Raw genomic sequence first — 72,089 nt, 5'->3', positions numbered from 1 at the left:
TTAAAGCGTTCGATGTTGACCTTTGGATACACTCATCTTCCGATTGATTTGTTGAAACAGATTTCGCTGATGGTACGGTGGCAAGGCTCTCAGCACTTGATACTTCTGGTAATTCCTCAGTTGTTGTCGGTACATCTGGCAATTCCTCAGTTGTTGTCGTTTTCAAACTTCCTGCGCTCTGCTCAACCGATGATATACAGATTGCTCTTTTGTTTAGACGACAGGACGTGAAAATGCGTAAATTTGTATTCAATGTGGACATTGGAGTATAACCGCTTTCAGTTTATCTATGGTGCTTTCGGTGAGATTTCGTAACTCTTTTGAACACTTTTTTCCATCAAACGGCCTACAACAGTTGAGAAAGCGGCTACTCATGTTGTTCGTTATATTCCAATAAACAAAATCACTTTTAAGTTTTTACTGACTAGTTTGGTGTCATTTGTTTGACTGAACAAAAAATTACCATAAGATCTTTAACAACATTTAGTGGTAGTATTTTTTTTGCTTTTTCGTGAGCATTGTCATGGTATGTACCTATCATGCATTTTTTGTTGTTGAAGATACCCGTTTCCTCCAGATCATAAAGTTTATTCTCTAAGAGGTATATTTTTTGCAGGTAAACTATAAACGTATACGTGTATATAAATCCTTGATTTTGCAGCTTTTGTCTTAAAATTAACATTTCTGATATGTTTCTTAATATCAACAGGTTTCAAAACTATTAAAAGACTCACTTGTCATAAGACGAGTTTATACCATCCCATTGAATTCCACCACTTAATTGTATCTTGACAGATACGTATTTCGACCTCAACAGTAAGGCCGTCTTCAGTGTCTCGTACTTTACTCGACTTCAGCCGTCTTCAGTGTCTCGTACTTTACTCGACTATTAAAAGAATTTTTCGCCAGTCACGTACAATGAAAATTATGACATTATCAATACTTTTGATCACAACACTGGATCGTGTCTAAGTTTCTTATAGATACTATGAATAATTAAATCAAAATATCATGAAAACAACTTATTTAAACAACGCAAAGCCCTAAACAATAAAATCTGCATCAAACTGCAATTCTCGAAATAACATACACGGAATTTTTTTTTTTACTGAATGTGAAAATTGTGAAATGTTTGAAATGTCATAACTTTTTTGTTTATTAGTTTACCATCACCAAATTTTTATGGTAGATAGCTAATATAATGGACCGTTTCGTAAAAAGTTACGTTACGTTCGTAAAAAGATAGGGTTTTGAGATATTTGAGTTTTTGTGACAATATTTTGTTTTACTGTGCACATTTTTTTAAGAACTATCATTTAGTTGTATAACTTTGCTGAAAAAATCATAACAATCGAACATTCCGTTTTTACTGTGCAGCTTTTTAAATATTTTTGAACCATTTTCACATACACCCTTCCGTGACTCAATATGAAGATTTGATATCGAAAAATGACGATTTCGATTAATATGAAAAACTGTGCAAAGTTTCAGATATTTTCGAAATGGTCGCTCAGGATCGACTGGCATGCCTCCGTGGAATGCCTCTATTGCGGAATATTCACTTTCCACACTAAACAATTCATCGACAAAACGTCAAACTATTTGGAAATTTTATTAACTGAATCAAACTTCCTCATAACATTTTACAAAGCTAGCCGCACACTTTTACTTCGGATCCAATTTCCGAATTAAAAATACCCACCGCTTTGTGCTGCGGATAAGTTATGTCTATAGACTCACTGATAATGTCACATGTTTTGCGAATCTTCTCTACACTTCACTACACTACACGTCGATTTCGGTAACGCCCACATCGTTACCACATGTTGTAAAAACTATTTAGTTACTCTTTTATTGTTGGTTGTAGTAACAACTACAAATCCCAACCGTCGATCAATGGTGGTGGGTGGGAAAGTCCTGTCGAACCACTGTCCGTCTGGTCTGCATAGTTCACTCGTTTGACTATCCATCCGCAAGGCACCAGAGCTATGGGTAGGCTTCTACCTGCAGCTGCAACACCTGCGACGGCCCACAATGGCGGAAACCCGGACAAAACCTTTTGTTCGTTTCGTGAAACACGTCTTTTTAAATTTCACACATGGTCGGAGTGCAACCAAACCGCACCAAGCGGCTTTTTGACTGATTTGTGATATTGTGATATTTTGTTCGTACAATTAAAACGGGAATCATTCCAAATCAATTTATGTGTACATTTGTTGTATGATATCCTCAGTTATAGTGTTGAGGCATATCCGATACGATTGACGATCAATTTACATATATTAAATGAGCTCATTCCAAAATTTGAGGATTGTAGATTGTAAATTTAATTTTTGGTGGCTTGTTGAAGTTAATGCTGTAAAGCATCTCCCGAACAAATTTGTATGGAACAAGAAAATTTGACTAAAGTTTTTTCGGGAACCAAACGATCTGGTATCATGTATTGAAACCTATTTTTGGTCTACTTTCCGGTGGTTAGTGTGGTGATTTGCTGTTAGCTGCTCCAATGCTGGAAATTGACTGCTTCAATATAGAATGAGGACACTGTTAATGCTTCAGACCCTAAGGCTTGTGCCTCCAGAAGTACTCGAGTAGCATAGTATATGTTGGATAACAATTCTAACCTCAAAATGAATTTAGCGTCCCAAAATTACTCATTGGTGGAAGATTAGAGAATATATTAGGTTTTGTCCGGCATCTGTATGGGGGCGCCACTGTGCGGCCGCCTGTCGTCGAAGCCAATGAGCAGTGGCTGGCTACTATCCCGGCGATTATGGTTGGATCTGCGCTGCTTATTTAGAGTCGATTTTTGCCCATCGACTAAAGTGAGCTGAGCCCCAAGACTAGGGTGGTCTAACCGGTAGTACCGAAACCGGTAATACCGGTATTACCGGCCAATTTTGGGTACCGAAAATACCGATATTAGAGACGGAAAATACCGGTATTTTCGGTATTTCAAATTTTGCTGTCAGTATCAAAAATCTGGAATAATTTTCACCTACTTATATCAGCTCAACTGCCTGTAATCGCATATCAGTACCATATGAACCGGTGCCAGCGAAAGTGGTACATAAACCATTTTTGTCAATTTTGAGTTTTTTACACCAACGGCTTCTATTTGCAAAGATAATAATGAAAAAATAATTTTTGGCAACTAAATCTGGACATATGCACATTTTATTTTCTGGTATATATCACAATGGCCATTTCGTTGCCCGAAAAAGTGGTACATGTACAGTTCTACCCACTAAAATCAGCTTATTTAAAAGAAAATTCAGCAACATGACTGATTTTACAACAGATTTCAATCCTATTTTGAATTTTAAGATAGTTTACTGCCATTTAGAATGATTTAAAAAATGTACATGTACCACTTTTACTGTCAACGTTTTTCGGTTTCTGTTTCCTTTTGTTCCCATTAATAGTGGTACATGTGCAATTTGTTCCAATAAACTTGAGTTTTGTCATAAACTTCGCTTATTTTTGCCTTTCTCGTACAACAAAGTTGTACCTGAAAGGCTTTCATTTCGCTCCCAAAACGTACTTTTTATAGAGCGCTTGTAGACCCATATTATTATATACCATTCGATTCAGCTCGACAAACTGAGCAAATGTCTGTCTGTTCGTGTGTGTGTGTGTGTGTGCGTATGTGTGTGCACATTGAAACATTAGACAATTTTTCTAGTACTAAACCTGAATCGATTTTGCTACAACAAGTTGCATTCGATGGGGAATGTTTTCTTCTTGTTCGCTATTGAATTTCATAATGATGGCACGTCTCAAAAAAATAGTAAATATTCAAAGAGTTATGAGACATCATTATTTCGTAACAAATAAGCTATCGATTTTCTAGGTTATGTTCTCCCAAGACACAATTTATTCGAAACCGGCACACTGACAGCATCAGCGTCTCTTGAAGATGGCTGGAGAGATATTCGATCCGCCATTGGTAGCACCGCAACCGCTGCACTTGGCACGGTGCCCCCGGATCGGAGAAACGACTGGTATGACGGCGAATGTGAGCAGTTAGTAGAAGAGAAGAATGCAGCATGGGCGAGATTGCTGCAACACCGCACGAGGGCGAATGAGGCACGATATAAACAGGCGCGGAACAGACAAAACTCGATTTTCCGGAGGAAAAAGTGTCAGCAGGAAGATCAAGACCGTGAAGAGACGGAGCAACTGTACCGCACTAATAACACACGAAAGTTCTATGAGAAATTGAACCGTTCACGTAAGGGCCACGTGCCACAGCCTGATATGTGCAAGGACATAAACGGGAACCTTCTTACGAACGAGCGTGAGGTGATCCAAAGGTGGCAGCAGCACTACGAAGAGCACCTGAATGGCGATGTGGCAGACGAAGATGGCGGTATGGTGATGGACCTAGGGGAACGCGCGCAGGACATAATTCTACCGGCCCCGGATCTCCAGGAAATCCAGGAGGAGATTGGCCGGCTGAAGAACAACAAAGCCTCTGGGGTTGACCAACTACCAGGAGAGCTATTTAAACACGGTGGTGAGGCACTGGCTAGAGCGCTGCACTGGGTCATTACCAAGATTTGGGAGGAGGAAGTTTTGCCGCAGGAGTGGATGGAAGGTGTCGTGTGTCCCATCTACAAAAAGGGCGATAAGCTGGATTGTAGCAACTACCGCGCAATCACATTGCTGAACGCCGCCTACAAGGTACTCTCCCAAATTTTATGCCGTAGACTAGCACCAATTGCAAGGGAGTTCGTGGGGCAGTACCAGGCGGGTTTTATGGGCGAACGCTCCACCACGGACCAGGTGTTCGCCATTCGCCAAGTACTGCAGAAGTGCCGCGAATACAACGTGTCCACACATCATCTATTCATCGACTTCAAAGCCGCATATGATACAATCGATCGGGACCAGCTATGGCAGCTAATGCACGAAAACGGATTTCCGGATAAACTGACACGGTTGATCAAAGCGACGATGGATCGGGTGATGTGCGTAGTTCGAGTTTCAGGGGCATTCTCGAGCCCCTTCGAAACCCGCAGAGGGTTACGGCAAGGTGATGGTCTTTCGTGTCTGCTATTCAACATCGCTTTGGAAGGGGTAATACGAAGAGCAGGATTAACACGAGTGGTACAATTTTCAATAAGTCCGTCCAGCTATTTGGCTTCGCCGACGACATAGATATTATGGCACGTAACTTTGAGAAGATGGAGGAAGCCTACATCAGACTGAAGAGGGAAGCCAAGCGGATCGGACTAGTCATCAACACGTCGAAGACGAAGTACATGATAGGAAGAGGTTCAAGAGAAGACAATGTGAGCCACCCACCGCGAGTTGGCATCGGTGGTGATGAAATCGAGGTGGTAGAAGAATTTGTGTACTTGGGCTCACTGGTGACTGCCGAAAATGATACCAGCAGAGAAATTCGGAGGCGTATAGTGGCTGGAAATCGTGCATACTTTGGACTCCGCAAGACGCTTCGATCGAATAGAGTTCGCCGCCGTACCAAACTGACCATCTACAAAACGCTCATTAGACCGGTAGTCCTCTACGGACACGAGACCTGGACAATGCTCGTGGAGGACCAACGCGCACTCGGAGTTTTCGAAAGGAAAGTGCTGCGTACCATCTATGGTGGGGTGCAGATGGCGGACGGTACATGGAGGAGGCGAATGAACCACGAGTTGCATCAGCTGTTGGGAGAACCATCCATCGTTCACACCGCGAAAATCGGACGACTACGGTGGGCCGGGCACGTAGCCAGAATGTCGGACAATAACCCGGTGAAAATGGTTCTCGACAACGATCCGACGGGCACAAGAAGGCGAGGTGCGCAGCGGGCAAGGTGGATCGATCAGGTGGAAGATGACTTGCGGACCCTCCGTAGACTGCGTGGCTGGCGACGTGTTGCCATGGACCGAGCCGAATGGAGAAGACTCTTACATACCGCACAGGCCACTTCGGCCTTAGTCTGAAATAATAATTGAGTTCTCCAAGCGCAGTTTTTCGCACACTAACGTCACTGTATAGAATATATATAGTAAAAGTGGGTGGTAATCTTGTTGCGGCAAAAATATCACCAATACTTTTGGAGGAAGACAGAACACATTGACAGGAATACAGCGAAGTCACGCACACCTCCATTCATTTGGAGAAGTCAATAATAATACACTGACAGCATAGAATACACAGCTTACACGGAAGAAAAAACCCATTAATGAGTTAAAAAGTACCTATTTTAAGATTTCATGTATACACTGAAAATTCTAGTTTATTTTTTCAAAATGACCTAAGAAACATATTTTCATGAATGAATTTTAATATTGCGATCAACAGACCAATATGATAGCTTTTGATTGCGGTACACAAATTAATTCATGGAAAAAAGGTGACATATGTTCTTTTTAAAAGTTAAGCGTTATTTCTGCCATTTCTTTCCCCTATGGGCCGATGTGAGACGTGAGAAGTGCGAAGAAGAGGAGTGAAAAGTAAAGCCCCAAACGCAATACAACGGAACGGCGACGGAAATGGCAAATTTGACAGAAAATATATGGGCTAACTGTCAAATTTTCCGTTTCCGTCGCCGTTCCGTTGTATTGCGTTTGGGGCTTTCAAGAAGTAAGAAAATGAAAATGAGAAATGAAAAATCACCAGATGATCCGAAATGAAAACAAAATGTTTTTCCAAATTTAATCTAGACTATCCTTTGAAAAGAGCTGAAATTTTTTTGCTAATATTTTCAAATGGATATAATAGAAAAACGACGCATCCCACAAAAAAGTGTTGTATGGGTGACCATCGCAAAATCAGTCAAAATTTCTAGTGAAAATATCGGAAACAATCCAAATTGAGCCCTACACTGAAAAAAATCAGTTTAAAAATTTTAAAGTCGATTTGCGAAAAAATGCTCTTTTTTTATTTAAATGAAATTTTGTCTCAAGATAGGTGATTATGTTCCCTACCAACCGTCCATACATCGCAAGCTGGGCACTCTTAAGGAAAAAAAGTTTTTCTAACAAAAACTTTTTCTTGTCGGAATTATTTTCAGTGTATTTTCATCTGAAATTAAACCAATGAAAGCCATCGTTATAGAACCCCAAGCAAATCTATTTTTATGATACATTGTCTAATTTAGTCACTAAATATAGTTTGTTTTTAAATTAAGAGTAATATTAAAAAGGGTTTATATCTTCAAAAAATATTATATTCCATTATTAGCTTCTTTAGTTGCGACCAGTTACGACCAAAACATTGTACTCTGCCTGACTGTACAGGAATAATTAATATGAGTATATATGTATACATATGTTAAAGACACTGAAAAAATCAATTCCGTCAAGAAAAAGTTTTTGTTAGAAAAACTTTTTCCCTTAAAAGTGCCCGGCTTGCGATGTATGGACGGTTGGTAGGAATATAATCACCTATCTTGAGACAAAATTTCTTCCAAATCAAAAAGAGCGTTTTTTGCAAATTGACTTTTATTTTTTAATTGATTTTTTAGTGTAGGGTTCTATTTAGAGTTTTTCAAAAGTTTTATTAGAAAGTTTGAATGATTTTACGACAGTCACCCATACAACACTTTTTGTGGAAGCGTCGTTTATCGATTATATCCATTTGAAAAATCAGTAAAAAACAAGTTTGACCCTTTTCAAAAGATAGTCTGCATCAGATTTGGAAAACCTAAGTATGCACTTTTCTTTTACAGCACCTTTTAAGTATTGACCAATAAATTGACAAAAAGTCAACTGAACAATAAGAACACTTTGCAAGTTCCCAAAAAGTCCTATTTGGCTTCATGCATTTCTATTACATTTCTCGCATAACTTTTCAAAAGGACCTAAGTAACATTTTTCCTTGAATTCTCTGTTAACTTTTCAAAAGCACCTAAGTAACATTTTTTTCATGAATTAATTTGAATACTGCAATCAATAGTTTTCATGTTGTTCTGTTGATTGCAGTACTCAAATTAATTCATTAAAAAAAATGTTACTTAGGCCCTTTTGAAAAGTTATGCGAGATTTATAGTACAGCAAAAAGCCATCTAGTAGAAAATCTAGATGGATTATTCCATTGCTGACAAACGTTCATTTCGAACCAAACACCGCAAGTTGCTGGTTGATTTTTTTGTCATATACTCTGTCTCGCTCAAACCAACAGCGAATAATCTAACGACTACTTTCACGAACACTTTATTGTCAGATTTTCTGGATATGATACACTGCGCGGCGTTTGTAATGTTCCCAAATGGGTACCTGCACAAAACTTCACGCGGCGAATGACTGTCGAAAGGTACGGCCGCGACAAACGATACACCGCAATGCTATTCATCCATAAGAATCAAGTAAACAGGGGTAGAAAGCGCGGCGGTACCTTTCATGAAAGGTTCGCCGCGTGCAATTTTGAGAAAATCAGGCAATAAGGACCAGCCACTTTAACCGACCGTGTCCATTTAGCAAGTATGGTGTTGAATATAATCTGTAGATTAAAAAACCAGTTTAATAAAGTAAAAAAACTCAGCAAGTAACCGCACAATATTGAGTAAAACAAATTAAGTGTGTAGCATTTCCACATTCAATGAATAAATTTCGCACCGTGTATACTGACAGCATTAAAGTTTGTATTGCTTCTTTTCTGTGCTTTATTAATGATGCTAACCTCTCAAGCAAAGCTTTCCAAAGCTTCAAATGTGGAACACGAAAACTAACACACGCGCTATAGAGACCGAAGCCGATGACTTTATCCGCTCGCATCAACACAGTTGTAAAAATTTCATCGTTGGAAATAAAAATCGCATTCGTACATGCTTTCTCGTGCGCTCGTTACGTTTGCTGCCATTTTTTCCTGCTTTGGAAGGAAAGAAGAGGCGTGTCATTGAGGCTAACTGCTTATTGGGTTGGGTGGTTTGGGTGGAATGATGGTGTAGTTTGGGCATTTGGGTGATTTGAACATAACGTTCGTTTTCATACACCTCATTATTTCCATATTATGCGGCTTTTTTCCATTGATATTTATGAGAATTGTGTTGTTAATTTTCACAAATGTACTTGTACAATTATTACACAAAGGCATGCAAAATCAATGTATGACATACAACTAGTTTTATTGAATTTTAATATTACATTGATGAAAAAACACTACGTGGGAATCGGCCCTAAAACAATTGTAGACGCGCTGTCTGGACAGTTAATCCATATTGTAGGTATTTTATAATGTATTTTTTAAAACGTGCCGCTGCGCTAATTATTGTACTATTTACCCTCGATCGCATATTTGTAACATATGCATTTTTTCCTTTCTCGTACAACAAAGTTTGTTGCCGAAAGGCTATATGATTGCTCCAAAAAAACTTTTGATGATAGAAGGCCCGGAGACCCATAGTGTTATATACCGATCTACTCAGCTCGACAAACTGAGGTGACGTCTGTTTTTTTTGTGTATGTATGTGTATGTGTACAAATTTTGTAGACACACGTTTTAAAACTTAGAATTATCCGATTTACTCGCAACAAGTTGCATTCGACAGGGAATTGTTTGCTATTGAAAATGGGCCCGATCATTGCTTTTCGGAATTATTGAAAAATCATTGTTTTTTCCCACAGGTCCCCCTTGGAAAAAAAATCAACAAACAATTGTTTTTGAATGGTGGCGAGGCAAAAATATTAAAAATGATCGAAAAAATGTGATCTATTCACCCAAAGAGCTTTTTTGACCTTTTTAAAGTGATTTTTTCAATATATTTTATAATGCACGAGAAAGGCATCATCACTGCTAGGTGGATTAATCTGGGTTTTTACTTCTATCATTAGGCACATCAGTCATAACATGTAGGTACAGTTTAGTTGTAAAAAAATGCAAATATGAATTTATTATTCGATGTTTTTGGGAAAATGCGTCTCCTGAAAAAAATACTCAATGTAACATGTACCACTTTCGCTGGCACCGGTTCAAAACATGAAATCCAGCATAGATGGGGCAAATATTTGATTACACGCAGTGAAGACTCATCGAGCAAAAAATACAACAATTAAATGCGCGCATGAGTAACTTTGCCCAAGTGAGCATCATTGACGACGTTTACGCTACAACAAAAATCGATCAACATCGTCATCAATCATACCTGTTGCTTCATTATTGCTGCGAATTACTTTTTCTTCAATGAACATTGTTTTTTTTTTGGTCTTTATTTGAGAGGTTTTCCTAGGGCATAGGGCCTCTAAACATTGTTGATATCGTCGAGAATTTTCCCGCAATATATGAAATTGTAAAAAAGATACGAGCCGTAGTAGTGGTTTTCCGGAGATCACCGGTGAAAAACGATTTTTTGCAAAAATATGTCCGTTCTGAATTCGTGGCCAGGACAGATCTCGACTATTGGAGAGTACATTGCTTCCATCTAAGAGACAGTGGTTAGTCCCAAATCAATATCTGTGGAAACGGATGAAATTGATGCTACTCTCATACAATAGTCTTGGCTTGTACCACCTTCGAATTTGTGCGAATTGCTCAATGCTAATGCTAATGCTAAATATGTCCGTTCTGAATTCGGAAAAGAATTTTAATTAGTGTTGAGAAAATTATTTTGAGCTTTTTAGTGGAATGTCTTCACTTGTCATAAGACGAGATTATACAATCCCATTTAATTCCACCACTTAATTGTACCTTGACAGATACGTATTTCGACCTCAACAGTAAGCTTGTCTTCAGTGTCTCGTACTCCAATCCAAGAGAGACGATCCAAATACGCCGATCTTTTTGCTTTTTTGAATAATTCTGCCGTGAAGCAATTAATCAGAGACGATTTTGGCATTTTCTTTGAGGCATTGATTAAGCAAGCGTATGGGATCTTGAAGCGTCTAATCATTCCTGATACGATCGTTGAAACTGAGACAACGACCATACCTGACGATCGGTACGAAGAAGATGGATATTTTTATGGTTTATCGGTTAAAGAAAAACTTGTGAAGAGACTGTAGCGTTGCTGGTGGCAAATACGTTGACGCCAGGATCCTTGCACTCAATCCGTAAAAAATTCTCCTACTATGAATCGGAAAGGATTAAGAGCACTGATTTTCGACGGTCTTGGAACCATTCGTCCTACTTCGGTTGAGAGGGCATTCTCAGTTGTTGGCAACATTGCTAACAAAATCCAATGCGGATTGGGAGATGAGTCGCTCAGTATGTAATATCTACTTAAGTTTCGCTTTGCTCAGCTCAACAAGCAATGATTTTAACATTTGAAGTTTGTCAACAAATATTGTTTTTCATCCAAAACTTTAAATCAAAAGTTTTTCTTTTACAACCTGAAATTTTCACAAAAACCGGTATTCTACCGGTATTACCGGTATTGACTTCATCAAATACCGAATACCGGTATTTAACAAAAATGGCCAATACCGACCACCCTACCCAAGACCAAGGTACATAGATCACTAGTTACAGTGGTCTAAGCAGTCGCTGGATGACACCACGCATAAGTAAGTAGTGGGGACAGAAAAAGTGACAGCTGGGGAGTTTTCTGGCTAGCAAAACGTGACTGATGTTTCCGAATCCATGACTTGAATTACGGTGTATTTTTGCTGGTTCGCGAATTCAGGATCGCATTTTTTTTACGTTTGAGTAGGGACACGGCAGGTATTTCCGTCCATCGCACGGTGCCCCCAGAAGCGAATATTATCGCACTTTCATGAACCTCCATGGTTTTCTCACGAAAAGAAAGCTTTGAGCACCAGGAAAAGGATACAGGGAGTTTTAAAATCTTTCATCGGTGAAATTTTGAATACGTCCTATTTTAAAATTGTACGGTTTTCCCCATATACATACATGTTAGCTGCAAAATATAAATATATAGTGCTTTCCTTTTCAATAGTAATTTAATCAAGTATTGTTGAAATGCCAGTAGCAATACAAATAAATGAATGTTTTTCGACATTCGGGTAATGTGTCCAGCCCAAGTGAGTTTGTCATACAATAAAACTGGTCGAACTATGAATGTGATGGCAACAGTGCTGAATGCGTAAGTTTTTGCTCTTAATTGCACAGTTTACTCTCCAGATTAGACAATCCAATGTTTTCAAGGTAATAAACCCATATGTCAAGACATGTTATAATATTGAGTAAGTGATATGTTCCTAATAATCATGAAGATCGATCCCGAAAAGCTCTGGAAAAGCTGGAAAGGAAATCCTAATAAAAGATATGAGCAAAGACCAATTCACTATTGCATTATCACGAAAAATTCAACGAATTTTATTGGATAATAGGTATTGTAAGAAAAGTGTCACATGTAAACATAATAAATTAAAACAAGCAATTAATATTCGCTTTCCTAATGCATCAGTAATTGTCTGAGCACAGAGATGTAAAATTTAATGATTAAAATAAGAACAAATCACTGGTATAAAAAATTTACATGGACAGATAAATCAACCCAAAACATGAGTTCAAAAAACCTACTGAAGAGAACATCGCAACAAAATTAACCCAAAATTTGGGTAGTTTTTCCTGTCTTTGATTCTGATAGAACGAGAGCAAGATGCAAGCACCTCACTGGGGTAGTTCGGCCCAATAACCTAAATTTGAGTAAATTTAATATTCTCAATTTTCTGTGTATCAAAGTTTACTTTGGGTAAATTAAACTTAGCTTTCAGTATTTTTTTACATGTGATTCAAGGCAAACTACCTAGTGCTAGAAAAGTAATTTTATTTAAAATTGGGTTATTGGTCCGAAGTACGGTTTCGACTGAAGACAACCCACTTTCGGGTAGCTTTGGTTTTCCGTGTAGCAAAAGACTCAATACTTATGCAATCTTTAAACGACCAGCTTAGCAAGTATTTTCCATCCAAATTACCTGATTTTGGCTAGTTTCACTCACTCGCAGTAGGAAAGAGATAGCAAACAAAAGTACCCACAAATGGGTAAACATTGGCATTTGCACACATCTTTTATTAGTATTGGCATTCCAAACACAGAACGCAAACTAAGTTGCGGCGCTTTTCATGATCGATCTTCATAACTTTTGAGAACATATCACTTACTCAATATTATAACATGTCTTGACATATGGGCTGGACATATTACCCGAATGTCGAAGAACATTCATTTATTTGGAAGATTTCGTATTGCTACTGGCATTTCAACAATACTTGATCTAATTACTATTGAAAAGGAAAGCCCTATATATTTATATTTTGCAGCTAAAACATGTATGTATATGGGGAAAATCATACAATTTTAAAATAGGGCGTATTCAAAATTTCACCGATGAAAGATTTTAAAACACCCCGTAACCTTTTCCTGGTGCTCAAAACTTTCTTTTCGTGAGAAAACCACGGAGGTTCATGAAAGTGCGATAATATTCGCTTCTGGGGGCACCGTGCATCGTCGTAGGGGCTAAAACCAACGAAAGCAACGTACATTTGCTAGAACTCCACTATTGCAGAACGTTTCTCCTAAGCTTACGATTTGATACGTATGAGTTTTACAAAAAAGCGTCTCTTTTATTGGTTTTCGAGACCATGACGAACAGACGAAAATACCTGCCGTGTCCCTACATGGTTTGCTAGATTTTTGCATCAAAATAAACTGGCCAACTCTCTCAACAAGGTGGTAAGGCGTGTTTGACGTATTAAATCACCTCCATTTAATACACATTGCTTCAGACTATAAGGGTTAAGAAAGAACATTTCACAAAACTTTATCTTTATATTGCATCAGTGCAGTTAATTATGCATCCTGAAGTTTTATCTTACAATCAATTCATCATGGATTGTAAATCTTTGATTCTCTGATGATTTTTCATTATGATTGGATCAAATGAGTTTCATTGGACATACTTTTCGAAATTTCTGAGAAATTTTAATCGTTCTTAAAATGTCTTCAATTTCAACTTATTTTTAATTTAACATGTAAATATATATTAGAAGCACTTTCAAAACTTACAGAAAACATATAGAAACAACTATCCTCATGCTTCGTAACGGTTTTACCAGTAGGATGAGCAAGCCTTCAGTTGGCTTTGAACCTGTTTTCCTTCGCAATTTTTTTATTACAGTTTGCGCTATTATTCCGTGTAATGGCGCCAATGGGATTTACGTTGGTACCAATGTCTCAAGCAATCGACAGACGCCACGACTCTACTTCCATATTTACCCTTTACCAAGATGTACTGAAAGACTTTAAGACTTTGAGATCTCTTAAAACAACATTCAATAAATTTGAACACACACATATTGATTGTAGAAATTGGTAACAAATGTTCATACATGTAGGTTGATTTGTTTTACCTTTCGATATGCTGCCACCACCAGTAGGTGGATTAATTCGAGTTTTTCTGCACACAAAGTCTCATACCAATAAATCCTGCATTTCCGAATCTGCGGCCAATTCTCGCCTTTTGTTATTTTTCGGTTCGGGAGATAATTTCTCTCGCTATGCTTCCGAAAGCATTGCACGGTTCAGGACACAACATTGGAAAGATGCAGTTTCTCACACTTCGACCTGGCGGATATGGAAACGGGATTTTTTTTTTGTGCAAGGAGATGGTTAAAGAAAACGCAGCTGCTTTCCTTTGGTCGTCCATTCCAAAAGAAGCGGTCGGTGGAATTTTCGGTATGGAGTGACATTCGACGATTTAATCTTAATCGTACCAGAAGACTTCTGCAGCGGAATAGCGAAATTAATGGAGTGTTAAGTGCATAGATTATTTTTGAACCTGAGAGCATGACCGACTAGTTCGTAGTTGTCATAGATGTAACTAGAGTCGTGGACTAGCGGGGGCCATGACCCCAGTTCAGTTGGAGGTGTATTTTTCTAATTCGCGGCACGCCTCCTGATTAGTCCAACATTTTGTTTTTGACGAATTGGGCGGATTTTTCGGTGTTTCATTTCAACACGAGTAATAAAAAACGAGAAATTTTCTAAATATAAATAAAATCAATGAAAAATTGAAGCACCAACCACCTAAAGTGCTATGTAGACCTTTTTATGTGATTGTTTAATAAATATTCTTCAATGCACGAGAAAGGCATAATAACTGCTAGGTGAAAGAATCTGGGTTATGTTAGTGTCTCACGGCTAAATAAATCATAAATCAATTATGCCTTTTCTCTAAATGTGGGCGGTACACAATTATTTATTTTCTTTTTTTGCCGATTTATCAAGGGTGCCCACAACCGAACCATAAAAATTTTTGGCCAAAAGGGTCGTTTGGCCGAAGGGCCATTTATAAAAATAGGACATCGCTTTGTTCTCCTAAATCTCTTTAATAAAAAGAGAGATAATACCATATTCTCATTTCTCACTTCTTACTGTAAAATGAGGAGCGCGAAGTGAGTAGTAAGACGTCTCACTACTTACTTCGTGCTTCTCTTATTTTACAGTGAGAAGTGAGAAATGAGGAATGAGGATTGAGACGTCTCTCTTCTTAAAGAAGATTCCTATTCGGCCAAATGACCCTTTCGTCCAAATGACCCTTTCGGCTAAACGACCCTTTCGACCAAATGACCCTTTCGGCCAAACGACCCTTTCCGCCAAATAAGCCTTTCGGCCTATGAGGCCTTTTGGCCAAATGACCTATTATGGTATTTTCCATATTTCCAAAGTAAAACATAAATCATACAGATGGCTAGTTTTATGGCTAAATATTGACAATCAATAAATTTTAATCCGAAAACATCGTCAAAATCGGTAACTTCTCTAGATGCACGGTAATCAATCATTGGCCTATCATGTTGCAGTTTGGGACAATCGCTTGTTGCGAGTTGCGTATGTCCTGACATTTACAAAAGAGGACAACGTTGTTGTCATTGGCAATGGTTCAGTTTTACATTCCTTTGGTCTGGTTTTCCAAGCGAGAAAATTCTCACACTACCTTTTTTTCCGCTTACGTATAAGTTCCCGAAGTCACGTCAATTAGCTAATCTCTTCAATTAGATAGAATTAATTTCTTTCCAAACTTTCTCACTGCTGCCTACATTCGCAAATAAAACCCGGAATCACAGAGGATAAACTCTTTTCCCGAAGTAGATTTAATTTCCTTATTCTCCCTCTTTCCAAACAACTTTATTAACGGAAGGAAGTGTCGATGGAAAACCAGGCGCACCGCCTGAAAGCATTCGTCGGCTCTCGGTTGCCTCTGGAAGTGGGAGAACAGAAACCACGGAAACCATCAAAACGACACCTTTGCAGTAGACCAGAACGGTAGCGGAGGAGGAGCTCGTTAAATTCCCAACCCGACCCGACCGCACACTTCAGCAGACTTCACCGGAGTTGACAAAGGCTAGACGATTATGGGAATGGGTGGGAACATGAGCTCGAGTGGGTAACGGAATTTCCTCGCACTGCTCCGCCCGGCCGAGTGGTGACTGGTAGCAGTGGCAACACCACCAAGAGGATGTCGATAGGAAAGGGAAGCTGTCAGTCTTCTCGTTGTCTGTATAATGTAAGGATATGCGATGGATTCGTAGAGGTGACTGCTTGGAATGGATTGCCGTTGTACAACCTTATAACGCACCATACAATACTAAAGAAAAATTACAAATATTTCTTTATATTTAAATGATTTAGTGTAGTTTTGATGTTATGAAGTTGCGTCATGAAAATGATTATTTTGAGCTATACGAGTCTGGTCGTATCGGGCTATCGCATAGTATGAATGTGAGGACTATATTGAAAGTCCTTTTTTCGATATCGCATCCCCATAGCACAACTTGCAGTCATTTTCACGGCAGCTACACCCGTTCCGAGGAATACGACGAGAGGTAATATTAAATGGCACAATATGATATGATAATTATATTTTAATTATGAAGCCATTATCATCGAGAGTCGGGTTCGTGTTCGGGGAGCAATGGGGGGGTGATATCCGGGTGATTTTGCGTGTCGCTTATGCGGGTGGGTGATGACAACCGGCAATCATCTTGCGCCGGCAGACTGAGTCACAAGAATCGAAGGGCGAGGGAAGTTTTCTGCTGGGAGAAAATCTAAGCCGCCACAAAATAGGATAATGATTACCGAGTTGAGTTGCGGAGGTATAAGGAGGTTAATTGATGATTGAATAACACGCCAGAAGTTTGATGGTGGATCTTTCTGGGGGAATATTTGTGACTGCAGGCTGGAGTTTTGTGGGGATCATTAAATGCTTGTAGGTAATTGAAGCCGATTGGGAAACAATTAAAAGTGTGACGCCACTGTGAAGAATGGTGGGATATGCATGAAAATTGAAAATCTTAGATCAGTTATCTCTAGGACATACGTTAGCTTTTTAAGGCAGTTGGCTCGAATTGTAATTGATCCAAGAGGTGTCTGGAATCAATCAAATTACGCCAGTCGATAAAATGATGCACAACCTTTTTTACAAAACCGATGACGTCCAAACATATATCTCGCAATATGTATTTATTATTTAAAATGAATATGTATTTACAGCCGACGATGCATAAACTTTGGACCGCGGAATGATAGCGAAGCACATCTTCCTCCGCAACGCAAGAATACCCACAAGGGAATATTGAATCCGACCACTACCTCGTTGCAGTATGCCTGCGCTCAAAACTCTCGACGGTGTACAACATATTGGGCGGCTACAAGGCGACAGATTAGCCCAAGATTACGCTCAGCGACTGGGAATAGCACTTCCTAGGAAAAGCAGCTAGACCTACGCCGATCTACTGTATAAAAAGCCGATTTACTGTCTAAAACGAGAGCTGTGCGCCGCGGCCGCCGACGATTTTTATGCGTCGCCGCCACCGCCGTTTTTGACCGGCGCGCCGCTGTAATTTTTTGACCGCGCCGCCGGTGAATTATGAGCGAGCCGTTGAAATAATTTAAGTGCTGTAGCCTGAGGGTACTTCTGGGAATTTATTCTCTCCCCAATTTGTTAGAAGAAAAATTCCGTTCAAACCCTTATACATTTGAAAAATTTCGGCTGCACCGCTGGAAAGAACATGTACACTCAACTGTCTTTTTGTGTCACTTTGTTGTTAGGATGCAAAATGATTTTTTGTTAAGATTACTTGTTTTTCATTTAATTGAATTGAATTCTTTTAAATATGATACATGGCAATCCACGATATGATACATGGCAATCCATTATTACTATGTTATCGCCAGGTTTGTTTCAGGTCTTCCAATAATTTCCTGGGGAGATCTCCACGCGTAAACTAATATCAATATTCCTAGTGATTTATGAATCAAATTGAACATACATTCAACATGTGTTCCATTACAGGTAACCCAAGAATTCCGCGACCTTAAGGTCTATACGGGTAATGAAAGATCTATTAGCTCCTTCTTGAAATTAAACATGCTCTGTTTGCTCCTTCTGGAAATGAACATACTGTTAGTGACGTTTTGGATCAAATAGCATTTGACTTCTTGTTTAAGGGTTATCCAATTTGGTTATTTGGATCACATAGAACATGAACCGTTTTTGAGCATATCTAAGATCCAATAAGGCGTAAACTTAAGGAAATTCTCGGAAGATCTGCAATGAAATAACTTTTAAGGGGATATCCAATTTGGATCTATGAAATACAAAGCGCATACATTTTCAAGGTTTCCCATAAGACGTTCAATATTAATTAGGCACCAATTTTTAAAAAAATAACAGCCTTTTGGGTACGCGAGCATGCCTAAACTCCAGGGAATTCTTGGATGAACTGTGATGGATAACTCTCATCAAATTCAATTCTATGGACCATGGTCAGCATAAACGAATAAAAATAAAATTACCAGCCCTCAAGGAGCTCAAGGCCTATACTTCAGGCAATTGTGTCTTTTGATGAGTCTTTTCTAATTATTATAAAAATTGGAAAACGATCCGTTGCGCTTAAAATTCTATTTGCTAAAGAGAAGCTTAGAAAATGAAAAGATTCTGGATCGTTGTATTTGAAAGACGTGGGACACAAAGTCGGGCAGAAACATAATTCCTAGTTGCTTAATCGAATGCAATACAGAAGTCCCTTTCCTCTCCAACAACGAAATATTCTCGCTACGTCACTGATTTGCAAGATGGGCTATCTTTTTTTTAGAAAATATGATTTTGTGATGACAGACATGATGTAATGTGCCATCAAATAGTTCGATACTGTGAACAGCATAGCATTTCTGACAATGACAAAATCATCATTGAGCCATTTCGTACATAAGAGAGCTAGAAATATTTATGAGCATCTTTTTTACATAACTAGTAATATAACGGGCCTGGTGGTCACTTCTTCCTTATACGCAGAAGGTCGTGGGTTCAGTCCCAGGCCTGTTCCATTCCTCCTACTTTGTAACTTTTCATATATTTCTCATGTTCTAGCAATCTCTATAACTGGAAATGCCGTTGGAATACCGTTTCCATCTTCTATCCTTATACCTACAGCTTGATTAGTTCTGGCAGGTAACTGAAGAATTCGAATAGAATTCGAGATGAGTGAAAAAAAGCTCGTTTCGGCATCCAATTAGAATATACCACCCTTTCATTCTTGTTACATTGGCAACCCGTTTACAAAGACGAACCTCTGCCATAGAACCTAACCCCTAGATTCCAATAAAATTCCACATGAACTCATAACGAATGCAGAGGTGTTCTCGGCTTGCAGTGGGCGAGTGATTGCATTATCAATTCCTTCCCATCCCCGATAAGCCGTGAGGTTGTGGCATTATCGACCATTCAGAAAATTAGAGCTCTCGGACTGTGTTCCATCCATTGATTCCTTGTGCAATTGCAATTGCTGTGGTCAACCATGGAGTGGCAACTACGAAATGCACGGGTCTGGGTCATTTGGCATAAAGTCATTTGGCATAACGCCATTTGGCATAAGGTCATTTGGCATAAAGACCATTTGGCATAATGGTCAATTGGCATAACGGACATTTGGCATAATTTTGAACTGCAAGAAAAGAGTGGGTCATTTGGCATAACGGACATTTGGCATAATTTCAAAATGTGAAAGCTAAAGGGATATTTCATATATTGCTTAGCGTAAATAAAGAAGGCCGAGGCTGTTTTCTGATAAATTTAGACTGATGGTAGACATTCTGCGGAAGAACGAAATAACAAAACGGCAGAATTACTTCCGAGGGAAGGATCACATCCATCATTGACTTATTCCGGCCCCATGCCTACTTTTGAAGTAGGGATTACATCCACCATTGATTCATTCCGGGCATGTGCCTTAAGACCGGATCAAAACCACCATTGCCTTAATCCGGGCAAGCGCCTAACTTTAAAAACTCAAGCAACACACTTGTCGTAGACGAGTTACTAAAACCAATCAAGTCACATATGAGTTATTGCAACCAAATCAATCTGAATTGTTCTATTCGGGGAAAAGATCACATCTACCATTGATTTATTCCCGGAAAGCGCCTACATATAAAGAAGGAGTCACATCCACCATTGCCATAATCCGGACAGGGCCTACTTTTAAAGAAGGGATCACATCCACCATTGCCACAATTCTGGGCACACCTACTTTTAAAGAAGGGATTACATCCACCATTGCTTCAATCGGACAAGCGCCTACTTTTGAAGAACAAATCCTCCATTGTCAGAATTCGTGCAAGTGCCCATTTTTAAAAAAGGGATTACATCCACCATGGCCTCAATCCGGGAAAGCGCTTTCTTTTAAAGAAGGAATCACATCCACCATTGTCATAATCCGGGCAACCACCTACTTTTAAAGAATGGATCACATCCTTCATTGCCATAATACCATGGCCATAATCCGGGCATGCGCCTACTTTTAAAGAAGGGATCACATCCATTGCCTCAATCCGGGCAAGCGCCTGCTTTTAAAGAAGGAATCACATCCTCCATTGCCATAATCCATGTAAGCGCCTACTTTTAAAGAAGGGATAGCATCCACATGGCCTTAATCCGGGCATGCGCCTACTTTTAAAGAAGGGATCACATCCACCATTGCCACAATCCGGGCAAGCGCCTTCTTTTAAAGAAGGAATCACATCCACCATTGTCATAATCCGGGCAAGCGCCTACTTTTAAAGAAGGGATCACATCCTTCTTTGCCATACGCCTACTTTTAAAGAAGGTATCATATCCTTAATTGCCATAATCCAGCCACACGCCTTCTTCTAAAGAAAGGATTAATCCGGGCATGCACCTACTTTTGCATTGCATTACAAATACATTCTTTGCAATGTCTTTTTAATATTGTTATCGACGGGTGTTGTGTAATATTTACTATTCCGGGGTGTTTCCCGCATCACTTAGTCTGTTTAGCGAACGGAAAGAAAAATTATGCCAAATGTCCGTTATGCCAAAAGACCCTCACAATTATGCCAAATGTCCGTTATGCCAAATGACCGTTATGCCAAATGACCGTTATGCCAAATGGCCTTTATGCCAAATGACCTTATGCCAAATGGCGTTATGCCAAATGACTTTATGCCAAATGGCCCGCTCCCGAAATGCACGGCCATCATGCTCGTCCCTTTAACAAAACTGGTAATCCTAAAGGTACATTTTTAGCTAACCCTTCCTAGGAAATTTCTTTTCCCGGAACTCTGGAAAATTCATTTCTGGAATTCTGAAATTTCGGGAACTCCGCCACCAGCGATTCTTTCTGCAGAAGTTCTGGGGATTCAAGACTCCTCCAAGAAGTAAGAGTTTTGAGGAATTGCTCTGTTAAGAATTTTGGATTATTTAATTCAGAGAAATTCTTTTCCCAGAAATTTTGCAAGATTATTTCTTTAGCAATTCTGGGAAACTGGTATTTCAAGAATACAGGGTTATTTATTTATTTATTTATTGTACATGGTCTTCAACTTGTAAATTGCACAGACTGATTGTTTGACTTAATCCTATTTTTAAAAACTAATTTGGTAACATTAAAGTCGAAAAAACAACACACTTCGTTGAATAGTCTGCAGCATAAGTCCAATGGATTATTTTGACCGTAGTGTGTGCGGTGACCACGGATCCATAACAGTTGACGATTCCTGAGTTGACGAGACGGTGCATGAAATCGAACATTCTCCAGGATGTAACGGCAGTCGATGTTGCACGTTATGACGTCGAAAATAAACATCCTCTGAAGCATCACTCGACGGTCTGCCATTGGTTGTAAGTCAATCAAAGCACAACGATTTCGGTATGGAGGCAGGTTTGATGGATCGTTCCATGGTAAGCGGCGCAAGGCGTAGTTGATGAAGCGTTTTTGTATTCTCTCGATGCGTTCAATGTGAACCGAATGATACGGAGCCCAGATTTGCACTCCATACTATAGTATGCTCCGAATTAATGCACAATATAATGATTTGAGAGCATGGACATCATCGAATTGTGCTGTATTCCGCCGTAAGAATCCAAGCATAGCATTGGCCTTAGCAATGGTAACTGATAAATGTTCCGTAAAACGAAGCCTACTGTCGAGAACGATTCCAAGATCTTTGATCGATGTAACCCTCTGAAGCGCTGTGTGATTCAGACAATAGTCATAGGTTATAGAAGATCGGCAACGAGTGAATGTTATGGCTTTGCATTTAGTCGGGTTCATCTGCATACCATTGATCTTGCACCAGTTTGCAACATTCACAATATCAGTATGTAAAGCACAACAGTCTACGAGCGATTTTATGACACGGTATATTTTCAAATCGTCCGCATAAAGCTGTTTTCCAGAGCTCAGGTTGCTACATAGATCATTGACGAAAAGAATAAAGATGAGCGGACCTAGAATACTGCCCTGCGGTACTCCTGTAGAAGTTCTTGAGAATTCCTACCCAGGAGTTCTGATCATTTATTGCTTCAGAAATCATAGGGAATTCTACCTCCAAGGATTTCAGGACTTTGGCCCCTGCAGACTGTAGGGGAAGGGTCGTTTGGCTGAAACCCATTCGGCCGAAAGCCATTTGGCCGAATGCCACTAGGACGAAAGTTGTTTGGCCGAATATGTCATTTGGCCGAACAGACCATTAGGCCGAAAGTCATTTGGCCGAATGGGTCATTTGACCGAAAGGGTCATTTGGCCGAAAGGGTCGTTGGGCCGAAAGGGTCATTTGGCCGAAATGGTCATTTGGTGGAAAGGGTCGTTAGGCCGAAAGAGTCATTTGGCCAAATAGGACATTTGGCCGAACAGGTCATTTGAAAAGTAAGGAGTAAGAAGATAGACGTCTCACTTCTCACTCCTCATTTCTCACTACTCACTGTAAAAAAAGAGGAACGCGAAGTGAGTAGTGAGACGTCTCACTACTTACTTCGCGCTTCTCACTCATTTCGCGCTTCTCTCTTTTTACAGTGAGAAGAGAAAAATAAAGAGTGAGAAGTGAGTCTCTCTTCTTATTCCTAATTTCTCACTTTTCAAATGACCTATTCGGCCAAATGACCCTTTCGGCCAAACCACCTATTCGGTCAAATGACCCTTTCGGCAAATGACCCTTCGGCCAAACGACCCTTTCGGACATTCTACCCTTTCGGCCAAGCGACCCACTCTGCCAAATGACCTGTTCGGCCATATGGCCCTTTCGGCCAAATGACTTTCTGCCATATGGGTTTCGGCCTAATGGTTTGTTCGGCCTAGTGGCATTCAGCCGAATAGTTTTCGGCCAAACAACCCTTCCCCGTTATTTTTCTTTAATTATGAACAATACCAATTTTTTGGGAAACGACTGTGGGGTTTAATCATAGATCATTAATTAACGGCTACGCAGTCTCATATGATTAAAACGAGTTTTTATTCGTCCGACGTTTCGATAGCATTCTTCCCCTGAAGAAGACACTAATCCCGTGTCGAAACGTCGGACGAATAAAAACTCGTTTTAATCATATGAGACTGCGTAGCCGTTAATTAATGATCTATGATTATGAACAATTTCTCTATGACTCTGAGAAATTTCTGCTGCATGAATTCTGGGAAACTGATTTTCAAATCATTCTTGGTTCTTCCATCTCAGGTGGTCTGAGAACTTGCCCATTAAGGAATTATGGGTAATAATTCCACCCAAAAATCTAAATAAATGCAACACCATCGCCTCCCTTCCAGCAACGCAGGTATTCTTTTCTCTCACTGGAAATCTCCCCCAGATATTTTGGAGAAATTCTCCTCTAAGATTAGTATTTTTGGAGAATTCCTCCTTCAGAAGCTCTGGGATATTCCAATTCCAACGCAGTGTTCCATTCATCGCTAGCTATTCTACAACGACTTTTTCAGGGTGTCGACTCAAATTTGAGAATGAAATTCCCTGACTTTCCCTGACTTTCCAGACCATTTCTCGAAAAATTCCAGGTATAAAAAATGTGTATACAAATCTCTGCATGTTTGAATTCTGTCCATGTTCTAGGGTTACTGGAAGCCCAATCACTTCTAGAGGCAAAACATTAAGGATATGTAGAATTTCGTAGGTAATTCTGGTCGTTCACAAAGAATCAAGTAAATACGCAGAACTCCTGAGAGGTTTTCATAATTCACATCTTTCCAAACATTGATTGGGAACTCTCATGCACCCTCTGGAGTCGCAATAGACCTCCAAGACTACTGACACGACTTTTATTGGCACGACTTTTGAACTCTTCCAAACCTTCTAGAAATCCTTCTAAATCGTTAAAAAATCTTACGGGTTGGGTATTTTCGTGGACATCGAGAAACCTCTATTGGCTCAAAATAATACTTACGGAGTAAGAATTTTTATTCATTCTCTGTGGAGTTAACGGACTTCTAAAAATAGTCACGGACGTTGAAATCTTCCAGATAATCCGGAATTCAATCCCTCCAAGCTCACATAAATCCATGCAGCACTTACAGTAAGCCCAGAAAAATATTCTAATCATGCAATACTTGAAATATTTTGGTCTGAATACTCTCAGTTCGTTTAATATTTGCCGATTGTGGCCTTTGGCAATGGCCCCATGGAAAAATATAAAAAATAGTCATTTTTTTGAAGAAGTGGCATAGCTAGGCTCTTATGCTAAGGGGAGCTACACCTACTCCTCCGTATATTCTATCGATTTTTATTTTTTGCCAAAAGTGAATCGATAGTCTTAGAATTACAACATTGTTTTATTTATAAAAAGTTCAACTACTATCAACTATATGTCAGACAAGTATAACACCAACACGCAATGAAATTTTGAAAGGAACATCTATTGGAGTTTTTTCTCGTGGTAACAAGTTTGAAGATTCATTGGCATATTTTTTGTATGAATCCTTTCACCAAGTCATTTCAATTTAAATTTGAGAAAAAACCATACAATCTACCAAGTTTTAGGACCAAAGCTTTGGGAAAAAATACTAAACATCCATCAAGGAGCTCTGTTGAGCGAGCTCTTGGAAATCCAATGGGATTTTTTTTATATTTCAGGAGAATTCTGAAGTAATTTAGAAAATTTTCTGAAGGGAATAATTATCTTCACAAAAAATACTAAAGCATTTTCACTAAAGTAATTTCTGGAAAAAAAAATCTCAAAGATAAACCAGAATATTTCCTGATAAAATTGTAAAATAAACATCAAAAACAGCGAATGTTAAACTGAAACATTATTATTGACAACAACATTTTCCTCCACTTGCGTCCAAGTATGGTTATGGAGTTTCGAGAAAACATTTTATTAAGACCACCGCCACCTACGTGCATGAGGTAGACCGTATGATGCTTTTATCCACTATCATTCTCTCTACATGACTAATAATTTGACCACCTAAGGACATGAGGATCGGCCAATGACTTTATAAGCCCATCATCAAATGGAAGTTTTTAACGAAATGTTTTTAAATGTTTTTTTAACGAAATGTTTTTAAAACCTAAATAATCTTCTTTGGAGATGATGCCGATGCTGTGGAGTATTGTCAAAGGTCCACAAAGCTAGTATTCGGCGTTTTCTTTCAACAAGCTTCTAAAAATATAATTGTTGGTTGTAGGTTGAACATTTTTGATGATTATTTGTGTATCGGTTCTGAACTATTTTCATCAAAAGGTAATATGATATATTATAGTTGGCTACTAATCAGCAATTTGAATTTATCGAGATAGATCGCATTTTTTCCCATTTCCAACTTATTCGAGTCAGTGGAAACAAATTACTTAGTCGAGTCAAGTACGAGACACTGGAGACGACCTTACTGTTGCGGTCGAACGACGTATCTGTCAAAGTTACAATAAATCAGTGGAATTGAATGGAATTGTACAAACTCGTCTTATGACCAGTATTTGAACGAACTCCAAGAACTTCTTTTGTTTAATGGGAACATGACTTGAACGCTACTGAGGAAACTGCAAAAAATCAAAACGACCTGGACACAATATCACTCAAACTAAATAATCTAAAATACTAAAGGGGACTTTTTATAAAAAAAAATATTTGGATCAGGCTTCAACAGTGACCATTTGAAAAACGTAGCTTTGACACCTGTATTATTGCTTAGTCAGTGAAACAAACTCGAATACCATGGTATGTATGGAATGGGCCCGGAGTAGACTTTTAGTCTAGAGACTGTCACCGGTCACAAGAAAAAGCTTTATACACCTGTGTTCAGAATAATAGCAGCGGAAGCCGTTTTTCATACAAAATGGTCAACTTTGACAAGCTGTAACTTTGTACCCGATGACCGATTGAGCTGAAATTTTGGCAGTGAACTACAAATATGATGAATTTTACACAACAGTATCAACTTTTTCGAATGACGCGTCATTCGAATAAGTTGATACTGTTGTGTAAAATTCATCATATTTGTAGTTCACTGCCAAAATTTCAGCTTAATCGGTCATCGGGGTGCAAAGTTACAGCTTGTCAAAGTTGACCATTTTGTATGAAAAACGGCTTCCGCTGCTGTTATTCTGAACACAGGTGTAGCTTGATAGTGAAAGTCATTGTCGACTGTAACTTCCTCGGAGTATTGTTTAACGGCTATGCAGTCTGATGACCAGTTAAAACGCTAGAATAATTTTGCTCCGAAGTTTTGATACCATTATTGGTCTTTTATCAATGGATTAAAATAATTCAGCGTGCCCTTAGTTTAGCATTTTGCTCGAATTAAAATAAAACACTATAAATTTTTAATATTGGGTTTTTGTGATTTTTTCCCTGACCTCAATCAAAACTCCCTGACTTTCCCTGACATTCCATGTCCAAATTGAAATTCCCTGACTTTCCCTGACTTTCCCTGACTTTCCAGGTTTTTCCAGGTAGTCGACACCCTGTTTTTGCAGCACACTTTCAAGACACAAATTAACACAAAAATTGAAGATTGATATGTCCTGTTTAATTGTATTGATGTGTTTCTTATGAATTCTGATTGCTGTATTATGAGCATATTTTATCCTTGTTTGTACATATAATAATTAGATTTGGGGGACATTTTTATCCTTATAGTCATTGAAACATAAGAAATAAAAAAAAATAAATAAATTAATAAATAAATATTTCTCCTACATGAATTCCTTCTACAGAAATTCTCCTAAATACTCATCCCTTGTTCAGAAGTTCTGAGGAATGAATAATACGTGTCCCAGAATTTTTGTATGGGGAACTCATGGAAAATTTCCATCATCAGTAATTTTTTGTAGGGTTTTCTGTCCTTCAGGAATTTTCTCATCTGATCTTTTTTGTTGACATTACATCTTCCATTTGAAAACTTCTGTATCGTAGTTTGATATCAAGCACTTCTATCGTTTCTAGCTGCGAGGTTTCTAAGTAGATTCATTTTTTTTTTTTGCATTCCTGTGCCTTAACACTAACACGAGGAAATGGATCCAGACACTTTCTGTATGGCCTTGCTTTGTGGCCGCCAGGCTAAAGAATTCGGGTTTTCTGATAGTATTTTCACTAGGAATTAAGATTTATGAAGAGATTTCAAAAAGAATTTCTGGAGAGAAAGTAATGAAATTCCTAAAGAAATTTTTAAAGGAATCTTAGGTGCATTTTCTCATATATTCCTGAAGGATTATTTAATAGCGTACAATATAAATTATGCTTATTGCCATTAATGCACGAGACATGCAAATAATATTCCAAAAAACAATTGTTCGTCAACACCGAAGAAATGATAATTTTGAATCGCGCGATCCGAGCCGGCGCCGCCGCCGAGAGCAACCGCGGCGTGACGCTAAGCCGCCGCCGCCGATAGAAAATTGCGTTCACGCCGCCGCTGGTTCAAAGTGGATCGGCGCACAGGTCTATATAAAACTAGCTGAGTAAAAAGCTTACATTTTTTTTATTCCTTTATTCATTTGTTTAGGCACTCCGTGTTAATTAACCGCTACTGTGGTATTCTGCTGTGCACAATCCACACAGAATCTATTTTTAGTTTTCCATTACCATTATTGTTGTCGTTGCCAGTCCATCTAATCGTGACTCCATTGTGTCCGTTTGTCTATGTCGTGCATCCAATGATCATTGCATTGTTCGGTTGCCATTTTATCCGGGTACGTTGGAGGAATGCCTCCGCGAAGAACAAGTTGTCAGTCGCCATCAGGCAGCCATGGCGATAGGCGCGTCTCCCAATACGCCACCGCATGGGCTGCGCATCCGGCGACTGATAAGGGTTTGGTGGAGGGGCTGGGAATCGAAGCCATAACCATTCGCTTATAAGGCGAACGTGTAGCCAATTACGCTACGCCAAGATTTTAAACAATAATTGTAAGATTCGTTTTTACGGTGTTTTTATTTAATAATCCTTTTCAATGTGGCTAGGTTCTGATGTATCGTGAATTTTTTTTATATTTCTGTTCATTTCAAATGACTACCTCGCAAATTTTAATTTAAGATGAAACATGATTTTGGAATAATCCCTTCAGACTTCTGAAGATTTCCACTAAGAATTTTGAAGCATTCTTCTAGAAATTCTGGTCCGAAAATCCAGGAAAATTCCTCCAAAATTTAAAAAGCATTTCATCGAAAATTTTACAGATCTTCTTCGGATATTTTGAAAAATTTACTCAAGGTAATATTTAGTTCTTTCACGCCCAGTAAACATTTCAGAATCAGCCAATCCCGTTCATGCATCCCCAACACGGACATCAGATTGATGTAAGGTACGCAACGCCCACCGCTTCATTTCTTTATGCATACAAAGAGCCGTGTCTTGCGCGCACGCGCTTCTTCTTGGCATTACATCCCCACACTGGGACAGAGCCGCCTCGCAGCTTAGTGTTCAATAAGCACTTCCACAGTTATTAACTGCGATGTTTCTAAGCCAGGTTACCATTTTTGCATTTGTATATCATGAGGCTAGCACGGTGATACTTTTATGCCCAGGGAAGTCGAGACAATTTCCAATCCGAAAATTGCCTAGACCGGCACCGGGAATCGAACCCAGCCATCCTCAGCATGGTCTTGCTTTGTAGCCGCGCGTCTTACCGCATGGCTAAGAAGGGCCCCTCATATTTGAATTTGAAGCTTGAATTTGCGAAAAGATTTATATTTATACTGCTGAATGGCTACAGACGATAGCGCGGCAAATATTTTTACAGCAACCATGCTACCGACGCCATAATTATCACTTTTAATTCGAAGAAAATTCGTCCCAAATCAACTCCGTTCCGTTCGAAATGCGGGTCATGAAAGGAAGCGATATACGCGTCTTGATGCGCCTTCACAACCACTGACTTACAGCAACCAAACGATTCTCCGAATCTGAAGAGAACATTTTACTTTATTTTAATTTATTAGAAAATTTAAATTTTACAAACTTAGTTTTCGATTTGCTCTCATCGATAGCTGCAATAGTTTTTGATTCAAGTTTCAAATGGGGGTTCTGAGAAGAACCGATTCGTGAAATCTCGAACAAAATGGCTCGCGCGCGCGGGGAGGTTCTTTCTTGTATTTAATATAGTGAACTCATCAGCCCCGCCCCTTTGTTAATCGTTATGGGTGCAAATTTTATGTACACTCATTACGAATAACAAAGGGGCAGAGCTAATGAGCTTCCTTCACTTGATACAAGTAAGCAGCATTGCCAAGCGAGCCGGATTCATTCCAGTTCGAGACAGCAGCACGTACGGACGTGTTTTTTGCTCGCGCATTTTTCCCAAGTGTTTTTTCTCGTTTGTTCGATGTTTACATTTTCGCTTCGTCGCGTTGGCGTTATTTTCTCCCGGACCCGTCATGGGAGACTCGGTGGCTGATTCGGCGGCTGGAAAAGTGCCTAAGCGCACTGCTCTTGGACCCCTCCAAGCAGCTTTTGCAGAGCAACGTGGTCTCGCCGTTACCGCTTGATGACGCTGACAATCCGCCGAAAAAGAGGAAGAAGCAGCAATCGCAGCTGCCGCAGGTGCAACCGGAGCAGAAGGAGAAGTGCCCGCCCGTGTTTGTGAAGGGCGATCCGCCGGATTTACGCCCAAAAATTCGCCAGCTGATCGCTAAGGAGTTGAAATGTACTTTTCGGCACTGCAGCGAGGGCGTGAAAGTGATGCCGACAAACAAGGACCATCATCAATCCGTCATGGAGTTACTCGAGGTCCACAAGTATGAGTACTACACTCATAATCACCCCGGCACGAAGCCGCTCAAGGCTATGCTGCGAGGGCTCCACGACATGACAAGCACAAGATCACTCGTCACGACAAGGCGAGAAGATATCGCGACCTGATCCATCTGGAGCACGGCTCCGCCACCTGGAAGGACCTGAAGCTGGTTTGTGTTTTAAATTTCACTGTCGTTGACTGGGAGCGATATCGGCCAATGCCCCGCGACGTCACGCAATGCACCAACTGCTTCAATTTCGAGCACGGCACCAGTAAGTGCCGCATGTATCCGCACTGCATCAAGTGTGGCGAACCCCCGACTGACGTGTGCGACAAGATGGAAGTGGCCGATCCCAAGAGCGCCAACTGATGCGACAAACATCGGGCCAGCACAAAGGGCTGCCCAAAGCAAGCCGAGTTCCTGGAAATCCGGAAGAAGGCTTCCACCAGGACCCTACCGAAGAAGAACCGTGTTCCTGTAGTCAGCGAGGTAAACTATCCGGCCTTCGCAGCTCCCCGTCGAGAGATTCTGATCCTCCCACCGTTACAACCGCACAAGCGACTGGCAGAAGTAGCTGGGTCGGTTCAGGCTCCATCGTCCAGCGAATGGCCCACGCTCCCTCCTCCTGGATTCCGCCGACAGCAAGATGAGCATCCTCTACCCCCGGAGAATTCCTCTCCGCTCTACACCCCGAAGCATTCATTTATTTAGTTAACATCTAAACAGATAACACTGAATCAACAATTTGACGCCACAATGCACGGTTCGAGGCCGCATCTCTCCATCCTCGGATACGCCCCACGCTCGCCAAGTCGTTCTGCACCTGGTCTGCCCATCTCGCTCGCTGCGCTCCACGCCGTCTCGTACCTGCCGGATCGGAAGCGAACACCATCTTTGCAGGGTTACTGTCCGGCATTCTTGCAACATGTCCTGCCCATCGTACCCTTCCGGCTTTAGCTACCTTCTGGATACTGGGTTCGCCGTAGAGTTGGGCGAGCTCATGGTTCATTCTTCGCCGCCACACACCGTCTTCTTGCACACCGCCAAAGATGGTCCTAAGCACCCGTCTCTCGAATACTCCGAGTGCTTGCAAGTCCTCCTCGAGCATTGTCCATGTTTCATGTCCGTAGAGGACTACCGGTCTTATTAACGTCTTGTACATGACACATTTGGTGCGGTGGCAAATCATTTTCGACTGCAGTTTCTTCTGGAGCCCGTAGTAGGCCCGACTTCCACAGATGATGCGCCTTCGTATTTCACGACTAACGTTGTTGTCAGCCGTTAGCAAGGATCCGAGGTAGACGAATTCCTCGACCACCTCGAAGGTATCCCCGTCTATCGTAACACTGCTTCCCAGGCGGGCCCTGTCGCGCTCGGTCGCATTCACCACCAGTCCAACTTTTGTTGCTTCACGTTTCAGGCGGGTGTACAGTTCTGGCACCTTTGCAAATGTTCGGCCGACAATGTCCATGTCATCCGCGAAGCAAATAAATTGACTGGATCTGTTGAAAATCGTACCCCGGCTGTTACACCCGGCTCTCCGCATGACACCTTCTAGCGCAATGTTGAACAACAGGCACGAAAGTCCATCACCTTGTCTTAGTCCCCGGCGCGATTCGAACGAACTGGAGTGTTCGCCCGAAATCTTCACACAGTTTTGCACACCATCCACCGTTGCTTTGATCAGTCCGGTAAGCTTCCCAGGGAAGTTGTTCTCGTCCATAATTTTCCATAGCTCTACGCGGTCTATACTGTCGTATGCCGCCTTGAAATCAACGAACAGATGGTGCCTTGGGACCTGGTATTCACGGCATTTTTGAAGGATTTGCCGTACAGTAAAGATCTGGTCCGTTGTCGAGCGGCCGTCAACGAAGCCGGCTTGATAACTTCCCACGAACTCGTTCACTAATGGTGACAGACGACGGAAGATGATCTGGGATATCACTTTGTAGGCGACATTAAGGATGGTGATCGCTCGAAAGTTCTCACACCCCGGAGCAACTGATTCCAATATTCAGCCAACTTGCGGCTCAGCTTCGAAGGTGCAAATCTCTGTATGACCAGATCTACACTCTGGGCCTTTTCGTTATTGAAAATAACTTCTAGATTGGGTCTGGCAAACTGGAACGCTTGCTCGCTCAAGAGCAAAATCGTCGTCGAACTCAGCGATTTCCTTCAGGAGAAAGAGATTGACGCGGCTTTCATGACCGAAACCCACCAGAAGCCCGAGGTAAGTGCAACAATTCCGGGCTTTAGGCTGGTGAGGTTCGATCGAACAAGCTCCAGAGGGGGAGGAGTGGCAATCGCCTTGCGGAGCAACATCGCCTGCCGCCTGTTGCCGGTCTTTAAGCTCCAAATAATCGAAGCCGATGGAGTGGAAGTCACCACCTCCGTCGGATTCATCACGTTCATCGTGGCTTACTGTCCCACACAAGTAAAAGTCGACGACGGCACGTCGGCCGAACTACGAAGGGACATAGTCAAGCTCACTCGGCGACAGGGGCAGTTCATCATCGCCGGAGACCTGAACGCATGGGGAAACACCGTCTCAAACCGGAACGGAGTCATCTGGTGCAACGATGAGCTAAAGGGCCACTACACCAACCTGAGCCCTGACAGCCCTACCCGGTTGACACGGTCCGGGGCCCATGCGCTTAACACCCGATGCAATCGCATGACCAAAATTATCCAGACTATGCTAAGCCGTTCTGGAAGCTAACCAAAATTCTGAAATCCAAGCCTCGGCCCATTCCACCTTTGATCCCACTAGACAAAAATGACTCTAAGGATCGCTTGATAACTCCTGCAGCGAAGGCAGCCGAAATAGGTCGCCATTTCGTCAGCTCACACAATTTTGGACAGAACATCATCAGTCCACTGGCTGCTTCACCATCAGCGAGCTTGCGAACAAGATCCATTGACTCCAAAAGACTTCTCGTAGGAGTTTGATATCTCAGCCGGCCTATATCAAATCATTAAAAAAAACATGAAGGCCCCAGGCTTCGACAGCATCCTAAATCTCGAGCTCAAACATTCACTCAAGCACATGAGGGCTCCATTCTTCGAGCACCTTTCGCTGATCTTCAATCAGTGTATGCGAATCAGCTACTTCCCATCGTTCTGGAAGTCTGCGAAAGTCTTCCTCTCCAAAAAGCAATCGTCCCATCAGCCTTCTCTCAGGATTATCCAAGCTGTCCAACATCGTCGCAGGCGTTCCCCAGGGCAGTATCCTCCGACATGCCAGAACCTTCAGAAAGCGGTATTCTGTCTCTGTTCGCAGATGACATCTCTATCGTCTACAACGGTAGAGTGATCAGAGCGCTAGTGGCAAAACTCCAACCCTCGTTGACGTTTTACCACTAGCGATGCCCTGACAGAGTACCTCACCAGCTGGATGATCTGTATCAACGCGGCGAAGACCCAGGTCATCATTTTCCCTCACTCTATATACCCTAAACATGTTCCGCCTGGGAACTGTAAAATCATCCCCAATGGCACAACTGTGGAATAGGCCAATGAGGCCGACTACCTTAGCTTCACCCTCGACAGCAAGCTTATTTTCCGACAACAGGTTGACAAAACGGTGACGAAGTGTATCGTTTTGTTGAAACTACTGTACACTTTGATCAAACGTCCGTCGTCATTGCTCTTGAAAAATAAGCTTGTTGTCTACACGCAAATCATCATCCTCCCCGGGATCGAATATGGCATTCCAGTCTGGGAGAGCTGCGCAAAAATTCATCATCTGAAATTCCAACGAGTTCAAAAAGGTTCCCGATGATGATCATGAATACCCCTCCCAGGACACGAACTTCTGAGGTCCACCGTCTGGCCGGTATTAATACTCTACACGAGCGCTTTGGTGAGTATAAAGAAAGATTTAGGGTCCGTTGCTGACAATCGGGCAATTTAGGTTATCAAATTATTATTGTAAATATCTGTGTACATAGTAGTTAGGTTATCAAATTTTCTAAATTAATCAATGCCTCCTTAAAGCTATTCTGATACATTAGATAAACTTTATAAATTACATTTAAATTCCAAACATTGTTTGTCATGTGGCCAACCACTTGAAATGTTTAAAATAATGTAACAAACAAAAATCAAAAATAAAAGAATTCAGGTAAAAAAAGGTAAAAAATTCAATATTAGAGGAATTTACCGATTAAGCAGAACTTCAAAACGGAAATCAAACCAGCTTATCTCTGCAAGCCCCTAAAGCCCATGCATATTATATTGGTTTGATACAGATGTACTAAGTACTCCAAATTGTTCTATAATTTAGATCAATTGGTCTACGAGGTCAACTTCGCCTGGTATGCAATCGGAATCAACCCAAATTGTCAAAACAATTCCCGTGAGCCCTTGCGTGCTACGCAGATGTTCTAGGTTCTCCAAATTGTACTGGAGCTCAGATCAATTGGTATACAAGTGCAACTATGCCTAATATGCAATCGAAATCAACCCAGTATGTCAATAAAAGTCCCTAGATCCCTTATCTATATTATGCAAACCAAATTAGATTCATGCAGATGTTCTAGGTGCTCCTGATGGTACTGGAGTTCTGATCAATTGACTCGCCTGTATAACCAAATTTGGTATAAAGATGAAATCAATTCAGCATATCCATACAATTTACTAAAGGTCTTGCATATTATATGCTGTTTAAGTTAGTTTATTCCAGACGTTCTAGGTTCTCCAAATTGTTATGGAAATCATATCAATTAGTTTACGAGGTCATGTTCTTCACGAAAGCAACCCAGCATGCCTAACAGACAGTGTTGAGAAGAGTACAGTAGAACAGCGGTTCTCAACCTTTTTCTAGACAGGTACCCCTTCGCATTTTTGCTTTAATTGAGGTACCCCTATCTTTTTTTTTTGCTGCAAATAAAAATAAGTGTTATTCATAAGATATTTGGAAAATGGAACTGAGAATTAACGGGATATATGACCCTCCATAAAGTTGATTAAAATTATCATTTTCCGAGCTCTAGAAAAAAGGCTTCCGAGCCTCTTGAAAGGAGGCTTCCGGGCCTCTTGAAAGAAGGCTTCCGGGCCTCTCGAAAGGAGGCTTCAGGGCCTTTTAAAATGAGGCTTCCGGGCCTCTTGAAAAAAGGCTTCCGGGACTCTTGAAAAGAGGCTTCTGGGCCACTTTTAGGAGGCTTCCGAGCCTCTTGAAAGAAGGTTTCCTGGCCTCTTGAGAGGAGGTTTCCGGGCCTCTTGAAAGAAGGCTCCCGGCCTCTTAAGGAGAGGCTTCCGAGCCTCTTGAAAGGAGACTTCCGGACCTCTCGAAAGGAGACTTACGGGCCTCTTGAGAGGAGGCTTCTGGGCCTCTTGAAAGGAGGCTTCTGCCTCTTGAAAGGAGGCTTCTGAGCCTCTTGAAAGGAGGCTTCTGGCCTCTTGAAAGGAGGCTTCTGAGCCTCTTGAAAGGAGGCTTCTGAGCCTCTTGAAAGGAGGCCTGAGCCTCTTGAAAGGAGGCTTCCGAGGCCTCTTGAAAGGAGGCTTCTGAGCCTCTTGAAAGGAGGCCTGAGCCTCTTGAAAGGAGGCCTGAGCCTCTTGAAAGGAGGCTTCTGAGCCTCTTGAAAGGAGGCTTCCTGAGCCTCTTGAAAGGAGGCTTCTGAGCCTCTTGAAAGGAGGCTTCCTGAGCCTCTTGAAAGGAGGCTTCTGAGCCTCTTGAAAGGAGGCCTGAGCCTCTTGAAAGGAGGCTTCTGAGCCTCTTGAAAGGAGGCTTCGAGCCTCTTGAAAGGAGGCCTGAGCCTCTTGAAAGGAGGCTTCTGAGCCTCTTGAAAGGAGGCTTGAGGCCTCTTGAAAGGAGGCTTCTGAGCCTCTTGAAAGGAGGCCTGAGCTCTTGAAAGGAGGCCTGAGGCCTCTTGAAAGGAGGCTTCTGAGCCTCTTGAAAGGAGGCTTCTGAGCCTCTTGAAAGGAGGCTTCTGAGCCTCTTGAAAGGAGGCTTCTGAGCCTCTTGAAAGGAGGCTTCTGAGCCTCTTGAAAGGAGGCTTCTGAGCCTCTTAAAGGAGGCTCTGAGCCTCTTGAAAGGAGGCTTCTGAGCCTCTTGAAAGGAGGCCTGAGCCTCTTGAAAGGAGGCCTGAGCCTCTTGAAAGGAGGCTTCTGAGCCTCTTGAAAGGAGGCTTCTGAGCCTCTTGAAAGGAGGCCTGAGCCTCTTGAAAGGAGGCTCTGAGCCTCTTGAAAGGAGGCTCTGAGCCTCTTGAAAGGAGGCCTGAGCCTCTTGAAAGGAGGCCTGAGCCTCTTGAAAGGAGGCTTCTGAGTATCTTGAAAGAAGGCCTGAGCCTCTTGAAAGGAGGCTTCCTGAGCCTCTTGAAAGGAGGCCTGAGCCTCTTGAAAGGAGGCTTCTGAGCCTCTTGAAAGGAGGCCTGAGCCTCTTGAAAGGAGGCTTCCTGAGCCTCTTGAAAGGAGGCTTCTGAGCCTCTTGAAAGGAGGCCTGAGCCTCTTGAAAGGAGGCCTGAGCCTCTTGAAAGGAGGCTTCTGAGCCTCTTGAAAGGAGGCTTGAGCCTCTTGAAAGAAGGCTTCCAAGCCTCTTGAAAGGAGGCTTGAGCCTCTTGAAAGGAGGCTTGAGCCTCTTGAAAGGAGGCCTGAGCCTCTTGAAAGAAGGCTTCCAAGCCTCTTGAAAGGAGGCCTTCTGAGCCTCTTGAAAGGAGGCTTCCTGAGCCTCTTGAAAGGAGGCCTGAGTCTCTTGAAAGGAGGCCTGAGCCTCTTGAAAGGAGGCTCTGAGCCTCTTGAAAGGAGGCTTTCCGAGCCTCTTGAAAGGAGGCTTTCCTGACCCTTTGAAAGGAGGCTCTGAGCCTCTTGAAATAAGGCTTCTGAGGCCTCTTGAAAGGAGGCTTGAGCCTCTTGAAAGGAGGCTTCTGAGCCTCTTGAAAGGAGGCTTCCGAGCCTCTTGAAAGGAGGCTGAGGCCTCTTGAAAGGAGGCTTGAGGCCTCTTGAAAGGAGGCTTCTGAGCCTCTTGAAAGGAGGCTTCTGAGCCTCTTGAAAGGAGGCTTCTGAGCCTCTTGAAAGGAGGCTGGAGCCTCTTGAAAGGAGGCTCTGAGCCTCTTGAAAGGAGGCTTCTGAGCCTTCTTGAAAGGAGGCCTGAGCCTCTTGAAAGGAGGCTTCTGAGCCTCTTGAAAGGAGGCTTCTGAGCCTCTTGAAAGGAGGCTCTGAGCCTCTTGAAAGGAGGCTTCTGAGGCTCTGGATAGGAGGCTTCTGAGCCTCTTGAAAGAAGGCTCCTGAGCCTCTTGAAAGAAGGCTCCTGAGCCTCTTGAAAGCAGGCATCCGCGCCTCTTAATGTGAGGCTTCTGAGCCTCTGGAAAGGATGCTTCTGAGCCTCTTGAAAGGAGGCTTCTGAGCCTCTTGAAAGGAGGCTTTGAGCCTCTTGGAAAGGAGGCTCTGAGCCTCTTGAAAGGAGGCTTCTGAGCCTCTTGAAAGGAGGCCTGAGCCTCTTGAAAGGAGGCTTCTGAGCCTCTTGAAAGGAGGCTTCTGAGCCTCTTGAAAAGAGGCTTCTGAGCCTCTTGAAAGAGGCTTGAGCCTCTTGAAAGGAGGCTTCTGAGCCTCTTGAAAGGAGGCTTCTGAGCCTCTTGAAAGGAGGCTTCTGAGCCTCTTGAAAGGAGGCTTCTGAGCCTCTTGAAAGGAGGCTTCTGAGCCTCTTGAAAGGAGGCCTGAGCCTCTTGAAAGGAGGCCTGAGCCTCTTGAAAGGAGGCTTCTGAGCCTCTTGAAAGGAGGCTTCTGAGCCTCTTGAAAGGAGGCTCTGAGCCTCTTGAAAGGAGGCCTGGAGCCTCTTGAAAGGAGGCTTCCTGAGCCTCTTGAAAGGAGGCTTGAGTATCTTGAAAGGAGGCTTCTGAGCCTCTTGAAAGGAGGCTCTGAGCCTCTTGAAAGGAGGCTTCTGAGCCTCTTGAAAGGAGGCTTCTGAGCCTCTTGAAAGGAGGCCTGAGCCTCTTGAAAGGAGGCTTCCTGAGCCTCTTGAAAGGAGGCTTCTGAGCCTCTTGAAAGGAGGCTTCTGAGCCTCTTGAAAGGAGGCTTCCTGAGCCTCTTGAAAGGAGGCTTCTGAGCCTCTTGAAAGGAGGCCTGAGCCTCTTGAAAGGAGGCTTCTGAGCCTCTTGAAAGGAGGCTCTGAGCCTCTTGAAAGGAGGCTTCTGAGCCTCTTGAAAGGAGGCTTCTGAGCCTCTTGAAAGGAGGCCTGAGCCTCTTGAAAGAAGGCTTCAAGCCTCTTGAAAGGAGGCTGAGCCTCTTGAAAGGAGGCTCTGAGCCTCTTGAAAGGAGGCTTCCTGAGCCTCTTGAAAGAAGGCTTCCAAGCCTCTTGAAAGGAGGCTTCTGAGCCTCTTGAAAGGAGGCTTCCTGGAGCCTCTTGAAAGGAGGCTTCTGAGTCTCTTGAAAGGAGGCTTCCGAGCCTCTTGAAAGGAGGCTTCTGAGCCTCTTGAAAGGAGGCTTTCCTGAGCCTCTTGAAAGGAGGCTTTCTGACCTTTTGAAAGGAGGCTTCTGGAGCCTCTTGAAATAAGGCTTCTGAGCCTCTTGAAAGGAGGCTTGAGGCCTCTTGAAAGGAGGCTTCTGAGCCTCTTGAAAGGAGGCTTCTGAGCCTCTTGAAAGGAGGCTTCCTGAGCCTCTTGAAAGGAGGCTTCTGAGCCTCTTGAAAGGAGGCCTGAGCCTCTTGAAAGGAGGCTTCTGAGCCTCTTGAAAGGAGGCTTCTGAGCCTCTTGAAAGGAGGCTTCTGAGCCTCTTGAAAGGAGGCTTCTGAGCCTCTTGAAAGGAGGCTCTGAGCCTCTTGAAAGGAGGCTTCTGAGCCTCTTGAAAGGAGGCTTCTGAGCCTCTTGAAAGGAGGCTTCTGAGCCTCTTGAAAGGAGGCTTCCTGAGCCTCTTGAAAGGAGGCCTGAGCCTCTTGAAAGGAGGCTTCTGAGCCTCTTGAAAGGAGGCTTCTGAGCCTCTTGAAAGGAGGCTTCTGAGCCTCTTGAAAGGAGGCTCCTGAGCCTCTTGAAAGAAGGCTCCTGAGCCTCTTGAAAGAAGGCTCTGGCCTCTTGAAAGGAGGCTTCTGAGCCTCTTGGAAGGAGGCCTTTGAGCCTCTTGAAAGGATGTTTTTGAGCCTCTTGAAAGGAGGCTTCTGAGCCTCTTGAAAGGAGGCTTCTGAGCCTCTTGAAAGGAGGTTTCTGAGCCTCTTGAAAAGTGGCTTGAGCCTCTTGAAAGGAGGCTTCTGAGCCTCTTGAAAGGAGGCTTCTGAGCCTCTTGAAAGGAGGCCTGAGCCTCTTGAAAGGAGGCTTGAGCCTCTTGAAAGGAGGCCTGAGCCTCTTGAAAGGAGGCCTGAGCCTCTTGAAAGGAGGCTTCCGAGCCTCTTGAAAGGAGGCTTCTGAACCTGTTCAAAAGAGGCTTCCGAGCCTCTCGAAAGAAGGCTCCTGAGCCTCTCGAAAGGAGGCTCCTGAGCCTCTTAAAAGGAGGTTTCCGAGCCTCTTGAAAGGAGGCTTCAGAGCCTCTTGAAAGGAGGCTTCTGAGCCGCTTGAAAGGAGGCTTCCGAGCCTCTTGAAAGGAGGCTTCCGAGCCTCTTGAAATGAGGCTTCCGAGCCTCTTGAAAGGAGGCTTCCGAGCCTCTTGAAAGGAGGCTTCCGAGCCTCTTGAAAAGAGGCCTGAGCCTCTTGAAAGGAGGCCTGAGCCTCTTGAAAGGAGGCTCTGAGCCTCTTGAAAGGAGGCTCTGAGCCTCTTGAAAGGAGGCCTGAGCCTCTTGAAAGGAGGCTTCCTGAGTCTCTTGAAAGGAGGCTTCTGAGCCTCTTGAAAGGAGGCTTCTGAGCCTCTTGAAAGGAGGGCTGAGCCTCTTGAAAGGAGGCCTGAGCCTCTTGAAAGGAGGCTTCTGAGCCTCTTGAAAGGAGGCTTCTGAGCCTCTTGAAAGGAGGCTTCCTGAGCCTCTTGAAAGGAGGCTCTGAGCCTCTTGAAAGGAGGCTTCTGAGCCTCTTGAAAGGAGGCTTCTGAGCATCTTGAAAGGAGGCCTGAGCCTCTTGAAAGGAGGCTCTGAGGCCTCTTGGAAGAAGGCTCCCGAGCCTCTTGAAAGAAGGCTCCCGAGCCTCTTGAAAGAAGGCTTCCGGGCCTCTTGAAAGGATGCTTCCGGGCCTCTTGAAAGGAGGCTTCCGGGCCTCTTGAAAAGAGGCTTCCGGGCCTCTTGAAAGGAGGCTTCCGGGCCTCTTGAAAGGTGGCTTCCGGGCCTCTTGAAAGGTGGCTTCGGGCCTCTTGAAAGGCGGCCTGGGCCTCTTGAAAGGAGGCTTCCGGGCCTCTTGAAAGGAGGCTTTTGGGCCTCTTGAAAGGAGGCTTCCGGGCCTCTTGAAAGGAGGCTTCCGGGCCTCTTGAAAGGAGGCTTCCGGGCCTCTTGAAAGGAGGCTTCCGGGCCTCTTGAAAGGAGGCTTCCGGGCCTCTTGAAAGGAGGCTTCCGGGCCTCTTGAAAGGAGGCCTGGGTCTCTTGAAAGGAGGCTTCCAGGCCTCTTGAAAGGAGGCTTCTGGGCCTCTTGAAAGGAGGCCTGGGCCTCTTGAAAGGAGGCTTCTGGGCCTCTTGAAAGGAGGCTTCCGGGCCTCTTGAAAGGAGGCTTCTGGCCTCTTGAAAGGAGGCTCTGGGCCTCTTGAAAGGAGGCTTCCGGGCCTCTTGAAAGGAGGCTTCTGGGCCTCTTGAAAGGAGGCTTCCGGGCCTCTTGAAAGGAGGCTTCCGGGCCTCTTGAAAGGAGGCTTCCGGGCCTCTTGAAAGGAGGCTTCGGGCCTCTTGAAAGGAGGCTTCCGGGCCTCTTGAAAGGAGGCTTCCGGGCCTCTTGAAAGGAGGCTTCCGGGCCTCTTGAAAGGAGGCTTCCGGGCCTCTTGAAAGGAGGCTTCAGGGCCTCTTGAGAGGAGGCTAGGGGACCTCTTGAAAGGTGGTTTCTGGGCCTCTTGAAAGGAGGCTTCCGGGCCTCTTGAAAGGAGGCTTCCGGGCCTCTTGAAAGGAGGCTTCCGGGCCTCTTGAAAGGAGGCTTCCGGGCCTCTTGAAAGGAGGCTTCCGGGCCTCTTGAAAGGAGGCTTCCGGGCCTCTTGAAAGGAGGCTTCCGGGCCTCTTGAAAGGCGGCTCCCGGCCTCTTGAAAGGAGGCTTCCGGGCCTCTTGAAAGGAGGCTTCCGGGCCTCTTGAAAGGAGGCTTCTGGCCCTCTTGAAAGTAGGCTTCTGGGCCTCTTGAAAGGAGGCTTCCGGCCCTCTTGAAAGGAGGCTTCCGGCCCTCTTGAAAGGAGGCTTCCGGGCCTCTTGAAAGGAGGCTTCCGGGCCTCTTGAAAGGAGGCTTCCGGGCCTCTTGAAAGGAGGCTTCCGGGCCTCTTGAAAGGAGGCTTCCGGGCCTCTTGAAAGGAGGCTTCCGGGCCTCTTGAAAGGAGGCTTCCGGGCCTCTTGAAAGGAGGCTTCCGGGCCTCTTGAAAGGAGGCTTCCGAACCACTTCAAAAGAGGCTTCCAAACCACTTCAGAAGAGGTTTTCGACTTTCTTAAAAAAAAAAGGCTTCCCAGCATCTTGAAAAAAGGTTTCCGAAGGCTTCCGAGCCTGTTGAAATGAGGCTTCTGGGCTTCTAGTAACGAGGCTTCCTGGCTTCTTAAAAGGGAGCTTTCGGGCCCCTTTTAAGGTCACTCCTGACAGAATCCAAGTTCAAAGTGCTCGCGTTTTCGGGGGCACACCACTCGATACGGAAGCAACGCATAACTGTCCTTTTTATTTTTTCACGCATGCTGCGACGCAGCAAAGCTGAATCAACAAAAATGACAGTTGTCCGCCGCCTCCATATCGAGTGGTGTGCCCCCGAAAACGCGAGCACTTGAAACTTGGATTCTGTCAGGAGTGATCTCTGAACCTTTTGAAAGGTGACTTCCGATCCTCTTGAAGGTGTCCTCCAATCCTCTTGAAAGGAGTCCTCTGAGCTCCTTATAAGAAAGCTTGAAGAAGCATAGAAACATGCTTCTTATCTTCTTACAACGAAGCAACTGAGCTTTTCAGAAAAACAGCCTTCATGTCTCTCAAACGGAAGCTGCCGAACGTGTAGACTCTAAATTTTAGTTCAGAACCTGTGGTAGTAGCAGATTGCATTGGAAGAATAAACAAAAATAATGAATTAAAGCATTAATTATTTGAATAAATTTTGAACTTCCAATCATAGCAACCGACATAGCAATCGCCTATTTGTCTCTAATATAAACAAACTAAACATCAAAACTTTATCAATAAGTTTTGATTAAAATTGTAATACATCCGCCATTATGCATTTTTTTTCGAGGTACCCCCTGGGACCGGCGAAGATACCCACAGGGGTACATGTACCCCAGGTTGAGAACCGCTGCAGTAGAACAATGATTATCAGAATATACATATTTTATCCGATTAAATTTCATGCTCCGTACACATCAAGACAGTATGCCAAAAAATATTGTCAACATTGTCATACTATTTTCTTCATACGCAGACTATTTGTTTGTTGCTGCTTGAGAGTCTCGTGTCGTTCAACCACACAGCATTTGTATAAAATTTCTTTTTACAGCTCGTGTGTAGCTCCGATTTTGATTTGATATCAGGGTTTGATTTTGGTTTAATACCAGGCGAAAATACCAGGACAGTTGACTTGCTAGATCCAATAATCTAAATCCCAGAACAACTCCAATAGCTTTAGATTTTTTTAGGTGAATTTTCAAAAAAGGAACCCTAAAAATGGTCAATTTCTGACCCAAAATAGAAGCTAAACATCTTCTAAATTTGACGCAAAATATTCGGAAAAGTTTCATCACGTTTATTTAATTGATAATACTCGGGATGTTATCTATAGGATGCATCGAAATTTTCAAGGAACATTACATGCATTTCAATTCGCCGACTATTGTTTGGTGTGATTATTATAATTTCTGGAACAGTCTAGACTCGCCTTCTGGACTTATATCAGTTGTACATTTAGTAGGATTACAAACAATCCAATATAATGGATGGTTTGCTATTTCCATTGCGACCAAACCCCTTCAACAGCACTGTAAACAAGAACTCAAACACACTAAAATATGTTGAACACGTATTCTCCAGGAAAATACAATTTGCCTACCCGTTATTGTCGGACTGATTGACTGAAAGCTTCCTCTTCTGGCTTCACATATTGCAAGCAATAGATACTTTGCTATAGTCTGGCGGATAGATTGGCCGCAATCTATTGAACACTTGGCTTTGAAAACACATGTTTTAGTTATATGTTCGAATAAATATCTCCACGTGTTGGCGATGATTCCGCCAGACTACAGCAACTATATTGACAACGCAACATTGCATTGTCCACAGAAGCAAACCCTGCCTCCATTATTGTACGATGGGAACAAGCCAAACCCTTGCTTCTGTAACACTTGTCAAAATATTGAAACACGACAGTAATATCGAAGTCCCTTGGCTACATCCGTCGTGAACGTGCCTGGGACTGGAAAGTGTCTGCACTGCTTTTCTTCAAGAACACGTCATTCCGGGTTTCAACGGAGATGAACACTGCCTCCAATAGGAAGAGGGGTGGATAGATCAACGGCGACAGGGTAGCTCACTTCGTCATACCCAATTTGAGTGAAAAAAGTCGAATGCGAATAGGGTGTGACGTTGGGGCTCAAGCACAAGAATAGTCTTTCGTGACCCTAGTTGACCCTAAGGTGGTCATAGTTGTTGGCTATGTTGGCTGAAAATTCGTGCCACATAAAACTTGCAACACCCTGCAATAGAAGCGTTTCCGGTTCTTAATTAATGTAAATTTTGCCCACTGAGCCGGCGGCCCCTTGTCGCGTCAAACGCCCTATGCGTAGCACGAGTGATTAATGGTTCAAGCGATGGATTGAATCCTAATTGGGTTATGCTGAAGAGGAAATTTATTGAGTTTGCTACATTTTTGATGGCGGCACGTCCTGCCTCGGAATCAAGCTATTACTGAGATAATTGATTCTCCCGGCGACCGACCAACCGACGGACGGTTGAACTCATTTCCAATTGAGTGAATTCATCAAAAGATCGAACGGAAAAGTGCCGAAGCGGGGTGTAACATCATTCAAATTTAGTATCCATTTCGGTTTCAATTTGCAACAGCAGCAGCAGGGGGAGCTCTTCTCCATTGATTGCCAGGGAAGATTACTTTTTAATGGCCCTTGCACCTTGGCATCTTCCCGAGGAGAGGTCCAAAACATTGCCAGATCATAAAATTAATCACTTTGCTTCAGACAATCGATTCATGGCTGCAGTGGCACTTCATTTCAGAATTACTCTAAAATGAGCGTTTCATGAGCGGTTAAATTGTTCCATAAAAAATACTAACAAAGTAGCACATCGATTTTTTTAGTCGAAGATTTGAAAAAAAAGCAAATATTAGATATGAAATAATTCAGTAGAACAAATATTTTAGTAAAATATTTGATTATACATCGTCCCTTCATTTAGCTACCTTTCCAGAATACCGTTCGGGTCGTGGTGCTGGTTAAGCTTAACATTTGTACTTGGGTCATGTTCTCCCAGTAAACATTATTGATAAGCAATAACATTCCACGAGTGGGGGTTCCCGGAGTGCGGGATAGACGAACACACGGCAACCCTCTTGCGAAATGAGCTCCTTCACTAGACAATACGGCAATAACTGTGGCAATTTATCTCAATTGATGATTGTTTTATGTTGCCACGAGAGCGCATGTTTATATTTATGTGTTTAACGGCTGGACGACAGCATCCGACCATTGAGATCTCCAATGGAGTGCTGTGTTTGTTTTATTGTTCCACAAAGGTTATCCAAACTGATCGTTTAAGTTCTATAGCCGGCCCTTTGTACGTAAAGGGGCTTTGCGTTATCCTGCGAAGCGGATTCCACATCAACTAGGTTTCACAATCGGATTTTTACTGAGTGTGAAGACATTTTCTTCTGCTCCTTTGAATTCAATTTCCAGGTAAATGATCCGCAGCACTTCTGGCGTTCATTATTAATTGCTCTATAACTTACAAATTCATTACAAGTTTGTTTGTCAAAAAATCGCCCTACCGGATAACTACTGAGCGCTTGCTTACATATATCGTCTCCGCTCTTCCGTAATGTATGACCGGCCCACCGCTTTTCCGGCTAGGAAATTGAAAATATTTGATGGATGTTTGCCGAGGAAGCAACAACAGACCCAAGGAACATTACTTAGGAACAGTCTAATGGCTCGATCACAAACATCCGAATTAGGTAAGTTCGAATTTCATTAGCTCCAAGAAAAGACAATTTGAACAAATGGATAGAACGCCCGAATCATCGGGTGCGTTAAGCATAATTCACCCTTCTTTATACCAGAGGTTGTTTTTTGGAACATTTTATATCGAACGTCCATTATATTTTTTGTCCGTTATGCTTAACGTCCATTGTGCCTTATGTTCTTATGCCTAGCGGGGTATACCTCGTAGTTGTAACGATGTGTAAACAGCAATACTGGCAACACGCGCTTACCACAGTTGATAAAGGATGATGACATCGGTTCGGTGAGCGAACGTGGAGAAAAGCTCAGGGAGTTGTGTGTGAGCGATCGACAGAGGAAGACGCACTTTCGGTTGAGTGAATACTGGGAACAAGCGGTTATACAATGGCGACGAGGCATAAAATTGGTAAGTGAAAAGTTGAAGAATTTCTTCGAAAAAAATGAATGAGGTGTGAATTTGGTAAATTGTGAAAAATAAAGGTAAAACCATGACACGAATAAAACAGCGGAATCGTATTTTATCGTTGTTGGGTAGTGGACACATTACAGGGCGGAGCGCTAGATTCGGAAGCGTTGTGTAGAAATCAAGACCGAGAAAAAAAGTTTGGTTATGTTACGTGTTTATTCCATATAGGGTAAATGTGAACAATCGGAAATGAACCAAATTGGTATTACTGAAAGATTTCTAGAGCCAGGGATGCTACGTGCAACAGTGGGGCTTCGTGCGATGAATGCTGCAAGCAATGGGGAGGCTTCGTGCCAGAACTATGTGTAAGGACAATGCTTCGTGCTGATATGCTACGTGCAATAGTGTGCCTTCGTGACAGGGATGCTACGTGCAACAGTGGGGCTTCGTGCCAGAACTATGTGTAAGGTCAATGCTTCGTGCTGGAATGCTACGTGCAATAGTGGGGCTTCGTGCCAGGGATGCAACGTGCAATGTAGAGGTTTCGTACCAGAACTAAGTGTAAAGTCGATGCTTGGCGCTGGAATGATACATGCTTCATACCATTGATGCTACGTGCAGGGTTTATGATTCGTAAGTTGATTCGTACCGGATGACAAAGTGAAATGATAAGGCTCCATGCCAAGGGTGTTCAATACCTAAAACAAACAGCGGTAGTAGTAGTAGTAGTAGTAAAATTCTTCTTTATTTAAAACATGTTTTGTTCTACAATCATTTTTATACATGTACAGTGATCGGCCGGCTTGGCCCTCCAACTTCAACTTCAATTTCAATTATTGTTATTATTATTATTATTATGCTATTACTTAATTTTTAAAATATAATGTATCATGACGGCCTTTAGGAGGCGCTGGTGTGTTTTTTAAAATTTGATAACCTAACTATAATGTACACTAATATTTACAATAAAAAAATTTGATAACCTAGATTGGAACTAGCGCCCTAATTGGTGCATGATCCGAATGCAAGCAACGGACCCTAAACTTTTCTTTACACTCACCAAAGCGTTCATGTAAGGTTTTTATTCCGGCCAGACGGTGGACCTCGGATGTTCTTGTCCTGGGAGGGGTGTTGAGGATCATCCTCAGGAATTTGTTTTGGACCCGTTGAAGTTTGAGGTGGTGGGTTTTAGTGCAGCTCTCCCAGACCGGCATGCCATATTCGATCACAGGGAGGATGATTTGCTTGTAGACAGCAAGCTTATTTTTCAGGGACAATGACGACCGGCGGTTGATCAAAGGGTACAGTAGTTTCAACAAGACGTTACACTTTGTCACCGTTTTGTCAACCTGTTGCCTGGAAAATAAGCTTGCTGTCGAGGGTCAAGCCAAGGTAGCCGGCCTCATTGGCCCATTCCACAGTCGTGCCATTGAGGATGATTTTACAGTCCCCAGGCGGAACAAGTTTAGGGATTTGGAGTGGGGAAAATGATGACCTGGGTCTTCGCCGCGTTGATACAGATCTTCCAGCTGGTGAGGTACTCTGTCAGGGCATCCAGGCCTCGTTGGAGTTTTGCCACTAGCGCTCTGATCACTCTACCGTTGTAGACGATGGATGTGTCATCTGCGAACAGAGACAGAATGCCGCCTTCTGGAGGTTCTGGCATGTCGGAGGTGAACAGATTGAAAAGCAGGGGCCCGAGGATACTGCCCTGGGGAACGCCTGCGACGATGTCGTGCGCATTGGAACTCGCTCCGCTGATTGAGACCCGGAATGTCCTTGCCGACAGGTAATTGTTGATGATTTTCACCAGGTAGCTGGGAAGATTGTAGCGTTGTAGTTTGTACACCAGGCCATCATGCCATACATTGTCAAATGCCTTCTCGACATCGAGTAAGGCCATGGCGGATGTTTTCGAGACAAACTTGTTCCGTCTGAGGACGTTGGTAACTCGGGTTAGTTGGTGTACAGTTGACCGACCGCGTCGGAAACCAAACTGTTCCTCGAGCAAGATGTTGAGATTTTCGGCAGACTCAAGTAACCGATGATGAATAGCTTTTTCGAATAGCTTGGATAACCCTGAGAGTAGGCTGATGGGTCGATAACTTTTGGGGGAGGAAGGATCCTTCCCAGGCTTCCGGATGGGGATGACTTTCGCTGACTTCCAGGACGATGGGAAGTAGCTAAGCCGGAGACACTGATTAAAGATCAGCGAGAGGTGCTCAAAGAACGGAGCACTCATGTGTTTGAGCTCGAGATTCAGGATGCTGTCGAAGCCTGGGGCCTTCATGTTCTTCGACGATTTGATATAGGCCGTCAATTCGTCAGTTGAGATCTCCAACTCCTCCGAGAAGTCGTTGGGAATCAAATGGATGTTGTTAGCATGCTCGTTGACGGCTGCTTCGTGTGGACTGACGATGTTCTGCCCAAGATTGTGTGAGCTGACGAAGTGACGACCTATTTCAGCGACCTTCTCTGCAGGAGTTATCAAGCGATCCTTAGAGCCATTATTGTCTAGTGGGATCAAAGGTGGAATGGGCCGAGGCTTGGATTTTAGAATTTTGGTAATTTTCCAGAACGGCTTAGCATAATCTGGGAGAGTGCGGATCTTATTCGAGAAGTCGTTATTTTTGAGGTCCACCATTCTGGCCTTGATAATTTTGTGATTCGATTGCAGCGTGTTTTAAGCTCAGGCAGTCCAGTACGCTGAAACTGCCTGCGAGTGACATTCCGCAATCGAATCAAATCTTTGGTGAGTGTATCGATGTTTAAGGAGTTGCTTACCTGCCGAGCCGTCGGTACGTGTAGCTCTCGGGCCGCCGTTATCGCCTCCTCGATAGCGCACAGCTGGCGGTCGATTCTTTCCGGCGTCTCCGGACGCACCTCGTAGTCGACAGTGTTATCGACGCACTGCTGGAAACGTTGCCAGTTCACTCGGTGGTAGTTCCGCCGTAACTGCTGGTGCCGATTGACCGAGGAGCCCAGTTCCGCCACCACCGGATAGTGATCCGAACTGAGCTCCTGGTATACAACCGGCTGCGAGACGTGGTCACTCAGGTTTGTTACGTAGAGGTCGAGCGTTGCGTGGGCACCGGACCGACTCAGCCGAGTGGGGGAATCCGGGCTCAGGATCGTGTAGTGGCCTTCCTCCATGTCGTTGCTCCAGATGGTGCCGTTTCGATTGCCGCGACTGTTGCCCCAGGCTTGATGTTTGGCATTCAAGTCGCCGGCAATGATATACTGGCCTTGCCTCCGCGTCAGCTTGACGATGTCCTCCGAAGGGCAGCCGATGATCCATCGCCGGCTTTGGCTTGCGTTGGACAGTACGCCGCGATGAGCGCGATTGTGCCGACCGAAGTGGTGATTTCTGACACCGATGGCCTCGATGACACTGAGCTGGAAGCTTGGAAGCAGACGACAGTTGATGTTGTAGCGAAGAGCGATGGCCACACCACCTCCCTGGTCGGCCGGTCGAGTCGCACGATGCGGAAGTCCGGGATGTTGATGTTCACCTCCGGTTTTAGGTGCGTTTCGGTGATGAACGCCACGTCTATTTCCTTCTCCTCAAGGAAATCCTTCAGCTCGATTGTTTTGCTCTTTAGCGAGCAAGCGTTCCAGTTGACCAGGCCCAGGCTAGCAGCCATTTTCAATGATGAACATGCCAAGTGTGAAGACCTGGTCGAATCGGGTTTTGCAGCCGCGCAGTCGAGTGGCGAGCTGCGCGAAGATCGGCATCAGTTGCTCCGGAGTGTACAGCGGGGCAGATTCTTCCGGTGGGACGGCTTCGTTCTCCGACTGCCGACGGAACCCAGGAGGAGGAAGCGGGGCCATTCGCTGGTGGATGGTGCCGACGATGCTGGAGCTTGGACCGATGCAGCTGCCGCTGCCAGTCGCTTGTGCGGCTGTAGCGGTGGGAGTATTGGAATCACACGACGGGGAGCCGGGATAGCTGGAAAGTTCACCTCGTTGATTACAGGAACACGGTTCTTCTTCGGAATGGTCCTGGTGGAAGCCTTCTTCCGGATTTCCAGGAACTCGGCTCGCTTTGGGCAGCCCTTTGTGGTGGCCTGATGTTTGTCGCCACAGTTGGCGCACTTGGGATCGGCCACCTCCATTTTGTCGCACTCGTCAGTCGGATGGGGTTCGCCACACTTGTTGCAGCGCGGCTTCATGCGGCAGTTTCTGGTGCCGTGCCCGAAATTGAAGCAGTTGGTGCATTGCGTGACATCGCGGTGCACTGGCCGATATCGCTCCCAGTCAACGACGGTGTAATTTATAACGCCAACCAGCTTCAGGTCCTTCCAGGTAGTGGAGCCGTGCTCCAGATGGATCAGGTAAAGCTGGTCGCGATATTTCCTCGCCTTGTCGTGACGAGCGATCTTGTGGACGGCTACTGGCTTCAGTCCGCAACTTTCAAGCTCTGCTTGGAGCTCTTCCTCCTTCATGTCGTGAAGTCCTCGCAGCAAAGCCTTGAGCGGCTTCGTGCCGGGGTGGTCATGAGTGTAGTACTCATACTTGTGGACCTCGAGGAACTCCACGACGGATTGATGATGGTCCCTGTTCGCCGGCATCACTTTCACGCCCTCGCTGCAGAGCCGAAAAGTACATTTCAGCCCCTTAGCGATCAGCTGGCGAATTTTGGGCGTAAATCCGGCGGATCGCCCTTCACAAACACGGGCGGGCACTTCTCCTTCCGCTCCGGTTGCACCTGCGGCAGCTGCGATTGCTGCTTCTTCCTCTTTTTCGGCGGATTGCCGGCGTCATCAAGCGGCAACGGCGAGAACACGTTGCTCTGCAAAAGCTGCTTGGAGGGGTTACCCGCGCCTCCAAGAGCAGTGCGCTTAGGCACTTTTCCAGCGACCGAATCGGCCACCGAGGGGTCCCATGACGGGTCCGGGAGAAAATAACGCCAACGCGACAAGCGAAAACGTAAACAGCGAACGAACGAGAAAAAAAAACACTTCGAAAAAAAATGCGCGAGCAAAAAACACGTCCGTACGTGTTGCTGTCTCGAACTGGAATGAGATGTCGTTGAAACAAACAGCGGCGTTTCATTCTACTAGTGTTTAGTCTCAAGGTTACAAATTTAGAATGGTTTCATGTTCCATTGGACCATATTGTCAATGCTTTGTGGAATTGTGATCATGACCTTGAACTTTGTTTGACGTTCGATGCATTATCAAGTGAATGCTGAAAAGAATGCCAATAAAGCTTCAAACATTTAGTTTTTTTTATAACATAATGGTTCGAAAAGAAACCAACAAAGTACTTTTTAATTTGTTCCAGATGCATCCGCAATGCCTCCGTTCAAAGTATCGATTCCTACGTGCGAGTAAGATCGAAAATGACGAAGAGAAGTTTGATATGCTACTAGTGCTTGGTGGTCTAGAACTGCAAGAGTTTTATGACAAAATTACCAAATATGAAGTTCAGCAAATTTTGCAATCAGGGGAAGTAATCGTGTTTCAGTATGAATCAGCCATAACCTCATTGGAAAAGTATTTTGCCCCGCAACTGAACAAAAGGTTTGAAAGGCATTTGTTCAGGGAAATGAAGCAGGAAGAAAACGAACCATTTCATGAGTTCATATTCAGGCTACAGGATCAAGCGAAACGTAGTGATTTCATGGACCCGGACGATATGGTAATTGATCAAGTAGTAGAGGGTTGTAAATCAACTGAGTTGCGTAAGAAACTGTTGACCAAAGAGTTAACCCTTAATGATGTCATGACACTTGGGAAGACAATTGAGGAGGTACAAAAACAATCCAAACAGTATGACAAACCCTCTGCGTCTACTTTTGAGAGAACTTTGGTGCAACGCGTCGTAGATCAACGACCGGACAATCGACAGAATCTTGAAACCAACAGACGGTGCTATAACTGCAATCGTCCTGGACACCTGGCCAAGGATATAGGAAAATGTGCAGCGAACGATGCCAAATGCCACGGCTGCGGAACGAAAGGGCATTTCAAGGCATGCTGTCGACGAAGAAAGCGAGAAGAATCTCAGCAACCATCAGGACCAGCACCGAAACGTCATTCCGTTAATGCTATACTCGACGAAAAGGCAACCACAAAAGGAGTAGGTATTTACAATCGAGGACGTAAACCAGCTGAACGAAGTATTGAAACTGGAGATTGGTGGAGTTAAGATAATAGAGGTAATAAACTATAGAGGACGATTGTCGCTGCGGTTCCCTTTGTTATCGTCCCCAAACATGTTGGGTACCTATCTGTCAAAACGTACTGATTTTTCCTTCGTTGTCATTTAGTGCCCTATCCTTGCCAGCAAAAGATGTTTCGCCAGTGACGACAGCGACAATCTTCCTCTATAGTTTATTACCTCTATTGTTAAGATGGACATGTTGGTGACATCTGCAGGGACGGGAACGGTTGACATTTCTTTTTATCATTCGTTCTGCCACGCAGTCAAAGAAAAACAAAACCACGGCAGCCGCAGCAGCAGCCACGACCAAACAGACGAATGACCGTTTTTGGTGGTAAATGATTATTTTATTACTCCTTGCTCATTTTAGAGGCTAGAACTGATGAATTAGTACCAACGGCTAGCATTCTTTCTAGGCTTTGCGCCACAGGCAATTTGACTCGATTCTGTTATGTTTGCGCTGCGCACGAACCAAAACAAGAAATCCCATGCAAATGCTGACCGTACCGACGGCTCGACTCTCACGCAGCCACAGGCAGCAGCAAACAAACAGTTTGCCTCATCAGCAAAAAAAATGTCACAATGAGGCGTAATTTTTTTTTTGAAAACTGTTTCGGTTTGTGCGGTGCGTGAAATTTGACCGGATAAAATGTAAACATTCGCATAATCACAGTGTTTTACTGTACATTTCCCAACACTGGATCATCTGACATCTTTTGCTACAGATATGAAAATACTCTTCAGTGACGCATTCGAATCAGAAGTTAAAGTACCAGGAGATGAAACCGGCGTTTGGGCACACATCTTGGTTGCACCAGACGGACAAACCAACATACTGAGCAAAGCTATCTCATTCGCGTTAGGTGTGTTGAATATCTGTTACAATATTAACCACGTATCCAATCTATCTGAAGGTCCAGAAACATTCCCTAAAGTTCCCAACGTGACGTTGAAAATCCAAATCGATGCGAATATCGCTCCTGTAGTTCAAGTCGCTAGGCGACTACCAGTTTCCATGGAAGCAGATGTCGAAGAAGCAATCCGTGGCTTACTGGAGAAGGACATCATAGAACGTGCACAAGGACCGTTGAGCTGGGTTTCGCCTCTGGTACCGATTCGGAAGGCGGATGGAAAAATTCGGTTGTGTGTCGACATGCGGGCAGCAAACCGTGCTGTAAAACGCGAGAATTATCCGATGCCCAACATTGACGCAGCAATAACATCGATCACGAAGGTAGGTTTAAACCCATGTATGTAAACATTATTTTTCAAACAGTAATTATAAATAAACAGGTGACAAAATTGTCAAAAATTGACCTAGAGGCAGCTTACTATCATTTCGAGCTAGATGAAGACAGCCGCGATATAACCACTTTTATAGCTCGCAGTGGGGTCTATAGGTTCCGCAGATTAATGTTTGGCATTAAATCGGCTCCGGAGTTGTTCCAGAGAGAGATGGAGAACCTGTTTAGAGGAATAGAGGGTGTTATCGTGTACATGGACGATGTGTTGATTCACGGGGCCACAGACGAAGAAAAAAAAAATATTGTCAAACCGAAAGAGAGTGCCTGGCAATCATTTGGGCAATGGAAAGACTCTTCGTGTACCTTTATGGCATAAAGTTTACTTTGATCACCGATTGCAAACCTCTGGAATATTTGTTTAACAGAGCACAGTCGAAGCCATCGGCTCGCATAGAACGATGGATTCTAAGACTGCAAAGCTTCAACTTCATAGTGCGATACGAGCCTGGTACGGACAACATTGCAAACCCTTTATCGAGAATGACCCAGCGTCAACAAGAAATCACAGATGGCATTGATACTGTTGCGTGGTTGGCAGCTCTTACTATCGAAGAAATTGAAGCAGCAACTAAAAGTGACGATGAACTACAAGCCGTAAAGGATGCAATATTCTCCGGTCGCTGGGACTCGGTCCCAGCAGAATTTAGGACAGCAGCGATAAAAGATGACCTGACCACATTCGGTGAACTCGTTCTACGAGAAGATCGTATCGTTATTCCGAAGGAACTGCGTGATAAGCTAATTGAACTGGCTCATTCTGGTCACCAAGGGTGTACCGCTATGAAGGCAGCTTAGAGCAAAAATATGGTTTCCCCTGATGGATAAAGCTGTAGAGAACTTCGTGCGACGCTGTAAACCCTGTACAATGACGGGGATCCCGGACAGTCCAAATCCCATGCTTAGACGTAGACCAACAGAACCCTGGCAGGATGTCGCGATCGATTTTAAAGAAGGATTGGTAGGTGGTTTGTCGTTACTAGTGGTAGTATGCTATACATCGCGGTTCATTCAAGTTGAACCTATGAAACCTGCAACAGCACAACGGGTAATAGCGGCATTACTCCAAATGTTCAATACCCTGGGTATCCCGCGATCGATAACAGCAGATAATGGGCCACAATTCAGGGCAGATGAATTTACTCGCTTCTGTGTTAGTTACGGTATTCATTTGAACTTGTCCACTCCCTACTGGCCCGAACAGAACGGGGCCGTTGAACGCCAGATGCGTAACATTGGCAAGAGATTAAAAATCAGTGAGATACAAGGTACTGACTGGCAAACTGATCTCTACGAGTATCTAGCGATGTATCATGCCACGCCTCAGGAGACAACTGGGATATCACCAGGGCAAATGATATACGGTCGTGAGATCAGAACACGTATTCCATCGATCCGTACGCCTTGTAGTTTGAAATGGGAGGAGGCTCGAGATAGAGATATGGCAAGAAAGGAATACCATAAGCAGAGAGCGGACTTACAACGTCAGGCAAAAGATCATACACTGATGAGAGGAGATACTGTTCTAATGCGTAACATGAACCCAGGATCGCTAGACACCACATTCAGAGGAGAGGAATTTGAAGTTGTGGATGTAAACCAAAATGCTATAAAAGTGCAATCTACTGAAACGGACAAAGTGTATTTACGAAACAGTGCTCACTTGAAGAAACTTGACAGGCACACTACTAAGAAAGCGGAGACCCCTGAACAGCAAGGCACATCAGCCCCTTCTGAAAAACGGTCAACGGGCCAGACAGTAATAACATCCACGTCACCGGGACGGGGCTGCCGACGTACACGTAAGCGACCAAGTAAATATCAGGATTATGTTTTTGATGATTAAAATACTGTCATAATGATTTCTGTTTTGAATAAATAAAAAAATGAGTTCTAAATAGGTTGTGTATATGATCTAACGATGTAACGATGTGTAAACAGCAATACTGGCAACACGCGCTTACCACAGTTGATAAAGGATGATGACATCGGTTCGGTGAGCGAACGTGGAGAAAAGCTCGGGGAGTTGTGTGTGAGCGATCGACAGAGGAAGACGCACTTTCGGTTGAGTGAATACTGGGAACAAGCGGTTATGCAGTAGTCAAGTTGGATTCGATTGGCATAAATGGCAGAAGATGAATTGATATGTAGGTATACCATTGTCGTGACCCAGACGAGGTCACTAGGCTCGTCCGTTCGTCGCAACAATAATCAGCCAACTTTTCCGCACTACGCTTTGACACGATTATTCGAATTGTTTCATCTAAGGTAGCTTGCTACCCATTCGAAAGCAATACACACCAAAAGAGCGTATTCAAATTCAACTGATTGCCAATACCAAAATGCAGTACAGTGAATCACTTTTTTTCGATACCTTATAAACCTGATCGTATCTACTACATTCTTCTCCTCCTCTACTATCCAGATGTGTAATAAACGTAGAATGAATTAGGAACTTCATATTGAAAATAATTAATGAAATATCATCCACATTAAACTATTTTTTATAACTCTTTTATTGTACAATAAATTAAAATTCTAATTCCAATCCAAATTCAAACCTAACCAAATCCAGTGAAATCCGATCCAAATTCGATTCAAATCCGATCCAAATCCAATCCTAATTTAACCCAAATCCAATCCAAATCCAATCCAAATCCAATCCAAATCCAATCCAAATCCAATCCAAATCCAATCCAAATCCAATCCAAATCCAATCCAAATCCAATTCAAATCCAATCCAAATCCAATCCAAATCCAATCCAATCCAAATCCAATCCAAATCCAATCCAATCCAAATCCAATCCAAATCCAATCCAAATCCAATCCAAATCGAATCCAATCCAAATCCAATCCAAATCCAATCCAAATCCAATTCAAATCCAATACAAATCCAATACAAATCCAATACAAATCCAATCCAAATCCAATCCAAATCCAATCCAAATCCAATCCAAATCCAATCCAAATCCAATCCAAATCCAATCCAAATCCAATCCAAATCCAAGTCCAATCCAAATCCAATCCAAATCAACTCAAATCCAAATCCAATCCTAATCCAATTCAAATCCAATCCAAATCAAATCCAAATCAAATCCAAATCCAATCCAAATCCAAATCCAATCAAATCCAATCCAAATCCAATCCAAATCCAATCCAAATCCAATCCAAATCCAATCCAAATCCAATCCAAATCCAATCCAATCCAAATCCAATCCAAATCCAATCCAAATCCAATCCAATCCAAATCCAATCCGAATCTAATCCAAATCCAAATCCAATCCAATCCAAATCCAATCCAAATCCAATCCAAATCCAAATCCAAATCCAAATCCAATCCAAATCCAATCCAAATCCAATCCAAATCTAATCCAAAACCAATCCAAATCCAAACCAAATCCAAACCAAATCCAATCTAAATCCAATCCAATCCAAATCCAATCCAAATCTAATCCAAATCTAATCCAATCCAAATCCAATCCAAATCCAATCCAAATTCAAATCCAATCCAAATCCAATCCAAATCCAATCCAAATCCAATCCCAATCCAAATCCAATCCAAAACCAATCCAAATCCAATCCAAATCCAATCCAAATCCAATCCAAATCCAATCCAAATCCAATCCAAATCCAATCCAAATCCAATCCAAATCCAATCCAAATCCAATCCAAATCAATCCAAACCAATCCAAACCAATCCAAACCAATCCAAACCAATCCAAACCAATCCAAACCAATCCAAACCAATCCAAACCAATCCAAACCAATCCAAACCAATCCAAACCAATCCAAACCAATCCAAACCAATCCAAACCAATCCAAACCAATCCAAACCAATCCAAACCAATCCAAACCAATCCAAACCAATCAAAACCAACCAAACCAATCCAAACCAATCCAAACCAATCCAAACCAATCCAAACCAATCCAAACCAATCCAAACCAATCCAAACCAATCCAAACCAATCCAAACCAATCCAAACCCAATCCAAATCCAATCCAAACCAATCCAAACCAATCCAAACCAATCCAAATCCAATCCAAACCAATCCAAACCAATCCAAACCAATCCAAACCAATCCAAACCAATCCAAACCAATCCAAACCAATCCAAACCAATCCAAATCCAACCAAACCAATCCAAATCAATCCAAACCAATCCAAACCAATCCAAACCAATCCAAACCAATCCAAACCAATCCAAACCAATCCAAACCAATCCAAACCAATCCAAACCATTCCAACCAAATCTGATTCAATCCAAACCAATCCAAACCAATCCAAACCAATCCAAACCAATCCAAACCAATCCAAACCAATCCAAACCAATCCAAACCAATCCAAACCAATCCAAACCAATCCAAACCAATCCAAACCAATCCAAACCAATCCAAACCAATCAACCAATCCAAACCAATCCAAACCAATCCAAACCAATCCAAACCAATCCAAACCAATCCAAACCAATCCAAACCAATCCAACCAATCCAAACCAATCCAAACCAATCCAAATCCAATCCAAATCCAATCCAAATCCAATCCAAATCCAAATCCAATCCAAATCCAATCCAAATCCAAATCCAATCTAAATCCAATCCAAACCCAATCCAAATCCAATCCAAATCTAATCCAAATAAATTCCAAATCCAATCCAAATCCAATCCGTATCCCAATTCTTCCTTACTTCTTTTTCCTTCTTTCTTTTTCCTTCTTCATTCTTCCTTTTTTCTTCTTTCCCCTTTCTCTTTTCACCTTTCTCCTTCTTTCTTCTTTGTGTTTTTGTCTTTCTCTTTTCTCCTTCATTCTTTGTTCTTCTTCTTTTTTCTTTCTTCTTTCTTCTTTCTTTTTCCTCCTTTCTCCTTCTTCCTTCTTTGTTTTTTCTTTATTCTCCTTCCTCCCTCTATCTTTGTTCTTCTTCTTTCTTCTTTTCTCTTTCTTCTTCCTTCTTTATTTTTTCTTCTTTATTCTTTCTTCTTTTTTCTTTCTTCTTTCTTCTTTCTTATTTCTTCTCTCTTTCTTTTTTTCTATTTTTTTCTGCTCCTTTTTTCTTTTTTTTTGCTTCTTTTTTTCTTTTTTTTATTCATTTTTCTTCTTTTTATTCATTTTTTTTTCTTTTTAATGCTGTTTTTTCTGTTTTTCTACTTTTTACTTCTTTTTTCTTCTTTCTTCTTCCTTTTTCTATTTTAAATTCTTTTTACTTCTTTTTAATTCTTTCTTCTATATTTTTCTTTTTCCTTTCTTTTTTCTTCTTTTTCCTTTCTTTTTTCTTATTTGTTCTTTTTTCTTCTTTTTTCTTCCGTTTTCTTCCATTTCTTTCCATTTTCTGTAACTTCAACAACCTTCCGAAAAATTCAGGAACCGTGTTCGGTTTATGTTGCTGAGCTGGCAGCAATTAACTTCGCTTTGGGGATAATTTCCAATCAGCCCGTAGAACATTTTTTCATCTTCTCGGATAGTCTTAGTTCTATCGAGGCTCTCCGGTCGATGAAACCTGTTAAGCACGCATCTTACTTTCTTACAAACATAAGAGAGCAGATGCGTGTTTTGGTCGAAAGATCATTAAAGATTACCTTTGTTTGGGTCCCTTCTCACTGCTCAATCTACGGGAATGAGAAGGCAGACTCGCTGGCAAAGATGGGCGCACAGGAAAGTGAGGTTTATGATAAACAATTCTCGAGCAACGAGTTTTTCCCATTAGTCCGTCAGAGTACTTTTCAAAGTTGGCAAAGAAATTGGACACATAACGAACTTGGATGGTGGCTATTTTCTATAGTTCCAAAAGTTTCTGCACGAGCGTGGTTCAGAGGTGAGGACTTAAGTCGAGGCTTCATTCGCACGATGTCGAGACTTATTTCCAAGGATGTTATCGATCATTTAGTAATCTGCCTTCGATTATTTAGTAGTTTGTCAATAACTCATTCCAGAGGCCTAAGTTCAAAATGTATTGTATGGTGAACTCTTAGTGCCAAGGTTTTTCTACAACTCTCTTTAACAGGTGGATGTTCGAATTCTACTATTAAAGGAGTTACGGTGCTAGTTGCTATACTTATACTAAATGATAACAAAATATGCAATCATTTAGTCTAAGTTACTGTTACTAGCGCTATAGCTCCGGTATTAGTGAAATTCAAACAGCGAACTGTTAGGCAGAGTTGTAGATAAACCTTTGCACTAGAAGTCCACCATACAACATATTTTGAAATTTAGCATCTGGAATGAGTTATTGACAAACTACTAAATGATCGAAGGCAGATTACTAAATGATCGATAACATCCTTGCTTATGTCCAATCACTGTTTACTAAACGCACATCTGTACAGAATAAACCTTGTCGATAGCAACTTATGTAGGTGCGGAGCCGATTATGATGACATCGATCACGTAGTTTGGTTCTGCTCGGAAAATGACGCCTCCAGATAGCGACTATTGGATACCCTAGTGGCCCGAGGTAAACAACCCTTCAGGGAAGTTAGAGGTGTTTTGGGAGATCGTGATGTGGTCTATATGCAGGCCATTTATAGTTTTCTTTGTGCTTCTGACATCAAAATCTAATAGTTTGTTTTTTTTTCTTCAAAGTTTTTTTTGTGTTCAGTCTCTGCTTTCTGTTCCGTAGGGCACCATAGGTCTTGCCATCCGCAATATGCTCCCAGTCGTGCCATTCCTCGAGCACAACGACACGCTACATCGTCCATGACGCCAAATGCCCGGATGAATCCTTAGCCCCGTCCATCCTTAAGCTTAAACATTGTAAACCTCGAGTCACCACGAGAATGCTGGCTTCTATCCCTCTCTTACTAACTGAAAAAATAAATGATATTGATTGTAGCCTGAGCCTACCAAATAAACGAACTAGGAAAAAAAAGTTTGGGACATAGCCGAAGATTTTGGAGCATATCGCCTGGGCTAGGTGCATATCCGATCTCATTCAATAATCCTCCAACCATTTGATTCACTTTTGAGAGGATATTTCAGTTGACTTTCAAATTTTAAAGCAATTTGGTGTAAAGGCGGCCAAGTTATTTGTGTCGTTGACGGAAATTGGGGTGCTTCCCAAATGGTCCATCTCCATATCGACACATGACGATTAATATACGCATTCTGCTAAATGCATCATAATAAGCAAAGCACGACCAAATTCTATCACAAAGTTCCGAAAGGAGAATAAGAATTCTCGGCCCGCTACAAGCAGTCTACAAACTCTGTAGATAAACGCTCCACCATGAAGGCAGGGCGAACCCGTCTCGCTTGACGACGATGGCGACGACATCATGATCGTCGTCGTTGTCGTCTCATTTTATTCAAATTAAATTAAATTTTAAGCTCAGTGAATAGTGAAATTTAAAATGCCAAAATTGTCTCCGGAACGCGCCTGGCAGATTTTCCTGTCACTAACAGGACCACGTCATAGTTGCGGAGAAATGAGATACCTACCACAGACAATGAGACGTATTAGTTATTTTCCTAGAAAATGGAAAATTGATCGCTCCGTTACTTTGCAACCATCTCGCAAGCATGATGTTCGACATAATGTTCAATTCGCAAATGTGCTAATGTGAAATATCAAACATGAAGACATACTGGCATCTAATTGCCTTTAATGGAGTTTGTTTAGTGTTACATCCGTTTGTCTGTGTACTTACGTTCTACCAAGCCTAGCAATAGTAGCGGAGGGTAGTTGAGCAACAACAGCTAACGAGTGAAATCCTGGCGAAATGAAAATTAGGGAGTTTGTTGCTTTTCTGCAACGATGATGCTTGCTGTGAAAGTGTAGCTCAGCTGCAATCTCAAACTGCAAGCGGCACTGCCTGATCGAGGTGAGGCAAGATGTGACAAAGGATTAAATATTAATTTCGTGTTTACTGAGTTATGAGAACAGTTCCATTGATGGTCTTACTCAATGTTGCAACACTATAAGAGATGACAATCATCCAAGCCACTTCCTGAAACCACGTTTCCGATCGAACCGTGTTGGCTTTGTTGGAATCTTTAGATACTTGATCAATAAGAGCAATGAAACTATTATTATGCTCATTTCGAAGTGTTCTTCGCAAGTTTCAATGTGTAATATTATCTTTTGAGCTTCTCTAGATACTTCGAAAATGTGTTCAAGTGTACGGAATCAGTCATATAGCGTTGGTTTATTCTTCTTATAAACATTTTAACGGATTGGATAAAATAAAACATTATTTTAAAAAATACGGATTTAGTCTTTGATTAATTTATTTCAAGTTGAATATTCATATTCCACAATCATATGTAAAAGATAACATCAACAAATCGGAGACCATTTCCTTCGAAATACAGCTTCAATAGATTGCGATTGCATTGCTACTGCTAGTGTCCATCTGCAAAACAAACTGCACAACAAATGCATCATCGATCGGCACATGGCCATAATTCAGCTCAGTTGACTTCGAAGAATAGGCTTGTAAGTAGGAGAAAGAAGGATGTTGGTTTTTTGTTCCCGTGACAATGGCGCAAAGAGGCAAACTTTCTCCATCGACTTTGAATTCAAGATGAAATCCCTTACCGAGCAAGCAATGACATTCCCATCATAAACCATTGTGTCGTCGCCATCGCCGACCAAACAGCAAGATGGCATTGTCCTCTTCCTGTCGTTCCAGCAGTACCGAGATTGTTTTCACCCCTTCTGAGGAATCCATCCTTTCCCCCGGTGCGGTTACCCTTCCACGATGTGATCATCGTCGCATCCACCAACAATACGACATTGCGACTGCTGACGGAGGTCTGGGGCAAAACTATATCTCGAAGTCAAACATCTTGTTAAATTTAAATTATAACTTTTTTGATATTTGTCCTCTTCGGTTGAGCATTCAACTCCGGCAAACAAATGATGGGTTTCGCTCAACCGGACAGCAGCCCTATGGAATTGTACGATGAAGAATGTGAAGAGCGAAAGTCTTCGCAGGACGACGCTTCACCTTCAGCATATTAAACTGACAGTCGACGTCCCGACTTTCGAGTAGACATGGCCTACCCGCTGGATGCCAACCATCAGGATGTCTCAGGTGGTGTGGGAGCAACCTAATTTTGTACTGCAACTCTTTGGAGTGTTCATTTCCACGTGACATGCGAAAGAGTAAAACTTTTCTGATCCCTAACTAACTGCGCCGTATTAATTTAGTAACGAAAACATATCACCTACATCGAATCGAGAGTCACTTTTGACGTATCAGTTGAATTTCATTCAGTACTCGGTACTCGATCATATTCGAACACCTATCGACTGCCATGGGCAAAAGTAAAATCCAATTGGCACCAATTCCGATTCTTTCTGCAGATTCTCCCACAAATCTAATCGAAAAAACTGACCTATTCCATTGGACCGCCATACAATTGCACGCTGGATGTCCTCCAATAGATTTCTCCTTTATTCTCTGCTAATAATTGCATTTTTTTTCTTCAACAAACAATCGATCCATATGTTTCAACATACCTATCTGTATTCCTGTCTGTTCGATGTGAAGCCACTTTCTGAAAGCCAATAATTTATCACATTATCTTGATTTCATTTTTCCCAACCGCCGCAAAATAGTTTGGTTTTGCCAACGTTTCTCCCACTGCTGCACGGCATCGAGCTGGACTGCACCGCTCTGTGGGACCACAGTCTGTGGCCGCAGCAGGTTACCTTGCAGAACTAACGGAAAACCGATACCTACCCCAGTGGAACTGGTTTCACTTTTCTTTCCCACTTCATTTTCTCCCGTTCCATTTGGTGGTGAAAAATGCATTATGGACCTTCAGCACCTAAAAGGATACTTGGCACGGTCGTCTAGTCGAAGCGACGAACGACTGCATTGGCATCGCTATCGAACCGGCACAGTGGGATGTATCTCTCGTATTCTTAGCAGTTGCAAGCAACTAGGTGCGGTGGTGTCTCACCCCTACCAGCATCAGCAAATATGAACCCACACACGCTTAAAATCAATAACACAGAGATGTGTTTGCATCACACAAAACGGACCTAATGTGGAACATCCCCTAGATGAGCGACAGTTACACAGCCACAAAAATGCCTCGTACGGTCGTGATAACGGTCCTTTTCAACATGTAAACGTTTGTACAGATACCTTGTTTCATGAGGAACCAAATACTGTTGAAAATATTGAAATCCAAGCTTCAATAAAACCACACGAGCTATTTTTGTGGCTGTGTAACTATCGCTCATCTAGGGGATGTTCCGCATTAGGTCCGTTTTGTGTGATGCAAACACATCTCTGTGTTATTGATTTTAAGCGTGCAGTCAGTCAGCGAGACATATGTACTCTGTCCAGACCGAAAACGAGCATCCCATTCTACTAATATTGTTAGTATCACTGTCAGACTCCGGACCAGCGTTTCCTTTTTGCGCCATTTTTACAGCTCGTGTCCATATTTCCAATAATCGTAAAATAGCAAACATTTAGAGTAGAGAGAAGACAGTATCTTCATTTTCTGATATATATTTCTGTCTACGATAGCAATGAGGAGCATTAAATGTTAGGTAGTCTAGTAGAAGCGTGTTTTATGTTTATGAATGGTATTACATCTTTAGTATTCACAATGCCACAATTATAGAGACTTCAATACCCGTAGGGCAGAACCGATCATATAAGCATATTGTTGGGCGCCGATTGAAAATTTATCGGCGGCGGCGGCAGCGTGGCGGCGTCACGCCGTTACTAATCAGCGGCGGCGCGCCGGTGTGAGTCGGCGTGAGCCTATTTCAAGCAATAGATTTTTTTTTTAAATTCTTCCGCAAATTCCACAATAAGTTCCTCCAGCAATTCCTCAGGAAGTTCCTCCAGGAGTTCCTCCGGAATTTCCTCCAGGGATTTCTCCGGAAGTTCCTTTTGGAATTCTTACGGAAGTTGCTTTTGAAATTCCTCGGAAAGTTTCTTCAGGAATTCCTTCGGAATTTCCTCCATGAATTTCTCCGGAAGCTCCTCCCGGAATTCTTCCGGAAGCTCCTCCACAGGGTTGGTTCGCTCTGAGGAGTGTGAAAGTGTAAAAACTTCTCTTTCTCGATCTGTTATCCGAGTGCATTGTGCAGAAATACACTTTATCTTTGTATGAAAGAGCGTGCGTCATACCCACTCTTCATTACACAAGCCCACAAGTGTAAAGAGTACAGGAAAATGGCAATTTGTTGTTTACCGAAATGCATACATTTAGGCTATGTTCTAAATCTTCCATGTTTTTTTTTTCTTTTTTTTCTTGAGCAAGGGTAAACGGAAATCTGCAACCAGACACCTGAGGAGGTACTCAGGTAGTGTGGGGATGGGTCTGTCATGTAACTCTTACCCGACCCACTAAAACCAAAACCCTTTCGCCAGTCCGTACCCCCGGCCCGCAATTAAGCAATACATCAGGGGGGGACTATTGAGAACGCTCACGCCTATGCTAACGCACTTGACGTCAATACACACAACATCGACATCAAGGGTGGCTACCTCACCACCCGTCGATCGCAAGCTATGATAGTAACCTAACGGTCCGTATCATAATCTCACGTTGGAGACGAGCACCCCGACAACAACCACCGCGCATGAACCGCAATGACCTCTATATCTACATACTGAGGTCCCCGCAGCCCACCCACGACATGTTGGTTGTCGGGATGAGCAAAGTGTTCACTGCATCACAGGTGCCCTTACTGCACACGTTGGTTTTGTTCAAGACGCCACCACCGCTGCAGTTTCGACATAATCTGTTGAGATGCTGTGTTCACCGCATTCCATTTAGCTTCTTCTCGGCACATCCTCTCGACGAGGTTGTCCGGGGTTGTATCCATACCACTAATAAGCAGCATGGCATTGCGTTCTACCTCGAATCGCGGGCATGCGAACATCACATGCTCTGCCGATTCTACCTCACCTACACATTCAGGACACTCCGCAGAATCTGCGAAGCCAAACCTGTGTAGGAATTTCTTAAAGCAGCCATGTTCAGACAACACCTGTGTTAGGTGGAAGTTGACTTGACCATGCTTCCTATCAACCCAGTTGGACACATCTGGAATCAGTCTGTGGGTCCAACGACCTTTGACTGCGGTGTCCCATGCTCTTTGCCATTTAAGCAACGAAGCTGCTCTCTTGACACGTCGCACTTGCACCGAGTCCCTTTCGTTGTAGCACTCCACATCCTCCTCTAAGAGTATGTCGATCGGCATCATTCCAGCTATAACGCACACCGCCTCATATGATATGGTGCGATATGCGCTCGCGACACGTAAACACATCAGCCGGTGTACTCTGATCAATTTCTTTATATTGTACTCGGCTTTTAGTGCTACGGTCCATGCCGGCACGCCATAACGGATGATAGACAATGCTACGCCAGCTATCAGCCTACGCACTTGACTATGCACCGCCGATCTGTTGGACATCATTCGTGATAAAGATTTTATCGCCAATGAAGCCCGCTGACATGCATAATCGACGTGGCTCGTAAAATTGAGCTTATCATCGATCATCACGCCCAGATGCTTGAGAGACCTCACGGAGTTAACTGTGCAGGTCCCTACTCTTATCCTCGCCTGTTGCAGCCCATGACGGTTATGCACTACCACGACTTCCGTCTTGTGATGTGCAAGGGACAACCGCCTCGAGTTGAGCCATTCCTCCACTCTGCCAATCGCGTATGAAGCCTTCAGTTCGACTTCGTCGAGAGTGTCTCCTGTTACCTCCAGCATTACGTCATCCGCGAAGCCTTCTATTTTCACACCGGCCGGGAGACTTAGGCGTAATACTCCATCGTACACAATATTCCACAGAACCGGTCCGCGGACACTACGATCGACTTTTGACCAGCATCAGTGTCGTATAACAGCACCCTATTCTGAAAATAGCTTTTCAGTATCCTGCACAGGTAATCCGGAACTCTCAATCGGTGCAGGGAGTCAGCAATTGCTGCCCAGCTAGCATTGTTAAACACGTTTTTTACATCGAGTGTAATCAACGCGCAGTACCTAATACCTCTTCTGTTTAAACCTCTCGCTATCTTGGCCGTATCCGTTACCGCTCGAATTGCTTCGATGGTAGAACGGCCCTTACGGAAGCCATACTGGTTGCTAGATAAGCCACCAGCACACTCTGTATAAGCCGACAATCTATTCAGAATGACCCTCTCTAGCAGCTTTCCAGCTGTGTCGAGTAGGCAAATTGGTCTGTATGCCGAAGGATCCCCCGGCTGTTTGCCAGACTTCGGTAATAGCACCAATTTCTGCCGTTTCCATCGATATGGGAAGTTTCCTTCGTCCATGCATCTCTGGAGGCAGCTCCTGAACATATCTGGATTGGCAAGAATGGCGTGTTTAAGGGCCAGGTTTGGAATACCATCCGGGCCTGGCGCCTTATTGAGCTTAAGTTTTCTTGCGGCTACGATAAGCTCTTCGTTAGTCACTAGCGGTACCACGTCAACTGACTCGTACGTCATGCCTCGGAAACAACCCGTCGACTATTTTGGCCAACATCCCCGGAGATTTCTCAGGTGGCGTGGTATTGGTCCTAGCCATCACCATCCTGTATGCATCTCCCCATGGATTGTCGTTTGCCATCCTGCACAGCCGCTCGAAGCAGGCTCTCTTACTACAATTGATCTCGTAGTTCAGAGCTCTGCTCGCTGTCTGGAACACCCTGCGTCTCTCGACCTTATCAGGGTCTGTTCTGGCACGTCGCAGCCTTCTCTTTGCTCGAAGACAGGTTCTACGAAGGTCTGCAATTGTGTCAGTCCACCAGTACACAGGTTGCCGGTTTCCGGGAGGTTTGGTCCTCCTAGGCATCGTCACATCGCATGCACGGGTTAGTACATCGATTAACTCGTCGCCACTTAATCCCGTTGTTCGCGTCTCCCATCGTAGTGATTCCTCCAAGAGTTCTGGGTTGAACTGAGAGGTGCGCCATCCTAGATCTGCTTTGCCGATCCGCCTTGTGGTTGCGACGGGGGTATATACCGGATCATAAAACGAATTTCCTGATGATCGCTGGAGGTATGCCCCTCATGAACCTCCCATTCTGGCTCCACCGTCCATCCCGCGCTGCAGAAGGTCACATCGATGCATGAATCACCGTTCGGTCCCCTGAACGTTGGCACTTGGCCTTCATTCAGCAGGACTACGTTCAATACCGCTAGCGACTCTAGCAGGGTATGACCTCTGGCGTTTGTGGACCGGGATCCCCAGTCCACTGCCCACGCATTGAAGTCGCCTGCTACAACTAACGGTTTTAAGCCAGTTAGTTTTGCTGCAAGAATATCTACTACCCTAGTAAACTGCACTATACTCCACCTGGGAGGACAGTAGCAGCTACAAAAGTAAACACCGTTTACCTTTGCTATAACGAAACCCTCATCATCAGGTGATGATACTATCTCCTGGATGGGATATCGCCCGCAAGTCCAGATGGCCACCATCTGAGACTTATCCGCAATCCAACTACCGTTACCGGCAGGGATGCGGTAAGGATCGGACAGCAAGGCTACATCAGCTTTACACTCCGTAACAGACTGTTGTAGCAGCAATTGAGCCGCCTTGCAGTGGTTCAGATTCAGCTGTGTTACCTGCGTGTCTGGATCCTTCTAGAGGCCGGACAAGCCTGGACACCGGTGAGGTGTCTGTTGTCTGTACCCGGGGGACAGATCAGACACCTTGGTGCAGCCTGACAGGTGCGAGCTTGGTGGCCTTCAGCTCCACACCTATGGCATAGCTTACTGCGATCAGGTACTTTACAGTCATAAGACTTATGACCGTTGCCAAGACACCTGAAACAGGTCTGAAGCGGTTGGCTTATACTTAGCGGACATACCGACCAACCCACTTTCAGTTTAGCCTTATCCATTACCTTTTTGGCCTCAGCCTGAGGTACTTGGAATGAGGCAACCTGCATTCCCGCGAAGCTTTTGCGTAACCGAACCGTAGATTCCTGGATCTCGACATTGCACTGATCTCTCAGTGCGTCGACCAGGTCTCTAGCCTCGGTTACTTCATCCAGGCCCTTGCACTGGATGTTCGAAACTGGACATAGGGCTCTTACTTGAACCCCATCGCCCAGGACTTCCTCCGTCAACTTTTTGTACTCAGTACTCTTCTGAGCAGCATCCCGCTTCAAGACGAGAATCATCTCGTCTCTCCGCGTCCTTCGGATGCAGTTGACATCCTCTCCTAGGCCAGCGAGTTTGTCATTAACTCTCATGGCCTTCAAGACTTCGGCGTAGCTCTTGTCGTCAGTACTGACGATAATCGCCTCGCCTCTGTCTTTACGCTTACCACTGACATTGGAAGGCGCACCCGTCTCCTTCTGGGCTCTACCCTTCTTAACAGTGGCGCGTATCGCTCCGCCTGCCGCTTTCTCTGCCGCCTGCTGCCGTTGCCTTCTCGCCTTCTTGGGATTCACGACCTCCCTCCACGGTAGATCTTCCTCCCGGTGAGCTTCAGTGGTCCTCGATGGTGGAGGCATTGGGTTCACCGGCTTGGGATTGCCATCCTTCTGCTCGACCTTCTTCCTTTTCTCTGGCTTCGGGGTTGCGGACTTCTCGACAGATGCTTTCAGGTTCGCCTCCTGCGTAACCTTACTCAGCTTCGGGGTCGTCCGTCCCTGTTACAGCCATCCTTTTGCGGAGTTCCTCGACCTGGCTCTCCGCCAGTCGTTTGCCCTCGGACAGGAGACGAATTTTCGATTATGCCTCCTCTTTGTCCTTATCCGCCTGCTTCCGCTCCTTGACAAGTTTGCGGAGCTCTCTCTCCGCACTCTTGCTGGCCTCTAGTAGGGACCTCCACTCCGATTTGGCCTCAACTACTAGGGCACAGAGTGCCTGCACAGCAAGTTTCAGATCCTTGCTGTACTTAACCCGGTTGTCTAGGGACGACATAATCACGTCGGATACCTCCGTGACTACCTCCATCGTGTGACCACCGCGTTCTTCGTGGTTCGCCATCACAGATTTGATGACGCGGGTCAGGGTGGGGCCGTCCATCTTTACTTCAACCGGCACCTCCTCAGTCCCTCCACGGGCTTCTACATCGCCTTCCCCGGCGATCTTTGGGAGACCTTTCAAGGCCGCTACGTCTGGTGAAAGGGTTCTCCTTACCACCATTCGCCTCACCTGCATCCCTCGACGTTTTGTGTTTTGTGTTGTTAGAATTCATCGCTGTTGGGTCCTCCCTGCGGCTGCTGTCAAATCCTGCTGGTGTAGTCGCCTTCGCGATCGCATGGTTATCTATACATACCTTGCGGCATGCAGGGAGGCCACGCGAGGGTTGACACTTTCGTGTTCAGAGCCAGATCAGCGCTAGTCAGGGAAAAGCATCTGAGTTTACTCCCACTCAGCTGCCAGCTGAGCGACAGGATTGTACCGCGTGCTACAAGGCCCGCCACGGTTTTAGGGGACGATAGACAGCCTGGCCATTAGCCCATTCGCCGTTTCAGGTCGGTGTCACCCGGCCTTACTAAGAGAATAGAATAACCAGACTACCAGCCCTCGCGTTCACAATATCTCAATATCCAAAAACAAGACCAATAACATGCAACCAGTATACCATAATCAGGATCTTACTGGGATCAATCCTGATGTGCCAATGGTACTCCCTGGGCTTGTGCTTTTGAAGCGGCACACAGTCGCTTTGATAGAGTCTGCTTACGGGCACTTGTGGTTTTTTGGGAGGGGTTTTAGCAGAGCCCACTGCTAAATCCCACCACGCCCTAGGCAGTTCTCCCTGACTCACAGACAGCTGGGGAGGGGTCGTCAAGCCCTTGGACATGGTCCCTGCTGCCCCAAAATCTTCCATGTAAATACGTTGTTGTGAGCGCTTAAACATGTACCACACGCACGTGTGAACGCTCTAGAGTGTGAATCAATACACTTCTCTTCTATTTTTCGGAAGTTCCTGCAGGAATTCTTCCGGAAGTTCCTCCAGGAATTCCTCCGGAAGTTCCTCTAGGAATTCCTCCCGAAGTTCCTGCAGGATATTTTTAGGGAGTTCCTGCATGAATTCTTCCGGAAGTGCCTCCAGAATTTCTTCCGGTAATTCCTCCAAAAATTATTCAGGAATTTCTCTAAAAATCCCTATATAAATGCATATAAATGCTCAGGAAATTCCCGAGTAGCCCTTAAATTTCCTAAAAATTTACTTATGGAATTTCTCCTGAATTTTTTTTTCTGGGGTTCCTCCAAAAACTCCTCCAGGAACACTACATAAATTACTTCGCAAACTCCAGAATTTACCACGATGACGCTTCAGATATTTCTTCTGAATTCCTTCCGGAACTCACATGGAATTCCACTAATCCTACCTCCCGAGATTTTTCCGGAAAAGTATCCTGAAATTGTCCAAGAACTTCTTATGGAAATTAAATTGCGAAATCTAGATCTAGAAAATCTTACGCACATTCCTTTGGGAATCTTCCAGAAATTCCTACTCCATAATTCCTCAAAGGACTCGTTGGAGTCGTTCACAAATAAATTATACTCGAAATTATTTTCCCGAATATTCGTTTAGGAACACTTCCGATTTTTTTCCAAGAACTCCTTCACAAATTCCTCCAATAATGTCCCGGCAATTCCCACGGAAACTTCTTCAGAATCTCTCTAAGCATTTGCCCAGAAAACCTTACAGAATTTTTCCGGAAAATTCCCTTAAAAGCTAATCCAAAATATCATACAAAAATTCTCTCGCTTTTTCTTCATAGACTTCTCTCTTGAAAATTCCTAGGGTAAAATCCCCTAGGACATTTTTGAAATCTGCGTGACTGAAACTTAAGAATTACTGGCTACTGTCAGTGAATAAAAGTTGGTTAACGTCACACAAATGGCCATAAAATCGTCGAGAAAACGTGACTCAACAAAGGTTTTGAAAAATATTGTCATTTCTACACATGTGTTTTGCTGACATAGAATCGTTTTCGTATTGTAAAATTCACTTCGTATCAATCTAAAAAATATGGGATTTACCCCAATGAGCTTTTCGATGAGTCTACGACCGACCAAAATATTGAATGAATCTGATTCCGGATTTAGCAATAGCAAGCAAAGTACATAAACCAAACAAGATATAGAAAAGTCGAGTCAAGTACGAGACAGTGAAGACAGCCTTACTGTTGAGGTCGAAATAATTATCTGTCAATGGTACAATCAAGTTGGGGAGTTAAATGGAATTGTACAAACGCGTCTAATGGCAAGTAATGACATTCCACTAAAAGTTCAAAATAAGTTTCTTATCAAGATATAGGGTTAAATGCTAATCTTATAAGTAGATTGATTGGATATCACCTGTGCCAACGTAAATAGTCAGAATGTCACTTTGTTGATTCACTTATGAACGACTTATGAAATAGAAATCTGTCCCTCCAAAGAAATTTCCAGAGAACAAAATTTTCTCACATCATCAAATAACCTCATATGTTACAGCAAAACTGTCCACACTAACTCACTGCATACAAGTAATCCAGTGCAATGGTATGGAAATAAACTGATAAAGATGTTCTTTATCCCTGTTCGGACGGCCTCATTCCAAACGTCCCCTACTCGTCGTGTTGGCCCGTATAGCCATCCCCCCAAGCACGACCAAGCATTCCGAAAACTTTAAATTTTGTTCGATTTCTTCCCGCTACAATGGCAAGATATCCACGAGGATGATGATGGTTCTTTT

At 43.4% G+C, this 72,089-nt stretch overlaps 1 protein-coding gene across 1 annotated transcript; it reads left to right on the top strand.

The window, feature by feature from the left end:
- The first annotated feature begins 11,966 nt into the window (after nucleotides 1–11,966).
- Nucleotides 11,967–53,765, top strand: LOC134206927 (uncharacterized protein K02A2.6-like). Its single transcript, XM_062682669.1, has 5 exons — nucleotides 11,967–11,995; nucleotides 32,496–32,619; nucleotides 51,264–52,101; nucleotides 52,871–53,379; nucleotides 53,439–53,765. The coding sequence occupies exons 1-5, from the start codon at nucleotides 11,967–11,969 to the stop codon at nucleotides 53,763–53,765; spliced, it is 1,827 nt and encodes a 608-aa protein (XP_062538653.1).
- The last annotated feature ends 18,324 nt before the right edge of the window (nucleotides 53,766–72,089 follow it).

The sequence above is a fragment of the Armigeres subalbatus genome, chromosome 1, assembly GCF_024139115.2.
Source record: "Armigeres subalbatus isolate Guangzhou_Male chromosome 1, GZ_Asu_2, whole genome shotgun sequence".
Classification (NCBI taxonomy): domain Eukaryota; kingdom Metazoa; phylum Arthropoda; class Insecta; order Diptera; family Culicidae; genus Armigeres; species Armigeres subalbatus.
The sequence above is the reverse complement of the archived record's forward strand: the minus strand, read 5'-3'. Positions and strand labels throughout refer to the sequence as shown.

What these genes read in the sequence shown, in the direction of transcription:
- LOC134206927 (XM_062682669.1), top strand. Translation starts at nt 11,967, where the DNA reads ATGAATGTGATGGCAACAGTGCTGAATGC. An exon ending in AAACCCACCAGAAGCCCGAG is followed by an intron (nt 32,620 to 51,263) that starts GTAAGTGCAACA and finishes AATTTGTTCCAG; the next exon opens with ATGCATCCGCAATGCCTCCG. An exon ending in CAATAACATCGATCACGAAG is followed by an intron (nt 53,380 to 53,438) that starts GTAGGTTTAAAC and finishes ATAAATAAACAG; the next exon opens with GTGACAAAATTGTCAAAAAT.